The sequence below is a fragment of the Thamnophis sirtalis genome, unplaced genomic scaffold (genome assembly GCF_051295495.1).
Source record: "Thamnophis sirtalis isolate CommonGarterSnake01/CBP01778 unplaced genomic scaffold, rThaSir2_p1.2 scaffold_3, whole genome shotgun sequence".
Lineage (NCBI taxonomy): Eukaryota > Metazoa > Chordata > Lepidosauria > Squamata > Natricidae > Thamnophis > Thamnophis sirtalis.
In genome coordinates this window covers 151,773,692-151,845,780 of record NW_028261383.1, presented here as the reverse complement: position 1 = coordinate 151,845,780, position 72,089 = coordinate 151,773,692, and the positions used below count along the sequence as shown (strand labels likewise).

Below are 72,089 nucleotides of genomic sequence, written 5' to 3'. Positions count from 1 at the left end.
CATGCCTAGGAATATCTGGCATTAATTGCTACATGGAAAGTGTGTCTGAATGGTGCTTGTAAGGCTGGGTGCTCTGATTTCTAAAGCTGTCACTTTATGGACCTAATGTCCTCTAGATGGCAGCTAAAGTTAGCTACAAGATAAAAATGGAATTTGGACATGTGAAAGGTGTTTTCAGGTGTGGAGTGCTCTAAGTCATTTTTATAAAATTCTGCACTTAGTGAGTAATGGAGCTGTCAGGTAATTGACCACTAGATGACGCCAAAGAGACAGAATGTTTGCATCTCTTGACTTCTTCCAGATTTCTGAATAGTGATGCCGTGATATAAATAGTTTATATTTTAATATGCTGATATACTACTCCAGCTTTGTCTGAACAGCAGTAAGTAGTTTGCAAGCCTCAATGGCTGGATTGACCCATCATATAAGATGTCATCCACATGGCCTGCTTACCATTACCTGAAGTTGCCCCACTTACACCATTTTCGGAAGTTACGGTCTTCACAATGGAGCATCCATTTTGTAGGCAGCCCATAGCCAAGACAGGATGAAGCCAATCCAAAGCATTCAAGGTTAATGTATTTATTCACTGACTATAGCTGAAGCTCTCTATAAGGCTATTCTAATTGGCATTCCCCCTGCTGCTGGTCACCATCTTGCCATCTTTTTCTATTAATGGACTGATCATTTCCTTGACTTTCTTCTTGTTACATGTTACATGTTGAAAAACATTTTTTCTGGTATTTGTTGCAAGTCTGAGTTCATTCTTAACACTTGTTTTAAAAATAAAGGAAAGGAAAGAAAAACACGGCTGCACAAAGTGGGAGTCCCATCTCCTGAGACGAGGGGTGGGTTGCTGCCGGTCCCCGCGGGTTCTCACGAACCAGTTGGTCAGTGAACCTGGAAGTAATTAATTTCCGGGAACGCCGGCACCAGCCCTGGCGCCTGTCACTCCAAAGCACCCTTGCTGGCGCGTCGCAGCTCGCTCGCTCACTCCCCCGCCCATCCGCACTAAAGTAAGCTAGCCCAGCCTGCCGCTCACTGATTGGCTGGAGTCCAGCCAATCAGTGAGCAGGCTGGAGGCGAAGCGTTTAAAAGTGTGGCGCCAATGGCTAACATTCCTCTTTTGAAAAGAGTCTTTCTCTTCTCTTTTCAAAAGGGTCTTGTTACCTCGCTTCGTGCTTGACCTCCGTTTGAAAACTCCCTTCACTCTCCAGGAGCTTGCTGCTTCCCCCTCAGATAAGCAACTAAGCGCGAGGGGGGCGGCAGGACTCAGGAGGCTAGCTTACTTTGGGTGGGCGGCGGTGGCCCAGCTTTCGCAAGGGAAGGCCTTCAGGCCTTCCCTCGCAAAAGCCATGGGCTGGCGTATGCCACGTGGCTGAAGGCGGGGGGGGGGGGAGCTGGTAGTGGCTGCAGCGGCGGTAACGACCTAGCTTTCACGAGGGAAGTCCTTCAGGCCTTCCCTCGCAAAAGCCATGGGCTGGTGTATGCCACGCGGCCGAAGGTGAGTAAGGGGCAGCGGCAGCCTAGCTTTCGCGAGGGAAGGCCTTCAGGCCTTCCCTTGTGAAAGCTGCAGGCTGGTGGCGAAGGCGGCCTAGCTTTCGAAGGAAGCCCCCTGCCCCCCGCTCTCCGGCCTCACCTGGCTGGCTAAGCTTGCCAGGCGACCTCCTTACTGACCCTAGCCTTGTCCCTCCAGTCCAGTGTGTCTTACCTGTTCCTGCTGCCTCTCTGCCTGCCTGCTCCCTGTTGTATCCATCCATCGCATCGGAGATCCAACCATCGCATTGGACTGCTGCTGATTCTGCCTGCTGGTAAGTGACCTGGGTTTTTTTCTTTTATTTTTTAATGCATTTTAAAATAATATTTTATTTAATGCACAGAATTTTTTAAAATAACTTTACTTAAAAGTATTGAGTGTAGAATATTTTTAAATGGTTTACTTCCATTTATTGTATGTGGATTCTTTTTTAAAATTGTCTTAGACTATTTAAAAAAAGATTCTATCCAAAATAAATTAAAATAAACCATTTTTAAAAATTCTGTGCTCAATACTTTGAAATGTATTGTGCATAGAATTTTTAAAAATAGTTTTATTGTAATTTATTGTGTATGGAATATTTTTAATGGTTTCATTTTAAATTACTGTGTGTGGAATAGTTTGAAATGGTTACAGTATAAATTATTGCTTGTGGATTGTAATAACGGTTACAGTATACTATGGCTGGTACAATACCTTAAAATAGTTACAGTATAAATTATTGCTGGTGGATTGGAATAATGGTTACAGTATACTATGGCTGGTACAATACCTTAAAATAGTTACAATATAAATTATTGCTGGTGGATTGGAATAATGGTTACAGTATACTATGGCTGGTACAATACCTTACAATAAATATTGCTGGTGGAATACTTAACAATGGTTTTTAAGGATTTCTTTTATTTATAGAATATATTTTTTAAATTATTTTTTGGGGAAATTTATTTTTTAATTGTTTATAAAATATATTTACTACAAGAAATGTTATTCCTTTTTGCAAATGTTTTCTTTGTGGTGCAATATGTTGCTTTTAAGTGTTCAGACCAGATTTATGTGTCTCAAAGTGGCTGCTTTTCTATGGGCAGGTTGGTGCAAGGCAGCTTTGCCAGATTTAGTGTGTTTCACCCTCATTGTTTAGGTAATTCTGAGGTGGTTGATGGTTCTGTGAGCACCTGTCCTTTATAATTTCCCACAATGCCTTGAGGGTTTTTATTCCAGTGACTTTGTCTTTCCTGTCCTTAGGCTTAGGAAAAAAAACTGGTTTCATTTGCAGTCTTTTGTGGGGGGATTCTTATTTTTTGGTGTTTTCCTGGCACTGTCATAGTTTGTATGTGTGGGGTGTGTGTGTGTGTAATGTTCCGCAGTTATCTACACATTAATAATTATTAGTAATATTTCCTTATATGTTTTAGGGACCTTTCCTTAAATAATTGGTGTTTTCTTTCATACTTTTGGATTTCTAATTTCTGTTTCTGTTAGTTGGCAATTGCTAAAACCAATCCCATGTGAAAAAGTATTCAAAGCCTTCTTGATTTTAATTGTCAATTTATTTATTCCTGCACATTGTAATATTTATTCATTTACATACAGTATCTCTGTTTTTCCACTGTTGTGCAAACACAATTCCAGCAGTTGCTAACATGTGTAAAATTAAATATCTATTATACTAAGCCTAAAAACAGTATGGAGATATCAACAACCGGAAAAGCAATAACACAAGTAAGTACTCAAGTGTATCTCTTTCATTGTGTTATTCTTATGTAAGGTGTAAGTGCCAGCAATTAAAGTCTTGCTTTCTGTGTCTCTCCTTTGTGCAGGTTTTCTGAGCAAAGTAAAGAAAGAAGGTGGTGTGCAGAAGACTGGCAAGCCAGTGATGCTTCCTCTGTAAGTAGCTGTCTTTATTGCTGGGTGTAGTGTGGTCTGTGCTGTGTTCCTCCTTGAGATAGCGAAGTGCCAGCAATTAAAGTGTTGCTTTCTGTGTCTCTCCTTTGTGCAGGTTATTGGAGCAAGGTGGTGAGGTGGTGGTGCAGAAGATGGAAAAAAGGACAGTAATTTTCCTTTTCAATTATTTTGTGTGCTGGTTTCATCCCAATGCAGTGCATACAATTAAAGTCTTGCTTTCTGTGTCTCTTCTTTGTGCAGCCAATTCATTGGAGTCCGTGATACTGAAGACTGGCAAGAACAGTCATCTTCCATCCGTAAGTAGCTCTTTTATTGTTTTTGTACTTATTTTAATCTTATTGTAGTTCATCCATTGGGGCAAAGAATTCAGTGACATCGTCTTGGCCACTCCCACCAGGTCACATAGGTTTATAGGTTTATAGGTTTATTTCATTTATATGCCGCCCTATTCCTAGAGGGACTCAGGGCGGCTAAGAAAGACAAGGGGGTGGGGTAATACAAACAGCTAGGCAGAAACAACAAACAGGATACAGAGAAAATTTAAAAACAATCAACAGTCACAGAGTTCGAGTGGAGAAGGGAACTCATCAACCCCAGGCCTGCCGGAACAGCCAGGCTTTAACGGCTTTACGGAAAGCCTGAAGGGAGGTGAGGGTCCAGATCTCTGCGGGGAGTTCGTTCCAAAGGGCCGGAGCAGCCACAGAGAAGGTCCTCCTCCGGGTGGTCGCCAATTGACATTGGCCGGTAGATGGAATCCGGAGGAGGCCTAATCTGTGGGATCTAATGGGTCTTTGGGAGGTAATTGGCAGCAGGCGGTCTCTCAAGTACCCAGGTCCAATACCATGAAGGGCTTTATAAGTGACGACTAGCACTTTGAAGCGTATCCAGAGACCAATAGGCACCCAGTGCAGCTCGCGGAGGATAGATTTAACGTGGGTGTACCGGGGTGCACCCACAATCGCTCGCGCGGCTGCATTCTGGACAAGCTGAAGTCTCCGAAAGCTCTTCAAGGGCTGCCCCATGTAGAGCACATTGCAGTAGTCCAGTCTTGAGGTCACAAGGGCGTGAGTGACTGTTGCGAGAGCCTCCCGGTTCAGGTAGGGACGCAATTGGTGCACCAGGTGAACCTGGGCAAATGCCCCCCTGGTCACAACCAACAGATGATGTTCTAAAGTCAGCTGTGGATCCAGGAGGACTCCCAAATTGCGAACTCTGTCTGAGGGGCATAGAATTTCACCCCCCAGCCTGAGAGATGGAATACAAGGCCAATTATTGGGTGGCAGGCCATTCCCATCTGGTCACATGGGCAGCAAGCCACTCTCATCCAGTCACATGGGCAGCAAGCCACTCCCATCCAGTCACATGGGCAGCAAGCCACTCCCACAAAGGAGGCCACACCCACAGAGTAGGTTCCAACAATTTTTGAAACCCACCACTGCCTGAGACCAAGAACTAGATAAAAGGGGGCAGCCTTATAGCAGGTCATCTGGGCCACTTACAGCTAGGCGGATTGTTGCATCGTATAAGATCACCTCAAGGCTCCCCCTCCTTGCACTATGGATGGTTCCAAGGGGAATCTTTTGTTTTTCTAGGGAAAACCCACCTTGTTGAATAGAGGTTGACAGATATATTTGATACAGGTAGTCCTTGATTTACAACAGTTCATTTAGGGACCATTCAAAGTGACAACAGCATTGAAAAAAAATGACTTATGAACATTTTTCACACTTACAACCTTTGTAGCATCCCCATGATCAGGTGATCAAAATTCAGATGCTTGGCAACTGGTTTATTTTATGACTGTTGCTCTGTCCCAAAGTCATACGATCTACTTTCGTGAACTTCTGACAAGTAAAATCAATGGGGAAGCCAGATTCACTTAACAATTGTGTAATTAACTTGTCAATTGCAGCAATTCGCTTAACAACTATAGGCAAGAAAGGTTGCAAAATGAGGCAAAATTCTCTGAACAAAATGTCTCACTTAACCACAGAAATTTTGGGCTCAATTGTGGTCATATGTTGAGGACTACCTGTACTTTGATGTGAGCACTGCAAGTCGAAGTAGGTGCTGAATTCAAATAACACCAAGTCTCAAGGGAATCAGGTTCAGAAATAAGCCCTGTCAATTGAAGTCTTACTTTTATATTCTGCATGATGGTGGCTGGTTCAATATGCGCCAAGCTTCTTTTGATAGCCTAGTCCAAATATTTACTAAGGAGGCAGGGCTCTAAATGCAATTTTTTTCTCTCTGCCTGCCTCATTCTATCTCCCTTTGCCAACTTGCTTCTGCTAATGCCTGGTGGCATGCAGTTCACTATTCAAGGTAGAAGGCTCCAATCCGAGATTCAAATACAGCTCCGATGTCAATCATTTTTTACAGAAACGATAACAGGCCCTTAATGCTGAAAAAAGTCAACGACTTCAAATCCTCTCACATCCTGGACATAAATTGTTTCAACTCCTACCCTCAAAATGACACTATAGAGCACTGCACACCAAGACAACTAGACACAAGGACAGTTTTTTCCCCCAAACGCCATCACTCTGCTAAACTAATAATTCCCTCACCACTGTCAAACTATTCAATAAGGCTGCATTGCTATTACTATTAGTCTTCTCATCGTTCCTGTCATCCATCTCCTCCCACTTATGACTGCAGGATGGTAACTTTGTTGCTTGTATATTGATTGTTTCCTTTTTTCACCATTTTTTTATTTTTTGAATAAAAACAAACAAAATCATCCTCCACTACAAATTGTAGAAAGTGTGTCAATTGGTTACAAAGAGCTTTCGTGCATCCCTTCCACAGTCATCACCTCTAATTCATATCAAATTATATATTTTACATCACATATATTTATATATATTGCTATCATCGTACCTCATCCTTCATATGACTATAGTTGTTTTAACGTCCCTTTATAACAAACATTCCAAAATTTAAAACAAAACCACATAGTGGCATTCCCTTAACTGTTTTCAATATCATCCAACCATATTATACCTTTATAACACATTCAGAATAAAAATTAATTATGTTTAATAACAAAAATTTTAGACCTCTTTTCTTAATCATTGTTTACAATGTAATAAAGCACCTTTCCATCTATCTTCCCTTTCCTTGTTCCACTCTTTCCATCTCCAACCACACTCAGTTCACTGCCAATATCCATGGTTATCTTGTCTCTTTGTTCATTTTCCCCCTAGGTTTTTAGGACTCTAGTCTCCACTTTTTTCCATTTGCTGAATATCTTCTATTTGCTGAGTATCTTCCATTTTTCCATCAGGTTTTGCCACATTAAAGTTTATATTTTCAATATTTTCCAATCTCTTCTCAATTCTCTCTGTTGTTTCTAATAATTTTTGAATTCCAGACATAATCTGTTGTAATATTATGGTTTCTTTTTGTAATCGTGTCATCCTTCCAATTAATAAACACTGCCACTCTAGTTTAAAAACAAATCTTTGTTTTCACTTCTTTCCAGCTAGCAACAAGCATTCAGAGAGCACCTGTGTAAGCAATCTATGCCCTTCTTTATAAACAAGCTGAAGCCTTTGAAGTGCAAGGTCAAAATAATCAAAGGGGAAAAAAAGCAATGTTTCCAGGTCTCAACCGCCAACCTCCAAGTGGCAGTGTAACTTCTTTTCCCTCTAAGGTTACTACCCTCTTTATATACCTTTTAAATCTTTATGTTTCAGGCTTAGAAAAAATACAGTTCTTAAATGAAACCAAATAAAAAGAAAAAATCCATCCCAACCAATATTGTAGAAGTAGAGGAAAAAATTTAATCCATAGATAAAAAAAAGAAATAGAAGAAGAAAATCCAAAACTTTCACTTTAAAAAGTAAAAAATATTAACAAAACTTCCATCGGTAGAAAAAAATAAAATAAAAAAGATAACACACTGTCCAATAATGCTTAATTCCGCCGCTTGTTTCCTTTACTTTACCAATTTAATTTAACTTCAATCTTCAATCTTTTTTGATCAGCGAGATGTACTCTTCCCTGTCACCGTCTCTTCGGGATGGTTTAGGTCCAGATGGACCATCCAGCAGCAAAGTATTGACTGTGATCTCGGAGCCCTGAGAACGCATGTCGTGTCGTCGCGACGTTAGATCCTTTTCCATATATTGATTGTTTCCTGATTGCTTATTTGTACCCTATGACTATCATTGTGTTGTATCTTATGATTCTTGACGAATGTATCTTGTCTTTTTATGGACACTGAGAGCTTATGCACCAAAGACAAATTTCTTGTGCGTCCAATCACACTTGGCCAATAAAGACTTCTATTCTATTCTATTCTATTCTATTCTATTCTATTCTATTCTATTCTATTCTATTCTATCCTATCCTATCCTATCCTATCCTATCCTATCCTATCCTATCCTATCCTATCCTATCCTATCCTATCCTATCCTATCCTATCCTATTCTGTTTATAGCAGTGCCCAGCTTCAAAGTCTGCATCCCTTTCCCTGCCCTTACCTTACTGTAGAATGAGAACAGCTTGTTTCTCTATGAAGGCATCACCAGTCTGTTCTCAGACCCTTCATTCTGCATCTTGCCAGCACCTGCCCTTCCAGCTGTATTGCTAATAACAGACATAGATATCGCTAGCAATACAAGTAAACTGGCAGAATCAAATTCAGACAAGGGCAGGGGTGGGCTGCTGAGGATTCACAGGGGTTTGGGAGAACCTCTAGCTAAGATTCAGTGCAGTTTGGAGAACCCCCAAATCCCACTCCTGGCTGGCCCTGCCCCACCCTCCCCTCCCCTCCCAGGAGTCCCCACGCGGCCCATTTTGGATTCAAGTAAGTGCAGAGCACGCACAGAGGCTTGAGGAGGGTGAAAAATGGGCCTACTGGAAGTTCAGGAAGGTCAGAAATGGGCCTCTTTCCAGAGGGCCTCTGAAGCCTGGAGAAGCCATTTTCGCCTTACTGGAGGCTCAAGGAAAGCCTCCAGAGCCTGGGGAGGGTAAAAGCTCCCCCTCGTGGTACAGGTGGCTGACTAGGCCATGCCCACCATGGCCATGCCCACCCAATAATCAGGCAGAGAACCCCTTGCTTAAAATTTTGAAGCCCTCCCAGAGCCTCAATGTGGGCCCTGCAGTTACCTGGCATCCAAAACGAGCTGCGTGGAGACTCCTGGGATGGGAGGAACTGGGTGGGCAGGGCAAGCCAGTCCTTTCAACTACCGGTTTGGCAAACCAGATGTAAAATTAGCATCCAGTTCATCTGAACCGGTCTGAACCAGCTGAATCCCACCCTGGCTATGAGGCACCACAAGATGGCTTTAGCCAGCTTTGCTTCAGATTGACACTATGTTTTACTTTGGCAAGTAGCTGGTAGGAAGTAGTGGGAAGCACCACCCCACAAGCATTTGAAAAATATAGCAAGCTCTTGATCTTTAGTAATACCTCAAACTTCACTTTCTGAGGTAGTATGTGCAAATCATGTCTGTGGTGTGTGATGCCACATAGTTAAAGACTTAGTCGCCTTTCATTAGAAAGGGCAAAATCTGTCAGTTATGACAGAGAAGACAAACACAGGTTGTTGTTTATTTAAGAGTTATCTTCCCCTTCTTCAGATGTTTAAATAGTTTCTATTGTACACATGGGAAAGAAAGGGAATGGATTATGATGCTCTTTTTCATTTTTTCATGTACATTCTTTCTCTCTGCATCCCTCTAACTGAGGGATGAAGATGTCCTTTGGACCATTTTAAAGGCTCTATCTTCTCTCTTTTTTCATCTGCAATCCAGAACAAGGAATCTTAAACACATTTTTAGCTGTTACCCTTTCAAAAGAGTGTTTTGTTGCCGGCGAGATTGGCAAAATGTTCCCAAATAGACCTCCAAACTGCTAGAAATGTAACCACCAACAAATCAATGCATAATGAATATATAGATAATATAACAAAAGGAGATGGTATATATTCAGAAAGTAATAGAGATGTAAATTGTGTGTGTGTGTGTGTGTGTGTGTGTGTGTGTGTGTATGTATGTATGTATATGTATATATTTTTAAAATGAAAAACTATGAAACAAAGAGGAATATGTATATGACAATTTCCATTGTAGAATGGAAAATCCGAAATTAGAAAAAAGAAATACCAATAACGGAAAGATGTAAAAGTGCAATTGTGATTTTAATGTTTGGAAAATGTTGAATAAAAATATTAAAATTAAACACACACAAGTGTTTTGTTTCTTCTCCCAACATAATTTTTGCCATAGACATAATCTAGGACACTTCTTCAGTAAAGAAACAGGAGTGGGAGCTGCCTAGTATCAAAATGTCCCATTAAGTAGCTGTGGGCACAGCTCCCATCCTCTATTGACTGGACCTCCAGGGCCATTCTGTCTTACGCAGCAGAAGAGACTGGATATGTGGCTTCCCCAGAGCCACCATCTGCTTGATAAGGTCTGCTTGGTGCTTCAAAAAGAGCCATTATACAGCATTAGCAGTGCTTTGAAAAATCACCAGACCAGTTTTTAAAATACAGGTTTATGTTCTTTGGAAAGAATGCTAAGCTTGTCATTAGGGCCATAGTCCTAGAGTGATATAAGCCAGCTGTGTGTTCCTGGTTCGGTCTCCAATCAGTTTTCTGCTGTGCCAATTGACACACATTTTTAATGGTTGTATTATTTAGTGTTTGTGTGTATGTCTATAACAGTGTTGTTTTTTTACTCCTATTCCATTAGGTATTTCCAAGGACCTCCAACCACAGGGAGAAAAATGGCACAGCCACTCATTTGCAGACATCTACACTGAGCTTGTTGATCAGAAAGGTTGGCTGTTCGGCGGTTCGAATCCCTAGCGCCGCATAATGGAGTGAGCTCCCGTTACTTGTCACGGATTCTGCTAACCTAGCAGTTCAAAAGCACGTATGCAACTAGAAAAATAGGGGCCACCTTTGGTGGGAAGGTAACAGCGTTCCATGCGCCTTTGGCCAGCCACATGACCATGGAGACGTCTTCAGACAGCGCTGGCTCTTCAGCTTTGAAATGCAGATGAGCACCGCCCCCCTAGAGTCAGGAACAACTAGCATATATGTGTGAGTGGAACCTTTACTGTTATCTTTATACAATAAATATCGGGTATGTGCTGGATTAGTGGTTAAAGAGGCTGAGCTTCTCAGCTGGAAAGCCAACAGACCATGTTCGAGACCCCAAGCGTGCATGATGGGATGAGTTCCCATCGTTGCCCCAGCTCCTGCCCATCTAGCAGTTTAAAAGCATGCAAATGCAGGTAGATAAATAGATAAAGTTTTGATGGGAAGGTAACAGTGTTCCATGTCCCTTAGCGTATAGTCAGGCTGGCCATATGACTACGGAAGTATCTTAAGACAATGCTAGCTCCCTTGGCTAAGAAACGGAGATGAGCACCGCCCCCTGGAGTAGGACATGACTGGACAGGGGAAACCTTTACCTTTATACAATCAATTGAGATATTCAATTATACAATGATGTTTTCATCAGAGCAAATTACTATTGAATTCCGTAATAAATAATTTGACTGATAGTTCACTGACAGAGAGGAGAACCAAGCAAACCTTCTTGCAAACTTCCTCTATGCCTTTAACCTGTCACTTAGCCTATCTTGAATTTAGGTCTAGTGCTTAAAAAGATCACTCTATCATTCAGACGAATGTGGTTAAAACTTCCACCCCAAGTACCCACCTACATTCATAAGGAACATTTTCCCACCAGCAGGTGATGCTCCCTAAGAGGGGAAGTACCATAAAGCTGGGGAAATCCACCAATTGCATTTCTTAATTTGTCCCACATTAAAACTCTAAGGACAACATCATTCTCCAGCCTGGAATCTGATGCACACAAGAGTATTTGCAGAACAATTTAAGCAAGTATATTTTTCTGCCAAGACTGAAAGATGGCATTTGCACAAAGCTAAAGGAAGAGTTTAAGCGACCAGGAGACCATGTTAGAAGAATGTTTTCCCCTCCAGAATATTTCAATGCCTATTGTTGATTTATATGCATGGTTCAATTTTTTAATAATATGTTTTGAGTGCTTTCACAGGAATGACAAGTACCATTAAGATTAAAATCTATTCCATCAACATAGGGAAAGGAGTTGTTTTTTGCCTCCTAGCTATCTCATAATGGCAAGATGTTTGGTTAAAAAATAGCACCATGCAATCCTCAATTATGTTTGTAGATGTGTATGAAAGAAGTAGACCTTCTTTTGGACATCAAAGAAACATTTGCTTCTGGTTCTTCTTGTTTTAGTCCGGTTTGCTTGGTTAAATTTTGAGTTGGGTTCCCGGACATTTATACCTTGTGCTGAATATGGACAAGCCTTAGAGAAGTCCACTGGAGGCCAGTTCTTGATTCCATGAATCATTTCTCCTTGTCCTTCATGTAAAGCAGATGTGAATAATGAATTGTTGACTTTTGATTATGTACAGGTCAGTTCCAACTCTTAGTGATCTAGTGGTGGGATACGACCGGTACACCCTGGTACAGGTGTACTGGTGCCTGCTGGGAGCACCACGTACCATTCCGGTACGGTGCTCTGGAGGGCCCATCAGCCAGCCAGCCCACCCTCCTTACCTATATTTGAGCTGATCTGGACTTTCGCGCATGTGCACAGAGTGTACAGCACCTGCACGATGCTCTGCCAAGCAGCTGGAGCATCGCGAGTGGTAAGTATGCATGCATGCACTGCGAGCGTGCGGCATGCGTGCATGTGGTGGACTCCCAGCCGCGTTGCACCATACTAGTTGCATCAGGATTCAGAACCCACCACTGTAGTGATCCCATAGATAGATTTTCATCAGGGGAATCTGTTTCCAGCTGCTCCTTCAGGTCTTCCAATGATACCCTGAGTGTTGCTGTAATTGAGGCCATCACTTTGCTGCTGGTGATCCTCTTCTCTTTCCTTTCACCTTTCCCAGCATTGTAGACTTTTCCAAAGTAGGTCTCCACATAATGTGTCTGAAGAAAGGTAATTTGAGCCTAGTAATTTGCACCTTGACTAAGAATTGAAGTTTGATTTGTTCATTGATCCATTTGTTTTGCTTTCTTGTCTACCCATGGTGTAGATTTCTCCAATAGCAAATTAAAAAAAAAAATTCTATTTAGCTTCTTTAAAGTCCAAGTTTCACTTCTGTAGGGCGTCCCAGAGAAAATCATTGCCTGCACCATGAATAATAATAGCATTATTGTTTTCTGAATCTACTAGTTGTCTGTGGATTGGACCTAGGTTTCAGTATCTGAAAATATTCCTTAAAAATAAAGGTGAAGGTAAAGGTTTCCCCTCACACATATGTGCTAATTGTTCCCAGCTCTAGGGAGCGCTGCTCATCTCCATTACAAAGCCGAGGAGCCAGCATTGTCTGAAGACAATGGTCATGTGGCTGACATGAGTAAACGCCGAAGGCGCACAGAACGCTGTTACTTTCCCACCAAAGGTGGTTCTTATTTTTCTTCTTGCATATTTATGTCCTTTCGAACTGCTAGGTTGGCAGAAGGTGGGACAAGTAATGGGAGCTCACTCTGTTACGCAGCACTAGGGATTTGAACCGCTGAACTGCCGACCTTTCTGATCGACAAGCTCAGCGTCATAGCCACTGAGCCAGCGCGTCCTACAATATTCCTTAAGTGGTGTTTATCCCGTGCCAAAAATAGGAGAGATTATTTTTGCCAATTCTGCTTTCTTTCTTTCCAGAGAGAAAAGAAGGAATTGCAGGAGGAGAAATGGGCTGCAAAAAAATAATAATATCACTAACAATGAGACAGAAACAATTTTAAAAAATCCGTTTAAACCTTTTGAGAAATTAAGAGTGTCTTTGTCTGACTTGAAAATGATGCAGAACAATTGAACTAACTGGCACCAGAATATATTCTGTTCTGAAAGATTGCACTGTTTTCCCAGAATAATGTTACAGATTTCTCCAGCATCTTTATGGGAAGGAAAGAACAGAGTGTGCAATATAACAACAATAATTTGTTGTAAGAAGGGAAAGATAACTCTTAAATAAATAATGCAGATATTATATAATTATTATAATGACTAATTATAATAACATTCATGATATGTGCACAAAAAAACCTGTCTATTTTTTATTTTTTGTTTCTTCCAAAGTACAATAGTTGATTTTTTTTTAAAAAAAGAAACATGTTTTGATTAAGTGATAGAGTATTATAAAATACAAAAGTAATTAGAAGAGCAGTGAGGAGGGAGGGGAAAGAGGGAAGTGAAATGAGGAAAGATAGAGGGGGACAAAGAAGAAGCATTGATTTCCAACTTTTTCTGTTGCAGTAAAATACAGAATGAATATCAAATCACAGCTTTTTGCTTTTCCATAATAGTATGAACAAATCATTTCTATAAAGATCTATCAGTCCAATCTGTAAAACCCAAAGTCAGAGTTTCATTCTTTTCCACATCAAGCATGAAGTTCACAAACAAGTTTCTATGCAGAAACAAAAGTGCTTATGTTCTTTTGTTTAATGAAAGTAGTCAGTATTGCCATTTCAGCCAACTCCAGCTCCATCAACTTCTGCAACCATTCTTCCATGGTAGGAATTGAAGTGTCCTTCCATTTCTATCCATACAATAATCTTGCTGTTGCCAACATATAATACTACCAGATAACGCCGAATAGTTGATTTTTAAAACTGTGAGACAGAGTGGGAATAGACTCTCACAAATTGATCTTAACGCAGAGAGATTATATGGGTGTATTATTTTGTTGACCACTGTGTAGAATTGATTTGCAATTGCCTTGCTTCTTGCTTCATTATGTCATCTCATGGCAATTGGGGGCTTTATGTTTCTGAGCTAATTTTCTCTCTGTTCCTCCCCATTTTCTTTCTTGTTATCAGATTTAGATCCTTAAACCATGCAACGAGTAAAGTTGTCTAACAAAAGCAAATCCTGTCCACGTCCTATTTCCTGACACCTTTTTTTCAGGTGGCACTCTTCCCCAGTTGAAAACCTCTTCGCTCTTTCAGCAATAATTATAATCCCAAGTCTTGAGACACTGCTCTTTTCTGATGAGGGATTATCACTTTCCTGGTGACTACTTTAAACTGCATCTGTCTCTAACTAATTGTAATAATCTGTCTGTAACTAATGATAAACTAATAGCCTCTTGCTTGTGCACATCCCCTCCAGTGCCCTTAAGTCCATTGCATCATTTTAGCAATTATACTAAGAATAACTTGAAAATAAAAGTACATAGAAACCAAAAGTTCTTATTCTTCAGCAAAGTTTTATAAAAACAAGATTAGGATAAATGTATACTTGTGTCTTGGAATGCAATTGTATCTTCTTAGGTCTGGGGACTGGGATGTGTTGGTCACCAAATGGAACTTACTCATAGAGTAGATGCCCCCTTTCAGGAGAGATCTCAAAGCCCTCCTTGAAAACCCTCTCCACAATTTATGCAGGAAGACCCAGATGAGTAGAAGGAGCAGCTGAAATAAGAACTGTGGGATGAGCTGTAGTGGGTCAAGGAACTAAACTACTGGCTTGATTGCTTGATTGGGTTGGTGAAATATCATTTTGCATGCAGGCAAAAATAGAAAGAGAAAAGGATTTGAACAATGAGCAAGAGGCGGACTTAACATCAATGAAAGACGTGATCTATGTATATTTCAAAGGCACATACCTGTCCATTACACTATGATAATTATCATGAACAGTTCCAAAGGGTGTGGCCTTTGTTTATTCCAGTCTTAATCTCTTTTTTCTTTTTTCAAATAATAAAAGTGGAAAGTAGGACACCAGGTGATCCTTCCCTTTTCTTTTTTTAAAAAATTTTTTCTTTCTTTTCTTTTTTATTATTAATTTTGATTTTGTTTTCTGCTGTGCATTTTGGGGGGGAAATTTATAGGTATTCTAGATTGCTTGTATATAAAAACTTGTGCATACCACTTTTGTTCTTGGTTTGTAAATTAACTTTTATAAGCTTTACCTTTGAAGGAAGCAATTTGGTAGAGTGATCTGAGGTATCAACTATATCAGAAGAAGATACACAAGATTTAAAGAGGTGATGGTGGGTGAGAGGTCTGAACCTAGGCCTACATCAAGTCCCCTTCTCATCTTGGAATCCAGCTTTGCCATGTAGTATAAAATATTATAGTACGGAAGCTAGAAGTAAGTGCCAGTTCCATTAGTAAATGGAACTATGTGGCAATAGAAAGAGATGTGCCTTGCACCTAGTGTTTCTCCTAGAGCAGGGTTGTCAAACTCAAGGCCCAGTGGTTGGATCCAACCCACGGGGTGGGACTGCCCTGAAAATAGCAAAGGACCGACCCACGGTGCTTCTGCCAGTGAAAACGGAGCTCAGGAGCCCATTTTCTCTGGCAGAGTGCTTGGGCCACCATAGGTGCCCCCCGGCATGAATGACATAATGCTGGCCACGACTCCCCCTCCCCCAACCCTGCTCTAGGAGAAACAACCCTGATGCGGCCCTATCCTAGAGAATTATGTCTGTCTTTTAATGAAGATTTAGCATCAGCAGCTCTGGAATTAGATACCAAATTATCAGTGAGCTGAAGACCAACCCTCTCAAGGCTTCAGGCCTGAGTCAGATGGTACAGAAACTCCAGTGGAAAATTAATTAGACCAATAGACAGGTAAATACAAAGGAAACCTGTTAGCATTGCTATCTAAGTTGACTGCAGTGGGATTTGAACTAGGAATCTTTCATTATTAATGGAAAACTAGTTCGACTGTGTAAATGCTCATTGCCTTTTAGGCAGAGCTGTTATAATGTAGTAAAATCTAATTAAGTACTGTAAGAGGAGACTCCCATCCAACTATGTCTTTCTGTACAAACGATGCAGCACACTAAAAACTGGAAAAAAACACCAGCTGCAGTTGTCTGGTCTGGCATTCTATTGCTAACCTACACCTCAATGTTTATGCTGCCTGTTTCAAAAGTCAGTTCCCTTCTAGATATTGAATGGAATTTGGGGCATCAAAAGAGAATAGTAGACACCATATTTGGAAAGGTGTGCATTTGTTTATTCCACCTAAAATAAAACATAAAGTTTCCATAAGATCAAGCTTGATTCTTTTATAAAAAAGTATTTTTATTGAAAGATTTTACATACATAATATATACAAGATTTTTTTTTAAAAAAAAACTACTTGCTGCTTCCTATTCCAGGAAGCTGGAATAGGACACATGTCGCAGCTGACTCACCTCGACTAACTTGCTGTATCCAACTTGCCAAGGGACCATGGGACAACTCATCCCTGGCAATTCAACATTCAACTCCACACTCTGGCTTAACCCAACTTCGAGGCCTTCTAACTTGAGAAGGTTCAAAACTAAAACAAGACAAGGCCCACTGCTATTCACTTGTCCCTCTCTTGAGTTATTCCTCTTTGAATTGTCCCATAGCAAGTTGTTCCATAGTGAATTGGTCAGGTCAAGTCAGCCAGGGTGAGTTGGTCACTGTCAGTCAGTCTCAGTAAGTTGTCCTAGGCCCCCAGGTACTACTATAGTGGGAGGCGGTGAAGGATTCATGTTTGAGGATGTGGGGGAGATAGGAGGCAGTAAAGAATAGAAGGTATCCCATTTCTCAGTTTTTGCTTCCCTGATATCAAGTTTTAGAAATGTTGGTAGGAATATCAGTCTTAATATCATTTTATTTATTTATTCAATTTCTATAGCTACCCACCTCAACCCAATTGACTCAGTGCAGCACACAACATTACAATAAATGTTTAAAATCATAAATACCAACAAAAAGCCTCAGTTATAAATTATGCATACAGGCAACCAAAAATTATCATAAGAATTACATAAAATTAACAGTGCAACCAGGTAATGGGGCTTCAATTACTTTTCAGGACCCCTCATAGGGAATATCTTTCATGAAGTTGGTATTCTGGAAGGCATGTAGGGAGGAATCAGAGCTCCATAGGAGATGGGAGGGACCAATCCTGCAGCAGGCCAATTAGAGTCCTGCAAATCACCAGATTCCTTTAGGCTCCTCTGACAGGTGAATCAGAATGCTTGCCCAGAGGTTCTCTTGGGTTTCCCACTTTGCCCTTGCTTGAGTCTGACTCAACAGCAGGATGATAGATGGATAGAGACAGTTGTGTCCTTCACGACCAACAAGTATACCATTTTAGAGTTGGATGCCCCCTGACTTCTGATATGGATCAGTGGGGGTTGAGACCATCCTGGTTCTACAGCTCACCAGTGCAAAAGGCCTTAAATTAGCCTTCTAATCTGTCCTTCCTGGTGGCAATCACATCCCTTTGGGTGGCAAATCTCCAGCACCACCAAAGGATTAAGGAAATCGTAGTAGTGAACTCAGGAGAGGCTGTTGAGAAAACCTCTCCTCCAGCGATATATTAAATGCAAGCACCAAGGATTGAAATACGAGTGAATAAAACAGTGGGTGAGCCTTCTTTGGACTAATACCTCCTCTACACCCATTCAGTCATAACCCAAGTAAGACAAACAGTGGAATCATGAAAGGTGAGTCACAAGTAGGCACTTTCTCCTCTTCCTTTTGTTGAAGCAACTTAGATTTCCAGAATTCCTTTTTGGTAGTAACGGCAGAATAATTGGTACTGTGATTTCACTGTTTCACATTCTGGGATTTGTGTTAAATCAGGAAGGGTCAATGGGTTAAAACATCTATTTCACGGCAGCTGAACAGTCCAGTGATACTGTGCAGTTCTGAGACAGCAGTGGTTTAGGACTTCTGGGTCCAGCTCTTTAGAGAGAGAAAAGCTGAATGGCAGTAGATAAGGCTAGCTAGGAAATTTAGGCGAGATGTCTGTCGAGATTTTCAGTCATTCAGGTCCTGGTCGTTCCAAAGATGCTTTTTCAAGAGGCAACTGATGTTTCACTTCTCATCCAAGAAGAAGCAGTTGTTGTTTCTTCTTCTTCTTCTTCTTCTTCTTCTTCTTCTTCTTCTTCTTCTTCTTCTTCTTCTTCTTCTTCTTCTTCTTCTTCCTCCTCTTCTTCTTCCTCCTCCTCTTCTTCCTCTTCATCCTCCTCCTCCTCTTCTTCATCTTCCTCTTTCTCTTCCTCTTCTTCTTCCTCCTCCTCTTCCTCCTCCTCCTCCTTTTCTTCCTCCTCTTCCTCTTCCTCCTCCTCTTCTTCCTCCTCCTCCTCTTCCTCCTCCTCTTCTTCTTCCTCTTCCTCCTCCTCCTCCTCCTCCTCCTCCTCCTCCTCCTCCTCCTCCTCCTCCTCCTCCTCCTCTTCTTCTTCTTCTTCTTCTTCTTCTTCTTCTTCTTCTTCTTCTTCTTCTTCTTCTTCTTCTTCTTTCTCCCCCTCCTCCTTTGGGACAACCATGACCTGGATGACTGAGAATCTCTATAGACATTTAGCTATACAATTTGGGATGACCACCCTTTGAATGGTGATATTAACTGGAAATAGGAATGATTTCCAGAGGAAATATTGCAGACTACAGTAACCAGGAGCACTACCCAAGTGACCCTCAGGATGCAGACAGACCTGCCAAGTGCTTTAACGACCCTCTAAAAGGATGCAAATGACCAGCTGTCTGCAAGCAATATAAATCCTTCCCCACTATCCTGTGAGAGCTGAAGAAGCTTCTTGGATGAGAAGCGAAACGTCTTCAAAAGAAAAAGCAAGAAAGTCCAATTGCCTGAAAAAGAACCCAGCAACTGAGCAGAGAAACCGTTGCTTATATTTTTGAAGCCCACCCCTGGATAGCCTTATCAAGATTAAAATGTTTAACAATTCTCACCTGTCTGTAGGAATGTGCAGGGCAGGCGGACGAGAGGAGTGTCTCTAGCCATACAGCTCTGGTGATATTAATTGGATATGGCATTGGGATTACAGGTAGCCCTTGAATCACAACCATTTATTTAGCAACCATTTGAAATGACAAAGATACTGAAGACAGTGGCTTATGACCAGTCCTCGCCCTGATGACAACTGAATCCCCTCAGTCTTGTGATCAAAATTCAAACACTTGGCAACCAGCATGTATTTATGATATTTGCAGAATCCCGGGAGGTGTGTGTGTCACATGATCACCATTTGTGACTTTCCCAACCGGTTTCCGACAAGGAAAGTCAATGGGGGAAGCTAGATAACAGGAGTCATCTACAACATACAGTGTAAGAGCTGTAACAACCACTATGTGGGACAAACAGGCAGAAGACAGGCAGAACGCATCCACAAACACCAACTGGCAGTCAGACGATATGATGAAAATTCTTTCATTTCACAACCTAGTTTCAATTGGGAAAAATGTGCATATCTTAGAGCAGGCCAAGTCCAAAAATGCCAGGGAATTTCTAGAAGCCGGCATTCTGACAAATCAGTCATCAATAGACACATAGACGTTAATGACATCTACAGACTATGCAAAAGAGACAATCAACCAGCCCAAAAGAGAACAAAAAGACTCCCAGCACCTCTCCACCAGTAATCAGCATCAAGAATAGCATACATTAACTCCAAAGTTAACTTCAAACCAAGAGTCAAGTAAGCTAAATACCCCAGTCAAGAATCTGCCAAAGAGCCATCAGTAAACAGTCCAACCAAAGAATCTCTGAGACCGGCCACACCCACAGAGACAGGCAAGACACCAGAATGTAAACTGACAGCAAACAGCACTCCTTACTAGCACTGATGATGTTACCTAGTTAGGGTCATGAAATGTCTGCAAGAAAACAAGCAAACTCGGGTAGCACCAAGGACCCCCCCATTTCAACTCTGAGCTACAAATATTTTCCTTTAGTGAAACTAGATTTATATCAACAGCCACACGATTCACTTAACAACTGCAGTGGTTTGTTTAACAATTGGAGCAGAAATGTAATAAAATTAGGTGCACCTCATTAGGTGCCCTGGTTAGCAACAGAAATTTCAATGCCAATTGTGATCATAAGTTGACTACCTGGACAATATATATATTTCTGTTGGGCTGCTCCCAGTTTATTTTTGGCACCATTTGACATACCCCTTTGTGCTGTATTGCAGTATGTATGGCGCCTATGTGTTCCGTGTTCTCTTGAAAACTGATCGAAACATGGATGTGAGTCTTAAGTACAGAAAACATAGAAACAGGAACCTACAAAATAAACTCACATGAATGTAAAAGAGACTCCACCACAAAGGCATTACTTGGTGGTAAACTCTATTAGTAGTCTGGCTCCAACAGTCCGTAATATTGAAAATGAGTATGTGCTTAATTTGAATGCTAGGAGTGCTTAGTTTGGGAGGATGCTCCTATTTTAACTACTGCCTATGTAGGAAGAATAAGACGAATGAGGTTTTTCTTCAACTCTAAAATCCCATCATCAAAGAATAATTTGTGACAGTGTCCTGAATAAACTACATGTGTCCTAAATATGGTGATAATACGTGTTTATAGAAGTTCAGTATTAAAAGAAAGGCTGCATTTTCCCCTTTTCCACCTCTGCTCCCAGTTTTAATCCAGCTCCACAGTCTTATAGATAAACTAAGGATAAATATGTTTATATTTAAATTTCCCTTTTGGTCAGGTTTATCATAACTTATATGTCAGAGTCAGTGGTGGGATTCATTTTTTTTTACTACCGGTTCTATGGGTGTGGCTTAGTGGGTGTGGGTTGGCCATTCCCACTCCACTCCAGGGGATGGATACTGTAAAATCTCCATTCCTACCCCACTCCAGGGGAAGGATACTGTAAAATCTCCATTCCTACCCCACTCCAGGGGAAGGATACTGTAAAATCTCCATTCCCTCCCCACTCCAGGGGAAGGATACGGTGAAATCCCCATTCCCTCCCCACTCCAGGGGAAGGATACTGTAAAATCTCCATTCCCAACCCACTCCAGGGGAAGGATACTGTAAAATCTCCGTTCCCTCCCCACTCCAGGGGAAGGATACTGTAAAATCCTTATTCCCTCCCCATCAGCTGGAACTCTGGAAGCAGCAAATAGGTGGGGGTGTGGCCAGTCAGAGGTGGTATTTACTGGTTCTCCAAACTACTCAAAATGTCCACTACCTGTTCTCCAGAACTGGTCAGAACCTGCTGAATACCACCTCTGGTCAGAGTGAATGGAATGGAAGGTGATACAATAAAGGAAATTGAATGGCATGTTAAATGTGTTTGGCAGGCTTTTGGCAAGGTAGGCATAATTTTCAAGAACAACCCTCTCCTTTGCCTGAAAGTGTGTGCTCCCTGCTCTTACATATGCTACTGCAACAGGGACACTAAACTCACAATCGAAACAAAAGCTAAGAGTGGCGCAAAGAGCTATGGAAAGATACATGCTTTGCTTTACAAGACAAGATAGAAAGACTTGCACATGGATTAGAGAACAAAGCAAAGTATACAGTATCAGCAAGCGAGTAAAAGAATTGAAATGGAAATGGGCAGGTCACATAGCAATTGATGGGCCAAGGTGGTCATAGAATGGATCCCACTTGATAAAAAGCATCCAGGAAAGAGACCTAAAACAAGATGGATCGATGACATCAGCAAGTATTGCAGGCCCAATTAGCAAAAGAAAGCTCAGGTCCATATTGGTTGGGAACATGCGGAAGAGGCCTTCATCCTACAGTGGATAAACAATGGGCTAAAATGATGAGGATGAGGATAGATCAGAGTAGGGTTTGCTGAAAACACAGAGCACTATTTTGCGAAGTGGGTTTCATAAAATTATTGTTTATGGGAATTTTGTGTGTGTGTTTGCTTGTGTTTGTAGGTCTTGGGAAAAAGAACCTTAACTTCTGTGTTAGCTAAGAAGTATAAGAATAGGATTCTTGGGATATAGGACAACAAATGTGTTAGATTGGGTGAATGGATGAGGCAGACTCAGGATTCAGCAACAACAGCTCTGTATTAAGTAGCAACTATGTACAATCCAGCAAAGCCTCTGTCTGGCAGCAGCCCTTTTATAGGGAGCTGTCAGACCCTTCAACCAATCAGATTTGAATACTTAGAGGACCTTGGTGGAAACTCCTATACTGATTTTCAGTATGTAACAAAATGCTTCTTTTAATATTGTTCTGCTTTGTGAATTTATTTTGCCCTAAAAACAACATTTAAAAAATTATAAATAGGATGCCTACTAATTTTCTCCTTTGTGGCATGACTACGTATATGTACTGATTCCATCAAGGTTTTTCTTTTCTTTTTTTGCGTGTGTTTAGTGATACTACCATAAATTATTTGATACTAGTAAAATAGGAGCTTAACAAGAGGGAGCTGAGCAGCAGGGTTGCAGAACAGGCATAGTCTTGGTTTACCAATTGTGGTCAGTAAAGGAAGAGAAAACTTCCTTCACTTTCTTTGTAGCCTGTAATAATGTGAGGGAAACAATTTTCAGACGTCATGTGTTCCGAACAAAGCTTGCAAACAAAGCAATTCCTATCTGCACTTTGAAAAGCACTTCTGTCCCTGAGGCAAGCCAAACCCGAGAAAGTTCCTAAATTAAAATGCTAAACCAATCAAGGACACCTCCACAAGTGTATATAAGCATTCGCTTTGAGGTCGTGTGCTAGAGGGCTGCACTCTCTGCTTTACTTCTGTTGCACCTGTTCCCTTGGATCAACCATCCCGTCGTGTCCCAATGACTCACCAGGTGTCCGCAACCAGGAATACCTTCCTAAGGGGAAGGGGGTTCAGCTCTGCTTCTGCTCTCGGTGGACTTAGTGGACAAAGGACCTATGTTTCCTCCATGCACCATCCCATGGGCAGCGGAGGTAGGGTCCACGGTTTCAGCAGTCAAAGCCTTTCCAACTTGGGTGGAAGAGGAAGAATTGCGCATGGCGGTTACGAACATGGATATTATGGTGGCCACAACTATGGTTGTGCAAGTTATGGTAGCCCTGCCTTTGTTGGCCCAGTGGGTCATTATGGCCCAGTTGGAAGCTTTGGGATGTTTGGTGGATACTCAAATGGTAGGGGGGATGGCATCCATGGCGTTAGAATCAACGAGAAGCTTCTGAAGCCATTGCACGTGGGAGTTGACCCTCAAGAACATATTCTACGAGATCATGAAAGGGAAGAGATGAAGTGCCTCAACAACGAGTTTGCCTCCTTCATTGACAAGGTGAGGAAATCGCTTTCTCTTTGACTTGAAGGTTTTTTTAAAAAAATAAAAGGTATAAAGTCCCATGAGATACATTAACTGTTTCACTAGGTATCATTTGAGTTTTTGAGCGAACTGGTAGTGGAAATTGTGACAGGGTCGTTGAACCAGTAGGGATGGCACACCTGAACCGGTTCCCCGGTCACCACAGCATAGGTTTTTTGTCATTTTTCATGTTCTGCGCATTTGCAGACCTATTTACATGCAACTGCGCATGCATGTACACCAAACCATCAGTAATGCCGGCAGAAACGCACCCCTGATTATCTTACCTCTTAATATACTATTCTTTTAAAAAAAAGTCTGAACATCCACACTTTCTCTAATGCCCATTTTCACTAAATTGTTTAGCTATCGAATTAAAAGCAATAAACCGTAAATAACTCAGAATTTAATATGTTGATCACTCAGTTACTTAAATCAGAGAGCAGTTCTAAAGTGGAGAGATCCATAGCAGAGCTTTTGCTGCTTCCTAAGCAATCTTGGTCTGTGTTAGCCAGAGTGCAGAGTATGGTACGAGGAGATCTTCTTTCTCCTTTCATATTGGTTTACTTCAGGGGTGAAATCAACTGACCTTCGCTACCGGTTTGCAAATGTGAGCGTGCGCATGCGCAGAGTGTCAAAAATGGAACATGATGACATCCGGGCGGGTGGGCAGAGCCTCCCTCCGACAGCGCTACCAGTTCACTCGAACCAGATAGAACCGGCTGAATTTCACCACTGGTTTGCTTAAGAAGCCATTCAATATGCTACCTATAACACTGGAAGAATTTCTTGCTCTGTTGGAGGAAGTATCAGGAAGTGAGGGTGTAGACTCCTGGTGAGCTTGATCATCTATGAAAACACCCAAACCAAGCTAACTGTGCCCTTTTTGATTTACACCATTGCAAACTTTTGGCAGCTACTGATGGGGAAAATTCCCACTGTTACTCAAAGATGTCCTCTTTGGGCTTCTATTTTTACTCCAAGGGGAGATTGCAACATAGAACGAAAGTCTAAGGCTTTATTTTTCAAAGTTGGCAACTAATAATATTGATTCTGAATTATTCAATAAAGTTCGGTTGAAAGGATGCTTTTTTGAAATGTGAATCTGCTGCATAAACCATAATCTGGTGTCCACTCATTATCAATCCCTCATGTATTGAATCATTAGTCAGTCATTCCAAATTCTTCATCATCCCATCATTTAATTTGTTTTTTAAAAAATTACCCTTCAAATCACCCTTCAAATATCCATTTATTTTGTGCCCAAATTTCCCTACCGTGCAATTTTGTATGCAACTTCCCTATATATGCATATCTATCTATCTATCATCTATCTATCTATCTATCTATCTATCTATCTATCTATCTATCTATCTATCTATCTATCTATCTATCTATCATCATACACACAACGTTTCTTTAAATATAACATGTATTGTTGAGCCAGAAATCTGTCAGATACTATCAGACTCTTGACTTATATTTCTACTTGTGTAACAAAGAATTCTATTTATGTTGCCAAATTAGAGAAAACGAAATGGTTACTTTCTTTGCCATCACTATTTTCATCTGATCCTTTAGACTTTTGATTTAGCTCTGTATTCTTTCTTTTTCTACTTGGAATTTTAATTTACTTTCTGAGATGAGTGCACTGAAAGGACGTGCCTTTTGGAAAGGATTCATAGTTTACAAATGAAATTAGTTTCAGTGTTCTGCACAGCGGTTGACTGGAAAAGCAAATCAAGAATGCAGAATATGTGCTCTTTTAACATGCTTTGGATTATTATATTTTGTAATTTACACAATGCACTCTTACCTAGTATGATATATGCCAGATGAGTTGAATTTTGGCTCTCAGCCCAGCATACTTGCTATGAACCATGAGATATGTGTTCCAATAATTAATATTTATTTATATTTTATTTATATCTACTTCTACAAATGCCCATCTCAGCAGTTCAGCTCTGGGAAGCTAACAGGAATTAAAATACAATATAAACTCTATCTATCTATCTATCTATCTATCTAGCTATCTATCTATCTATCTATCTATCTATCTAGCTATCTAGCTATCTAGCTATCTAGCTATCTAGCTATCTAGCTATCTAGCTATCTAGCTATCTAGCTATCTAGCTATCTAGCTATCTAGCTATCTAGCTATCTAGCTATCTAGCTATCTAGCTATCTAGCTATCTAGCTATCTAGCTATCTAGCTATCTAGCTATCTAGCTATCTAACTATCTAACTATCTAACTATCTAGCTATCTGTCATCTATAGTATTTCCAAGCAATTAATACAAAGTGGCTCCTGAAAACATGCTTGGGAAAATTAACATGGAAAATTTCAATAATGAGAAACAACAGCGATTTTGACTTATCTACAAACCTTTGTTAAACATTTTACAGGCAGATGATAGATACTCAGGTTTTCTGGAGCTGTTCATATGTGATTTACTTTGCTAGCAAAATATGTTTATAATGTGCATTGTTATTTGTGCTTAATATGCATTTTGTGTAAATGTTCACATGACTTATAATATCATTGGACTATACAATTCAATACTAATAAAGTTTGTAACTCAGCTTACTCAAAAAGAAAAGGATTCCAGCAACAACCAAGCAAACCACTGCAATGCCAAACTGATGGTGCGTGAGTGATGATTAGGTCATTCAGGTGCCACCATTATGTCTTTGTAGTCCAAAATCTTTTTGGAATCACAGTATGTGATGGTGACATTGACCCCATGTGTATTTGGGTCCACCTTTCCTTCTCTGCAGATACCGATATGCCTCATTGTTTGTCTTGGAAGTGCCTATCCTGAAGCTCCAGAACTTCAGAAGATTTGACTCTGTCCCAGAGCTCTCTAGAGGTTAAGAAATTGCAATGTGTACTATAATAGAAGTAAGAAATTAATAAGCACATGATGAAAGAGGAAACATATGCATAATTAACCATATTTAATTTTAATGAAATTTATATAGAATGAAAGCAGATCAGAGTAAATTTCATTTCAGAAATAAAGTTAAGTCGTGAATCGTTATCTAATTTATGATATTGTTGGATTCTGGTTTATGAAATAGGTCCGAAACCTAGAGCTACAGAACAAAGTCCTTGAGACCAAATGGAACCTTTTGCAAGAACAGGTCATTCCAGCCAAGAAAAGCCTTGAACCGTGTTACGAAAACTTCATCAGCAACATGAGAAAGCAACTGGAGTGTGTATTGAATACGCAAGAGCATCTAAGAAATGAAAATGCTGCCATTGACCAGCTGGTGGACGACATCAAGTGCAAGTAATGTGTGGGTGATCAGGAGGAGGAGAAGGAGGAAGAGAAGGAAAATGGGGTGGGGGTAGATATACTCACAGTCTCAGATGCTTTATTGAAGAGCCAAGGTGGCGCAGTGGTTAAATGCAGCACTGCAGGCTACTGCTAGATCAGCAGGTCAGCGGTTCAAATCTCACCGGCTCAGGGTTGACTCAGCCTTCCATCCTTCCGAGGTGGGTAAAATGAGGACCCAGATTGTTGGGGGCAATATGCTGACTCTCTTTAAACCGCTTAGAGAGGCCTGAAAGGCCTATGAAGCGGTATATAAGTCTACTGCTATTGCTATTGCTATTGTTCTCAGGTGGGGTACCCATTGGCACTAACATGGTATTAGATAGCTTGTTTTATTCAATACTTTTGAAGCACATAGCAATTGTCTCAATTAAAAAGAGGAGACCAGCTATGCAAATTGAAATAAGGTTTATTTCAACTTTTGCTTTCTTTTCTTCTGAACTGGAAATATTTAAAAGACTTAAAAAGAGAGTTAAAGCAAGGTGGGATTAAAGCAATATAATCCACAGGTGGTAATGTCCTATAATGGATTCATAAAAATCTTTAAAATTCTGAATAAGCTCAAAATTATGTTTTCCATAGTCCTCAGTTCTCAAGTCTCATCATCTGCAATACTTCCGTATTGGTTGATTATAAGAACGTTTAAATATGCTTCTTAGATTTATTTTTGTGCTCGGATGCAAACGGAATTGTCTTTTTAAAACTTTCCAGCATAATTTAGACACTGAGTAAAATATCTGAAAATAGCTGTGGAATTATGATCAGTATTTAGAAGTTTCATAAGTCCTTTCCAATTCTATTACAGTACAAAAAAACCTGCCCTGAAAAGTGTTTATTAGATCAATAAATATTTGATGCTCTTTCTGGTAAAGAATGCCTAATTGCACTTAAGTATTAAATATTTTGTCCATATCTCTCAACAATGTGTAAAAAAAAATTTTTTTGAAGCATGGAAGCCAATCAAATAACCACAAGGAGGGATACATTAACTGGCTAGTGAGCAATATTTCATTGGATGGAATAAAATACTTTGGATTCTTTTACTCAAAGTAATAGAATAACAATCTCTTTAAAATTTATAACCTGACCTGCCATCATTATTTCTATAAATAATTCAAGGTGGTAAACATATCTAATACTACTCCTCTCTCCTATTTTCCCTACAACCACAATCCTGTGAGGTAGATATGTTTGAGAGAAACTGACTGGCCTAAAGTCACCCAACCAACTTTCATGCCTAAGGTGTTGTGGACTCATTGTCTCCTGGTTTTTAGACTTAAGGTACCTTAACCACTGGCTTAAACTGGCTCTATATTAAGTATAGCATATGTCTATGCTATTAACATTATATAATATATATCTCATGGGTTTCACTCATTACATAAAAAAGAAAATGATAACTAATGGACAAGAAAATGAATGGGCAAGGGCATTCAAAATATGTAAATAGCCTAAGCAATTTACTCTATATCATTTTATGGGAAAGGTAGTCTTTATCCTTTTTTGGCTTGCGGTGATTCTCAGAGAGTCGTGCTTTGAATGATACACAGCTCTTATTCCACGTTTCCACAGATACGAACAGGAATTCAAAAGACGCACAGATGCAGAAAATGAATTTGTGCTGCTCAAGAAGGTAAGATTTGTGGATTAGTGCCTTAAACTGCAAAAGAAGGCCTTCCTTCCTTCCTTCCTTCCTTCCTTCCTTCCTTCCTTCCTTCCTTCCTTCCTTCCTTCCTTCCTTCCTTCCTTCCCAGGGACCACACCATACCCATTCTCTATTGCTGTAAGAGATCACTTGCCATATTCCCCAATGATTGATTCTCAAGATGCCATTTTACCTACAATATACTTGCACACCAGATAAAACTACAAAGGTCTTCCTGGACAGGGTTGCCAGTCCAAGAAGATGGCAATAGCAGTAGCACAGACTTATATACTGCTTTACAGTGCTTTACAGCCTTCTCTAAGCAGTTTACAGAGTCAGCCTATAGCCCCAAACAATCTGGGTCCTCATTTTACCCACCTTGGAAGGACAAAAGGCTGAGTCAACCTTGAGCCTGGTCAGATTTGAACTGCCAAATTACAGGCAGGCAGCAGGCAGCAGTACTGTACTCTAACCACTGTGCCACCACGGCTCGTCCCCCAAATTGTGTGCCATCCTTGAAAGGGGAAGGTAGTGTGGAATATCTGTCTTACTTTCCTTTTCTATTTCATCAGACTTCCTTTCTGCCTGTTTTCATAATTTCTGCTCTATTTTGAGCAATCCAAGAATTCACCAGCTTTAAAACTGGTTTACCTTTTACTCTTGAGTCAGCAGCCTCTCCAGCATTGTAAATTGAGGGCATTCAGTTAAGTCAAGACAGGTTGAATCCTTTGGGATATGCAGCTGCATCTTTAAGTGGATGTGCCAGGCTCTACTTTTCTCCTTACACCCCAAGGATCTATCATCCTGCTCTGCCTAATGATAGGGCTGCCTGGACATAGGCAATAATTCCAAATTGAAAAAATGTTTAATTAACTGTTCTATCATCTTCAGGATGTAGACTCCATTTCTTTGAGCAAGTCAGAACTGGAGGGGAAAGTACATTTGCTCAGCGGAGAATTGGAATTTCGCAGTGGTATCTACGCAGAGGTAAGAACAACCCTGGGATTATTTTAGATAGAATTGACTCACAAGGGGAAAGAATATGAACACGTATTCCAGTCCAAACAAGCTTTCTTGCTAATTGGGATTTCCTATGCCACCAGCCACACAAAAACCAGGAGGAACAGGATTCCTTCTTATGGTGTTCTGTAATTTTCTAAAGAAAAACAGCTGGGTGAAAATTAGATTCATAGGCATTTGTTTCATGTTCTATCTAGACTTCTAGTACCGTGTTTCCCCAAAATTACAACATGTCCTGATAATAAGACTATGCCATATTTTTCCTGTGGGCAAAACTATGCGCCCTCCCCCAATAATAAGCCCCCTGTACACCCCCCCAGCCAGGCAGAGCGCCACTCACCAACCTAGTGATATCCCGAAGGCGCAAAGCCGCAGGAGCTGAGGGGAGGGGGCCAAAGGTGCTCACATTGCTTGACGCCTTTGGGATACTGCTAGGTTGGTGAGTGGCACTGTGCCCGGCTAGAGCGGGGGGTTGTTTGTTTGTTTGTTTGTTTGTTTTGTTTGTTGACTCAGGGCGGCTTACAGTTTGTGGGGAGGGGAATACAAGACAAGACATGAGACAATACATAAGTAAAAATAGAACACAACATTCATTCATCATTCGGGTGGGGACGGATTAGAATCTTTATCCCCAGGCCTGAAGGGATAGCCAGGTCTTGAGGGCTGTGCGGAAGGTCTGGACGGTGGTGAGGGTGCGAATCTCCACGGGGAGGTCGTTCCAAAGGGTCGGAGCTACTACTGAAAAGGCTCTCCTCCGCGTAGTTGCCAGTCGACACTGACTGGCGGATGGAACTCGGAGGAGGCCTAATCTGTGTGATCTAATAGGTCGTAGGGAGGTAATTGGCAGGAGGTGGTCTCTCAAGTACTCAGATCCACTACCATGGAGGGCTTTATGGGTGGTAAGTAGCACCTTGAAGCGCACCCGGAGATCAACAGGTAGCCAGCGCAGCTCGCGGAGGATAGGTGTTATGTGGGCGAACCGCGGTGCGCCCACAATCACTCGCGCGGCCGCATTCTGGACTAGCTGAAGTCGCCGGATGCTCTTCAAGGGCAGCCCCATGTAGAGCACGTTGCAGTATTCCAGCCTAGAGGTCACAAGGGCCCGAGTGACCGTTGTGAGAGCCTCCCGGTTCAGGTAGGGTCGCAACTGGTGCACCAGGCGAACCTGGGCAAATGCCCCCCTGGTCACAGCCGACAGGTGGTGGTCAAAGGTCAGCTGTGGGTCCAGGAGGACTCCCAAGTTGTGAACCCTGTCTGAGGGGTATAAAGTTTGGCCCCCCAGCCTGAGTGATGGAACACTAGCCAAATTATTGGGAGGGAAACACAACAGCCACTCGGTCTTGTCCGGGTTGAGTACCAGTTTGTTAGCTCTCATCCAGTCCCTAACAGCTTCGAGACCCCGGCTCATCACGTCCACCGCTTCATTGAGTTGGCACGGGGCGGACGGATACAGCTGAGTATCGTCCGCGTATTGGTGGTATCTTATCCCGTGCCTCCGAATGATCTCGCCCAGCGGTTTCATGGGCAGCTGCCCAGCAATGCCCCTTTCCAGCCGGGCAGAGCACCATTCACCGACCCAGTAATATCCCAAAGGTGCTAAGCCGCTTGGTGCTCTGCCCGGCTGGAAAGAGAGGTTGCGCAAGCACTTGTTCTGCCTCCAGCTCGCGTGCCTCCCTGCCTCACCATGTCCAACTCTCCCTGCAGGGGTGGGCCAGGCCGCCGCCGCTGCCGCCATGCTCCAAGCATAAGCAGCTTCCAAACTCCGGAGATCCGCTGCTGAGTCTTCCGGCAGCGGCTACTCTGGGACTACGCTCTATGGTTGTGGGCTGCCTGCAGCCAGCCCACAACCATAGAGCGTAGTCCTAGAGTTGCTGCTGCCGGAAGACTCGGCAGCAGATCTCCGGAGTTTGGAAACCAGTTATCCTCAGAGCAGGGCAGCGGCGGCAACAGAGCGGCAGCAGCCGGGTGGCGGCATCCTGGCCCAGCCCTGCAGGGAGAGTTGGACATGGTGAGGCAGGGCCATTTGACCCTGAGGCTGTGCCCAGCTCCTCAGGCGCCCGCTTGCAAGAGAGCAGCCACCTGGCAACCTCAAACCAATAAGCCCTCCTCCTGATAATAAGGCCCAAGCAAAATTTGGGGGCTCAAAAGAAAATAAGACCCAGTCTTATTTTAAGGGAAACACGGTATTCATTAAAAAGCAATGCCCTACAATGCACAGAAAATGGCAAGATCCAAAGAAAGGAAAAATGAAATCTCTTAGAAGTAGCTCTATTTCTCTCAAAATAATTTGTGAAGGGCCCCGTTACTTGGGTTTACTATTAGCTGATTTATCATCATGGCCACAGTTTATACTTACCTATTTTTCAGAGTATAAGATGCACTGGAGTATAAGACACACTTTCATTTTTGGGGAGGAAAATAGGGGGGGGGGATTCTGCCTACCAGGTATTCGTCTAGCTAATGTCCTTAGTCTGATCGGCTTCAGCACATAGGTTTGCTGGTTTTGAGTGCACACACCAGTGGTGAGTTGCTCCCGGTTCGGCTAAACCAGTAGTAGCGGTGGCAGGAGGCTCCCCCCACCTGCCTGGACACTTCTACACATGTGCAGAAGTGTTGCGAGTGTACGAGTGTGGGAGCGCACCTGAACCAATAGTGAAAAAATTGGCAACCCACCACTGGCACACACACATTTTTTATCCCCTGGTTGGGATAAAAAAACAGCTTCTAAAGCACTTTTGGAAGGAGCAGCAATGAGAAAAGCAGGCAAAGCATGGAAGATGGTTTCACTCATTAATTCATTAGAGTTGAAAAAAGCTTTGAAAAAGCTACATTCGGAGTATAAGATGCACCCAAATTTTCAGCCTCTTTTAGGGAGGGGTGCTTCTTATACTCCGAAAAATACAGTATTTATCATGTTTTCCTTGCTTTTAATGTCTTTTCAATTGTCTTGATTGTTTTAGAATTGTAAGCCACCCAGAATCACTTAGCTTTAGAAATTAGATAAATAAATTAGTTTTCCTATGGGAGCAACCAATCAATGCTCCTAGAGTTGGATTGAAGTATCTTAGAATATACTGTATTTCCCTCAAACAGTCAGTTTCTATAGGAGCAAATGTCTCTCTCAGTATTCTTATTTTTTTCTGGATACAATGGTAGCCACCACTTTCATTTCCATCAGCCTCAAAACAACCCTAGCCCTGAGCAATATGGGAAGACAAAATAGTCACCAGGGTAACACAAAATTGTCACTCCAAGATGCAAGCCAACCTTTTTACTATTAAGTAAAACAATAATGTGCTTTGGCCACCAAGGGAAGAGTGACACAACAGAGATTTTTCCCATATCTATTATTTTCCTTTCAACAATGTTATTAAAACATACAGTAAAAGTGTTGAAAATCTACATTTTTTTCTATTGCCCTAGTCATAACTAAGTAATTTGTTTATATGACAAATTGTTGCTATTTTGGGTTAAAATATTTTTAAATATAAAAAATCAACAAGGTTTATCTTTAATATAGTTGTGAGGTTCAACTTGAGGGATGGCATGAAAGAACATTATTTTCTTATTTCACCTTCAGGGCTTTTTGAGACGTAATAGCAATAGCAGTTTATATACCACTTCACAATGCTTTACAGCCTTCTCTGAGTCATTTACAAATATCAACATATTGCCCCCAACAATCTGGGTCCTCATTTAACCAAGCTTGGAAGGATAGAAAGCTGTCAACTTTGAGCTGGTCAGGATCAAACTCCTGATTGTGGGCAGAGTCAGGAGTGCAATACTGCATTCTAATCAGTCTGCCACCACAATTCTTTTAATGCTTTGACAGTAAAGCAATGGAAAGGCCAAGGGGCACCATCATTGGGCACTGCTTAGGGCACCAGTTGGTCTTAATCTGGCTTAGTACAAGCCCAGTGGGAAGGATTTTAAAAGACAGGAGGAATATGCAGTATATAGAGCAGCAGAGGTTTCATCAGGAAAATAATCAGTTGTAGTTGCAACGTTCTTATTAAAAGATGAAGAATATACTTCACTAAATCAGCAAACAGGATACTTCCACCTATTTCATTTAAAATAGTAGCTTTGAGGAAGCCCCTATTGCAGTCAAGTCATATCTCATGGTTTGCTTTTATGTTAATGTAACCCTAGAGGTGCGAGAGCTACAGATTTTCTATGATTTTTCAGGAATTAGCACAGCTCAGTAACAATGTTTATGACACCAACATCCTCTTGCAAATGGACAACAGCCGAGACTTGGACATTGACTGCATCATCAAAAACGTGGAAGCATGGTATCAAAATGTTGCCCATGGGAGCAAAGAAGAAGTTAATGCTTTTTATGAAAACCGAGTAAGTTATGGGGCCATGGGCATCTGTTTGGAAAACTATATGGGTCTTATGGAATTCATTCCATTTTTCACGTACTTTTCCTGTCGTTCTCCAAAATATCTTGGCATGTTCCAGAGGAGCAATACTTAATTCATGAACTATTAATGCATGTTCCTTTTTCTCTGTCCCACCACTTTTGTCCACCTAAATTTTCTCTTGCCCCTGTTCTCTTTAGCATGTCCCTTAGGTCAAAACAGGCTGAAATTGGGATTGCCTAAAACCACCACTGAGAATTTTTGCTTATTATGGCTTTGTCCTCACGATCCAATAGGAATTTATTGAGACGTAAATGACAAATTCCATGTAGTAGCAATATTATTAACATGTTTGGTTTTTTAAAAAATATTGTCTTGGATATCAGTTCCAGGAGCTTCAGCAACAAAGAGGCAAATATTCTCAAACTCTGAAGATCAACCAGCAAGAGATTGCAGATCTGACTCGTCTGGTTCATAAATTGCAGTCTGAACATGATATTATTAAAAAACAGGTAGGGGCAACCCTGATGTGTTATTCCTCATCTGTTTGTTTCAATATACCTATTGAAGTCATTTCTGGAAACCTCATTATGGAGTCCAAACTTGTCAATACTTTTTGTGAACACTTCGACCAGGGTCGAATATGCTGTTTATGTTCAGCACTTAGAAAAACATTGGCAATTTGTGGAAATTTTATTTTATTTAGTTTTCAAACATGTAAAAGCTAACGGGTATAAGTATAAACAAAAATATGAACACAGTAAATGGGTACAAATAAATGGAGACAGTAGGACAAGGATGATAGGCACGCTGGTGCGCTTATGCATGCCCCCTTTTTTAATCTCAACTGCCTTCAATAATATCATTATCACATCTGGTGGTTTATCACATCTGCTGGTTTGTGTACTGACCCTATATCTTCATACATGACAGGGATATTTATATCATCTATGTCAGAAAACAGGCCTACTTTGAGTAAAATAGTTGAAACAAGGATAAAAGCAAGCTTGGGCATCTATGGGAAGATGAATGATATCACCCATACATTTGCACCATAATATCACAGACTGACCTGAATTATGTAATTTGCATTGTTTGTGTGTGATGGCATTGTGATGTGTGGTATAATCATGGTCTCCATCAAAATCCTATAAATATAAAATTCCTTCTCCTCCCCACCCCACCCAAGATGTAAAATAATGGTAATTTTAACAGATTCTCTTTTCTGCAATTGTTCTTGATTAGTTCCATTATGAGACTATAATCCTCCTGTATTTGAATTGGTGGTTTACTGCCCCTTCTATTTGAGGAATCTTCAACCAAGGTCAAATTTAAAGATAAGGCGCCAGAAAATGGCAAGACAGGGGTCTTGAAGTTGTCCATCAATGGTCAATACATGAGCAACAGCCTTAGCAGGCATGGAGGTTGCCTAGTTAGCTTTCTTCTCCAAATTGAGTGGTGATCTATTTTTATTCACAGGGAAGCTATTACACACAAGTACGTCTTTTAGGCAAATCTATGTTATTTTTTGTTTACTTTATTTGGGATTCGTTTCTCATTTTCTTGGCAATGGGTGATTTGCCCATCTATTCCCTTGATCCAAACTTGTGAGTCAAGAAAATTGAAAGTCAAGAAACAGACCTGAAAATGAACACACACAAAAATGAAAGGAAGCACTGACTTTTGTATGGCCCTAGCTTCAGCTGAGTTTCCATATTTTTAATATTTACTCTGTCCATACTGTTGGATACTAAATTCCTCTTGCTTTTTGAATGATTTCGATTTTGTGGCCAGGTTCTTTGTGTGTTTTTCATTTTTTACATCCTATTCCAACTTTGATATCTTTATTAGTCGCTTCATTTCTCTCTCTCTCTCTTCCTATCAGGTCCTCCTGGACAGTATTTCTCCTTCTTCTCTTTCTTCTCTCTCTTGTTGCAATTATGGTGATTTGCATTTCTTTTTTTAACATTGATATTGCTTTCATTTCCCCCTTCAGACATTTTCAAGCTAATGTTAATTTCTGCTTAGCTCAACTGTTGTTTCATTTTGATTGGATGCCTTCTCTCAATTCTAAATTAAAAACACCGAAAACTCAAAATGCTTCTCAGTTCTTGACTTTTTTTTTTTTGATATTGGCTTTCCCTTCGTCCACAATCTGACATGTTAAAAGGCATTTCTTTTTCCTTATTTGCATTATTACAAATTGGCATGCACCCCAGTGCCATTTTCCCATTCGTTGATTCAGTATGGACTTTGCTTGTCTGTTCTGAATAGGTTAATGCTTTCCAAACGTCCATTTGTGAGGTTGAGCAGCATGGAGACTGTACTCTGAAAGATGCCCGGGACAAACACATCGATCTGCAAACTGCTGTACAGAAGGCCAAGGATGACTTAGCGAGGCTGCTAAGAGATTACCAAGAGCTTCTGAACACCAAGCTCGCTCTTGACATTGAAATTGCTACCTATAAGACATTGCTGGAGGGAGAGGAGACCAGGTGACTATGAATGACGTTCAATATATCCCAAATAGAATATGAAACTCCTTTGGATTCTTTTCTCTCCCTTTTCACTCATGCGACTTTGTCAGTTGAGAAGGAACCTAGTATTTCCTTGGCTATAGAGCCGAGATGGCGCAGTGGTTAGAGTGCAGTACTACAGGCTCCTTCAGCTGACTCCTAATTACAGTTCAGCAGTTCAAATCTCACCATCTCAAGATTGACTCAGTCTTCCATCCTTCAGAGCAATGGTGGGTTACGGCCGAAACACCCTGGTACGGACGTACTGGTGCCTGCTGGGAGCACAAGTACCATTCCAGTATGGTGCTTCAGAGGGCCCACCCACCCGCCCGCCCTCCTTACCTGTATTTGACCCAACTGGGCCATTTGCGCACATGCACGGAGTGTATGGCACCTGTGCAGCGCTCTGCCGAGCAGCTAGAGCATCACGGGTAGTGAGTGTGCATGTGCGTCCAGCCCCATCGCAGCGTACCGGTTGCGATGGGATCTGGAACCCACCACTGCCTCTGAGGTGGGTAAAATGAGGACCCAGATTGTTGGGGTCAATAGGCTGGCTCTATAAACTGCTTAGAGAAGGCCGTAAAAGCACTGTGAAGTGGTATACAAATCTAAGTGATATTGCTATTTCACTGAGGCAGAAATTTGTTTCTTAAATAAACCTTAGCCACAGAGCAAAATCTGTCTGGAAGTGTGTCTGAGATATTTTTCTTAGGGTAGTACTCTGGAGATTTTCTTCATGGTCTCTAGCTTTTCCGAGGTGGAAATCTTTAAGTTAAAGTTAGATTTGGTTTTTAGATCAGATTTTCGGCATGTCTATAATTAGGCATGAAAATACCTTTGTTTTGTTCTTCCTACTGCCAGAAAAAAACACCTGTGGTTTAAGATGGTTTTCCTTCCTCTGTCATTGATGGACATAAACCAATAGGTGGATGTGTCAGGGTTTAATAATGTATACAGCTAATTCTCAATTTATGGCCGCAATTGAGCCCAAAATTCCTGCTGCTAAGTGAGATAGTTGTTAAGCAAATTTTGTCCCATGGTATGACCTTTCTTGCCACAGTTGTTAAGTGAATCACTCTGTTAAACTACTAGCAGAGTTGTCAAGTTAACCTCACTTCCCCATTGATTTTGCTTGTCAGGAAGTCACAAAGAAAGTAATATACTCTGGGACACTGCAAACGTCATAAATATGAACCAGTTGCCAAGTATCCACATTTTGATCACATAACCCTGGGGATGTTGCAATGGCTGTAAGTGTGAAAAACCTGTCATTTTTTTCAGTGCCATTGTAACTTCAAATAGTCACTAAACAAGTGGTTATAAGTTGAGGACTATCTGTATTTATGATTTCCAGAATAAGTGCATTCCAATAGCTTTATAAGCCAAACCCACCTCAAATAAAGCAAAGAAAAATTAGCCAACTGCCTATTAATTACAATTACAAAATTGCAATTACAAAAGGCCATGGGCAGGACAAGGATTTGAGTTGTCTGTCTGGAATAGGTCATAAGGCTATCTGATTGCAATAGAATCTTCTTTTTCTCCTTATAGGATACATTTAGGAAATCCTGTCTGTATAGGTAAGTAAAAAGCATGAAAATATGGTGGGTTATGTCATCAATTATATGTTTGGTCTTCCTTTTTAAGGACTGCAGGTATGCTGTAGTGCCAGTTTGAGCCAGCTGGTGTTAAGGCACCAGACTAGAAATCAGGAGAGCATGAGTTCTAGTACTAACTTAGGTATAAAGCCAGCAGGGAGACCTTAGGATTGTCTGCTCTATGTCAGCCCTAGGAAGGGGACAATGGCAACACACTTCTGAAATCTTGCCAAGAAAACTGCAGGGACCTGTCTAGGCATCTGCCATGAGTTAAAACCTGACTCAAAAGTACAAAACAACAACACTTATGTTGGGAAAATCACGATTAGGGTCTGAACTAGTCCATGTTCATCAGTTGATGTGTGTACAATTTTCCTCCAGGCTGCAATTATTATTTACATGTTATTATCTAAATCTTCCATCTTCTTTGCATCTTTTTAGTTATTTATTATTACTTTCCTATCCAGCTAAGGTGGCTCACAACAATAAAAATAGAAAGGTTAAGTCCAAATAGCCTTTGCACAATGGCAATCCTGTTTGTTTTTTTAAAGAAAAAGTTAAACTCAACAGTTAAAGACCTACCAAGAGAGCTGCATTGGTTTTCTAGCTAGCATGACCAAATGGTTGTCTTCTTATTTCTTATAGTGTTCTTATTTCTTATAGTGTTCTTATTTCTTATAATCAGCTTACTCCCATTTTTGTGAGGATTTTCTTGAGTGGGTGAACATTTTCTACAGCAAAGCTGTATTTTTTTAGGTTACTTTGGAAGAAGAGTTAGAAGGGATTCATTTATCACTTTCATTACACGCTCTTGAAAGTATTAAAGCAATGGTATTGCAATGATAAGGTGAGAAATAGCTTTCCATAGGTCTCTGGATTTATCCTCCGGATCACACAAGTTGACTTCTCTACTTTTTCTTGCAGATGTGATCAAACCTGGAACAGAGAATGCAGCTGGATACCCATTTTCAAGTGGATATGGTTCTCTGGGTGGAGGATATGATATGGGATTTGGTAAAGGGTATGGAATGGGAAATCAGGGGAGAAGCAATAGGAACTACAGCTCCAGAAGTACTGGATTTGATCATACTGGAAGGAGCAATATAGCTACAGGGAATGTGTCAGCAGATGCAGAGTTCCACCAAGGAAGAGGGCATAGCTATAGGAATGAGTCCTGCTCTGGTAATCCCTCTGCAGGCATGCGCCGAGCCTCAACAGAAGAGGCTGGCAGAGGTGCTGGCTATGGCCCAGGTGCAGGATTCAGCACACGAACTGCCTATGGATCAGTCTGCGGTGGAGGGAGGGGATATGGGTCTACAACGGTGGCAGGGAATTGCCCAGATGGAAACTACCCCCACAGAGGTTACGAATACTCAGGGAATGCTCCATTTGGGGATGCAAGGTGGTGCTCTAGGGCAGGAGTGCCGATGAGGGGTGCAGCTGAAGGGAACCGAGCCTCTGTAGGAGTAGGGGCGGCAAGTGGAGTGTGTTACTCTGGATCACTAGGAACCCCTGCTGGGGTGTGTTATGCAGGACCAGCAGGAACATCTGGAGGGGTGTGTTATGCAGGACCAGCAGGAACATCTGGAGGGGTGCACTATGCTGGGCCAGTGGGAAGTTCTGGAGGACTGTGCTACCCTACAGCTGTAAGACTTTTTTAAAGAGATTGGGACAGTCTTATTTTTAACATTCAGTAATCAAGCTACTATAAAGTTGGTCATAGACCCTGACAGCACAATAGAAATTCAGAAAAACTTCTCCTAAATCCTTTGGAACAATGTCCATGACTAGTAACCCATTCTGTATTTGTATTTTGATCAATCTATTACTTTAAGCAAGATATTTGCCCCAGAATCATATACTTTGATTCGATCGTCAACCATTTTTCCATGTATTTTCCACACTGGCTTTTTTCTTAAACATACTCTTACTAACATTTTATACTAATGTTTTATTCACAAATTTGTATTAACTGGAAAACAAATGCATTATTTTAGGAGAGGGGTGGCACTATTTTTTAAAAACAGCTCTTTAAACTAATTGACTTTTCACCCAAATTTTATTTTATGGTTATTGCTATAGTTAATGCAAGCATACATTTGACATTCCAAAGTATTTATTCCCTTCTGATGCTTAGATTACATTTCTTTCCCTCTTGGACTTCTTGTGATGATTGTGTGTGTCTGTTTAATAAGTGGAGTGTGCTAGCATAAGTAGAAAGCAAAATGCTACAAGGAGAACTTAATTCCAGAAATCAGGATTAACCCTACTTCTGACAGATTCGTATAACAAAATAGTGCAATGTGCATGCTACATAATTATTGTCAAAGAAGCTCCGCCAAGGTGAAAAACAGCAACAGAGATGTTAGAGATCAGTAGATATAATGGTGAGGGACAGAACGAAAAGTACTAAAACTAAGAAGAAAATTTCACTGTTATGACTTTCAAAGATACAATACTAATATTCTTCTTCCTTAAAGACTTACACATGCCTGGTCATGTAGAATAAAGTCTTCTACATGTCTGACCATAAAGAGAATGTTACTCCTTGCCACCTTCATGGATATTCTTTAAAAATATTTGAAAATCATAACTAGTGATTTTCCTAAGTACATCCTATCTTCTGGGGCAGAATAACAACTACATAGCTGTCGAGGTTCCCTAGCATTCCATACAAAGGGTAATTTTTGTGTCAGAAATCTGATCCAGGTGGATAAAGTCTAATGAGTACAGCTATTTCGAAAGAACAAAAATCCATTCCAATGTTTTTTAAACCACTGTTTAGAATTCATTAAATTGTAGAAGTTCTTTTTCATGAAGTTGGATTCTCAAATATTCTGCTTTCTACAATTGAAGTCATTGGGGATGTTGGCCATCTTGCCATGATGCATAATCTTTTGATAGTATTGCATTAGGGACTGCATGTTGTCAAAAAATTTGTGTTATTCTCTCCAGCCAATGAATAAAGAATTAAAACTCTTTCCAGTTACTTTTACCTGTGATTGATTGATTGATTGATTATTTTTCCTGCTGAGACTCATGGCAATTTATAATTTAGCCCATAAGCAAGCATCCATAAGCGGTTAAGATGTCATAGAATAATTCTATCCTATCACGTGTCATTGAAGAATATTCTATTCTTTGTGTTTCTGTTTCTAATACCGTGTTTCTCCGAAAATAAGACAGGGTCTTATTTTATTTTGACACCCCCCCCAAATAAGCACTTGGCCTTATTTTTGGGGAGGCTTTATTATTTTTGAGGTGCAGAAGGCGGTGAGCATAGTTACCTCATGGGTGCTGTTGTGTTGCAATATTTTCAGGGAGGGTTTATTTTTTGGGGAAGGCTTATTTAAGCACATGCACTCAAAAGCCCAATTGGGCTTATTATCCAGAGAGGTCTTATTTTCAGGGAAACAGGGTAGAAATAAAAATAAACAAGTACGAATCCAATACCAAAAATACAAAACAATTGTGATAATGGTAATAAGAACAGAGAAAAATGAACTTGTAACGAAAGCAGATACAAAAAAAAGTTAACTAAAGTTAAAGGAAATTTAAATAGTGATGGCAAGAACGAACTGTTTAATGAAAGGATATGTGGAAGTAGTAGAGCAGTGTTTCTCAACCTTGGGCGACTTTAAGTCCTGTGGAATTCAACTCCCAGAATCCCCCAGCCAGCTGGCTGGGGGATTCTGGGAGTTGAAGTCCACAGGACTTAAAGTCGCCCAAAGTTGAGAAACACTGTAGTAGAGCATTCTAACTTTAACAGCTTCCAGAACACTAGAAGGCATGAAGCAAGTTCAAATTCTAAGGGGAAGGGATAACATAAGATTGGGGCATTTTCTTGTTCCTTCTCATTTATGCTATTATAATGAATGATGTTTAGGATAATCAGTTTTCTTTTTTAAAGGACGTTAGAAGAAAACACAGTATACGTAGCTTGGGTTCTTGACTTCTTCTTAAGCATTTACTTATTAATGTAAAGTTGAATGGACTTACTTAACAATGAGCTCCATAACATGATGAGCCATGATTATTGTTTTGGCTGTGAGAGACAGTATTATCAAAAGTTCCTTCTCAAAAGAAAATTGTAGCCATCAGCACGAGAAACTAAAAAGGACTAAAGACTAATTTATATATACTTCAATTCATAAAATGAGAAATTCCAAACATCTTCTAACCTATCTATCTTCCATAAAGGAAAAAAAAATAGGTTTATGATGATGTCAGAATGATGCATCATGACATCACTGTGAAAATAACACTTATGATTCAAGTGTGTAATTCTCATCATTTGGAGAGATTTTATGTTATGACATCACTCACTTCCCATTCCTTGCAGAAAGGTTAATGAAGCAGACTTCACCTAGATGCTGGGTGACACATGCATTTTCTTCTCTTTTGAGAATGGAATGGAATAGAATAGAATAGAATAATAACTTTATTGTCACTTTAAATATACACTAATCAGCATACATTAAAATGAGATTTTGTTGCATACAGCTCTCAAAGGGTAATCACCTCCAATGTATACTACATGAACATGACAAAAACTATACATTTACCCACATACACACACATATATGACCCAAAGAAACAACACAGTCTAGTTCTGCATTTTCTGATAGAAGTGGAGGGCTTTGTGGCTGATTTTTGAAAGGATAAGCTTGCTGTAGCATCATTTTCTACTGTAAGCCTACAACAGTTAAGAACCTATTGTGATTTCTCAATGGAAACAGACATACTCTAAAGGCATAGCCATTTTTGGTATATTATCTATTATTCCAAAGTAATAACTGGAGTTATATATTAATAATAATTAAAATATTATTTCTGAAGCTGGCTAACTGTTACTATAACAGAAGGTGGTGTTCAGTTCCGAATGACATTCAAATTTCAGAACCTTTCTCTGTACGGTGAGTTTGTACCTCAGGATCTGGCTAGAGAAGATGAAGCAGAAACACTTACCTGTGGCATACACCTATTTATTAATATGTCTCCTCAGTGATAAAGTTAATGATTTATTCTATGTGCTAGTGGAACTCAAGTCTTTCTGTATTTGGCATTGCTTCTGGGCATTCTTTCATTCTTCAGGACTGGGGTAGGGAAACATTTTTCAGGAATGCCACATAAGAGTCGTCATGCAGTGAGAAGGGCAGCAAACAAAATTAATCACTAAATAAATACATAAAGAAAAAGACGACTCTGAATTCCAAAGGGGCTTTTCCAAAAAGGCAACTGGGACTTCTTAGTTTTTTGTCCCTTGAAAATGTTTTGCTTCTCATCCAATATGCTTCTTCAGTCCTGAAGAAGCTTCTTGGATGAGAAGCAAAACATTTTCAATGAAAAGTCCAAGAAAGTCCAGTTGCCTCTTGGAAAAGCACCTTTGACCTGGATAAAGGAGAATCTCCATAAACATGACTCTGAATTGAATGTGATCCCCCCGCCCAAAAAAAAAGGACTCAGGCAGACAGACAGCTTTATAAACCTGATTAAAAATCCTGTGCAATGTCATACCTGTCAATCTATAGTACCCAATTTTTGAATTGGCTACTGAAAGAATTCCTAGAAATTGCCCACTTAACAATTGTAGACATGCGATACATGTGCCTATATGTGTGCATTAATTGACCCTCCTCCCCTTATGCCAAACATTTCCTTTTATGCTTTGAAAGCTTTACTCCTCTCTCTCTCTCTCTCTCTCTCTCTCTCTCTCTCTCTCTCTCTCTCCCTCCCTCCCTCCCTCCCTCCTTCCCTCCTTCCCTCCCTCTCTCTCTCTCATCCATCAAGCTGACTTAAGCCTCTCCAATATGGCGGCCCTAATCATCTAATAAATTTTTTTATGACTGTAAAATTCTATGCTAGAGGTAGGCAATAGTATTTCAATTATAGAAATGGATTACCTTTTCAGACCCAAGGTCATCAGCAAAACCAGAATTGTACACACACACCACATAGCATCAGCCCTTCATGGTAGACAAGACTAGGAAACCAATGTCAACAAGATCAGGGCTCCTTTTTTAAAATAAAGCTATAATAATTGAATCTTGCAAGTCTGAGGATGCTTTGTCCTCTCTCCCCTTTACCGTTGTGGGAACTAGGAAAGGGCTTATTGAGACATTTATTCATATTACTTTCCTAGCATAGGCACAAGTCCCTTTTATCTGGCCATTATCTTGAGAGCAGCTCTTCCTCTGTCCTTCAAGGCTATTCCCTCTCCCCTCAACATATTCCTGTCTGCACATAAACACATACCTGTAGGGATTAGGAACAATGGGCCTTTTATGACTTGTGGACTTCAAATCCCAGAATTCATGAGCCAGCCATGCTGGTTCAGGAATTCTGGAAGTTGAAGTCCACAATTATAAAGGGGCATTGTTCCCCACCTCTGCTATAGAGATACATACTTACATTCAGACCTCTAGGCAAGTTTTTATTCTCTATTATCCTATGCATAGGGTTCAGAATATTGACTGGATGTGGAAAATTGTTGTGAAACTCTCATTTGTGAGAAGTGTTTTAGGTTACAATATAAATATTGGCTGAATTATGAGCTACCCTTTAGAACAGGGGGGAAGTAACATTTTTCAATGAAGCTATATTTTTTCCTTTTTAAACACCCCCCCCCCCTTGCTTCACAGAACAATTTGACATCAAAAAGTGGAGCTGAATATTCACTTCTTAACCTTTACATTTTGGTAGGCGGGACACCTGCAAGGCAAGTTAAAAATACTCAAAATATGACACACATTAAACAAAAAAGGAAGGGCTCTGATTGTTACCTTGATATTTTTTTTCTCTCCCTCCCCAACTCTCCTTCATGAAAGAGTTGTGCAAACACATCAAATATTTGAGATAACTCAACAGTTTGTTATGGCAAGGTGGTTATTTGCTTTATTCGGCATGATTTTTAATTTAAACACATCAGATCAAAATGCTGTGGTTTTCCCTTGAGTATTTCTTTCTCGCTCAGTTTTCACAAAGCCATGATAAGAACCTGGAAATATTGGTTGATGTGGCAAGCAGGACTGAAAATGCTGAGCCAGTCACTAGGAAATGCAAAATTAGGAACAGATGAAAGGAAGAAAACGAGAACGGTACTTTGGCTAAAAGCCTAGCTGACTAGGATCTTGGCAGCTAAGTCTAAACTATGATGAAGACAGCTAGAAACTACAACCAGCACCTTTTCTACCAAATAAAGATGATCCTAAAATTTATGAATTGTACATAATACCCTTAACCTAATTTTGATTAGCACAAATGCCTGTGCTCAATTTGATCACAAGTCGAGGACTATCCGTAGTCCTAAATAGTGCCAGGGTCAAGGTCAAGGCAAAGGTTCCCTTCTTACATATGTGCTAATCGTTCCCAACTCTAGGGGGTGGTGCTCATCTCCATTTCAAAGCTGAAGAACCAGAGCTGTCCGAAGACGTCTCCGTGGTCATGTGGCCGGCATGACTAAACGCCAAAGATGCACGGAATGCTGTTACCTTCCCACCAAAGGTGGTCCCTATTTTTCTACTTGCATGTTTATGTGCTTTCGAACTGCTAGGTTGGCAGAAATTGGGACAAATAACGGGAGCTCACTCCGTTGCATGGCGCTAGGGATTTGAACCACCAAACTGCTGACCTTTCTGATAGACAAGCTCAGCATCTTAGCCACTGAGCCACCACGTCTCTAAAACAGTCTGGGCTATAGCATGCAAGGCTAAAGAAATGAAAGCAAATATATTATTTGAGTAGAATTTAAGGTGACTAAGAGAATGCCTGAGTGATTTCCTTTCCCTCTCAGACCAAAGCTTTTTCCAGCCAGGGGATTAGAGGCTGCTCTTTCTTTCTTTTTTTAATTACAATTTGTTAGGAAGGTATATCTGTCAAAAGAGTGAAGACACAGAGGACTGAAGGTTATATGAGCCCTTCCCTTGGGGGGTGGGGGGTTGAATCAATCAAAATCCTATACATAGCCTAACCCAGTGTTTCTCAACCTTGGCCCACCTGAAGATGCGTGGACTTCAACTCCCAGAATTCCGCAGCCAGCAAATGCTGGCTGGGGGATTCTGGGAGTTGAAGTCCACGCATCTTCAGGTGGGCCAAGGTTGAGAAACACTGGCCTAACCCTTGCAGAGGCTCAACATTCCTCTTATGCATCTTTTCAATCACCAATTCCCTTTCTCTCTCATGCAATTGTGGAAGCTGGAGGATACCTGTCAGCCTCAGGTTATCCACTATGGTCTTATGTTCCACACAGGTCAGGACATTTCATTTGAATTGGGGTAAAAAAATCTTGAGGGAATTGAGAGGTTTCGGTGAAGGAGTGGCGGCAAAGTGGTTTCTTCCTGTCCAGTACTTTTTCTGTATGATCCAAGCTAAAATGTGAAGAGGTTAAATTAAAGTTTGGAACATGTCAAAACATTATTTTTTTTTAAATGCTAGAACATAGACTGTTGCTTTCCCACAGCTGTCATTGGTTGGCGGCCAGTGCATGACAGGTAGACTGAAGAAATGAAGTCAGAGCCAAACATGATTGGAGATCCTGTATTCTCTGTGGCATTCCCTTCCTTCTCCTTGCTTCCTAAGCAACAATTTCAACAGGCCCGAAAGATCCATTGCTTGGAGATTTGGAACTCATATCACTTGCGACCGGTTCCACCACAAATGCGCGAATGACAAAACCGCGCCTCACTAAACCGCGGTGACAAAACCGCGCCAACAAAACCGCGCGACGAAGGACAACAGCACGCCGACAGAAGCGCGCTGTAACCTAACCCAAAACCTAACCCTAACCCTAACTCTAACCCTAACCCTAAACCTTACCTTAACTTAAATCGCGCTTCTGTCGGCGCGCTGTTGTCGGCGCGCTTTTGACATCGCGGTTTTAGCACCGCGGTTTTGTCGGCGCGCTTATGACGTTCGCGCTTTTGTCGGGTCACGCTTGCGACCTGTGGGCAAAAGGCCCATTCACTTTAATCTTATGATTTCCACCCAACTCTCTTTAAGGATGTCAAGTTTTTGCTGTCTTCTCCTCTGTAGGAATACAGGTAATCCTCAACTTAGCCCAACGTTTCTGTTGCTAAGCGGATCGGTCGCTAGTGAGTTTTGCCCCATTTTATGACCTTTCTTGCCACATTTGTTAAGTGAATCACTGCAGTTCTTAAGTTAGCAACATGGTTCTTAAGTAAATTTGGCTTCCCCCATTGACTTTGCTTGTCAGGAGTTTGCAAAAGGTGACCACATGATCCCGGGACACTGAAACTGACATAAATGTGAGCCAGTCGCCAAGCATCTGAATATTGATCAAGTGGCCATGGGGATGCTGCAACGGTTGTAAATGTGAAAAAGGGTCATGGGTCACTTTTTTCAGTGCCGTTGTAACGGTCACTAAACAAACTGTTGTAAATCGAGGACTACCTGTATTCTGAGAATATACATAACTATGTTTCATTTCAGATAAAGCTTAATTCCGTTGGACTGTCTATCAATTAAGCACAGGAAGGATGAGCTGTTTGGAATGTGTTTCCCCCACATTCATCCCATAAGAATGGTATTTTACAAATACAAATACAATAGCAGAGTTGGAAGGGACCTTGGAGGTCTTCTAATCCACCCCCCTTACTAGGCAGGAAACCTTAAACTATTTCAGACAAATGGCTATCCAACATCTTTTTAAAGACCTGGAACATTCACAACTTTTGGAGGCAAGCTATTCCACTGATGAATTGTTCTAACTGTCAGGAAATTTCTCCTCAGTTCTAAGTTGCTTCTCTCCTTGTTAGTTTCCACCCATTGCTTCTTGTCCTACCCTCAGGTGCCTTGGGGAATAGTATGACTCCCTCTTCTTTGTGGCAACCCCTGAGATATTGGAACACTGCTATCATGTCTTCCTAGTCCTTCTTTTTATTAAACTAGACATACCCAGTTCCTGCAACCGTTCTTCATATGTTTTAGTCTCCAGTCCCCTAATCATCTTTGTTGCTCTTCTTTCCACTCTTTCTAGAGTCTCCTCATCTTTTCTACATCGTGGTGACCAAAACTGAATGCAGTATTCCAAGTGTGGCCTTACCAAGGCATTATAAAGTGGTATTAACTCTTCACGTGATCTTGATTCTGTCCCTGTTTATGCAGCCTAGAACAGTATTGGCTTTTTTGGCAGCTTCTGCACACTGCTGGCTCATATTTAAATGATTGTCCACTAGATACCTCTCACAATTACTACTATTGAGCAAGGTACCATCTATACTGTACCTGCGCATTTCGTTTTTCTTGCCGAAATGTAGAGCCTAAATGTCCTCTGTCTTTTAAACCCCCACTTTGAAAACAGCCTCATGTTAATTAAATGTTTTTCTAAACCTAACTCCTTGCAATTTATCGGGAATAGCTTTGTTTGTTAACAGTCGGATGATAGTCCAGATCAGTGATGGCTAACCTTTTTGTCCTTGCGTGCCGAAATCGTACCCCCCCATGCCCAATTTTGGGCTTAGCAGGCCTCCCTGAAACCTCCTGGGACCAAAAATGGGCCATGGATTGGCACCACACACCTCCAATGGTTCCCCCTGCTCCCCCACATGTGCTTGCAACCCTCCTACCCCCCCTGCATGCACAGCAGAGACCCAAAAATCAGCTGGCTGGTGGGAGGCGCGCATGCACATGCGCATTGGAGCTGAGCTGGGCGATGGCTTGCGTGCCAACAGAGAGGGCTCCGCATGCCACAGGTGGCACATGTGCCATAGGTTCGCCCTCATGGGTCTAGATTTTTAAGTCTATCCTTCCAGGGGATTGATCATATTATCTTCTATCACAAAAAGGTTGCTTCGTGAAGAGCGAGATTGGTACTTTTGCCATCATGTGAGTATCTGAAGGTGCTTCCCCTATTATTTTCTGTTTTCTTCTGCAAACTACACACTTGCGCATATCTCTGGGCAGAAATAGCGCTGACATTTGACAGGGATTTCAATGTAAGATGGGGAGGGGAAACCCCAATCAACCAGAAGTAAATTAAAAAGAGCTGTGGGACTTCCCAAGTATAATCTGGAAATGTTAAATTTTTGCACAGCATGGCCTTAGATAAGACGCCACCTGCTTTTAGATAAGTTTTACTTCATTTACTTGAAATGAAATCGTCTAGGTTCTCCTGCTTGAGCAGGGGGCTGGACTAGAAGACCTCCAAGATCCCTTCCAGCTCTTTCTATTCTACTCTATTCTACTTCAGAATGCCATAAGCCAAGCAGACATGCTGCACTTGGGAGTCCTTGTACTCCTTCACGCTGTTAGGAAGAACCATGGATTTCTGCACCAAAATCCAACTTGGAGCCTAAGGAATTCCCTATTCCCAAAATGTGCCCTCCAGAATGAGCCATATTAATAAAGTGCTGGGATAAGCTCCCTGCGACTTTTTCTTGCATTCCCCAAGAAAAAGAGGTGCTTTTTCCCCAAGAAAAAGCACTTTAAAGAACACACAGCTCAGAGAAAGCCTGAATTCCTGCCCATATCAAAAACTCGCCTAGAAAGCAGAATTAAGAAGTTTGCATACTTTCCCTATGCTGTGATCTTTTCTTACACGCAAGAAGATTTTTAGTTGCATTCGCGTATGAGATCTTCTTCTCCACAGCATCTAAACATCTAGATTCCCCTGGTTGGAAATGGCACACGTTGTCTGAGATTTTATATATGCTCCATGACTATGTGGGTGTTTCCCCACCTCCATGGGGCAAAGCTTTAAGCGTGAATACATTCATAGCAGGCAGAAGCCTCCAACTTGCTTTGTCTAGAGAACTGGATTGTGGAAACAGCTCTAGGTTAATTGGTTTCCAAACGGATGAGCTTAGTTGTGGTCCAACATAACATTTGCAGATCAAAGGAAGAACAAATAAGTTTCATAGATGGATGTGTCATCTCTGAGCAATTAGATTGTAAGAAAAGAACAGGTTTTTAGCTCAGATCAAAAGTGGCCATTTATCCAAGTGCAGGGCGTGTGAACTAGTTTTATTTGATTTGAGGCTTACCCTTCCCACAGAAACAATTCTTTGGGGAGTATTGCATTATTCTTGCTAGCAATTTCCCAGAAAACCAAAATGTAGATTTTTTTATATTAAAAAAAAACAATTTAAATACTGGAAATGATACATATATGACCATAGAATATTGGGGATTTTTTTCCCCACAAACTATTATTGATTTATTTACTTACTCATATTTTTCGGACTATAAGACACACCGGAATATAAGATGCACCAAGATTTCAAAGAGGTAAGCAAGAAAAAGAAAGTCCCCCCCCCCTCCGAGCACTCTACAGGGGTACACAAAGGGTTTGGGAGGTCTTCAGAGTGCTCCTGAGGGCTGGGGAGGGCAAAAATGCCCCTGTTTTTGAGGAAAATGGGCCTGTTTTTTGCCTGCCAAACCTTCCACGCATTGTTTTTTTGCCCTCCCCAACCCCCAGGAACACTCTGCGGGTCTCCCAAACCCTCTGCGCACCCCATTTTTGTGAAAAATAAGCCTGTTTTTGGCAAAAACAGGACATTTGGGACGGGGTTTCTGGAAGCCAAAAATGGTTGTATTCAGTGTATAAGATGCACTAACATTTCCACCCTCTTTTTTGGGTGTGTGTGTGCATCTTATATTCCAAAAAGTACGTTTTTTACAAAATCTAGAGACCACCCATCACACTCACAGAGCAACTGTGTGATTTAGTGGATGCTTCCAGAAGTGGTGTTCATTATTCAGCTTTCCTCCTTTGTTCAGGGTTTTTTGTTCATTGGCAAGATCGGGAAGTGAATTCAGATGATATTGTTTCCTGTGTGATTATCTTCCTTTCGTTTCCTTTGGCTTTTTCCATCTTATTTTTCCCTTCCTTAAAAAGTGCTACCTTCACAATTCCTTTGCCAGCTTAACATTAAAATGCAGCTGTCTCAGTGGCTTGAATTATTTCATTTAGTACTGTACCAAACTTTAACCCCGCAGGTTTAACCCCACAACTTTAACATTAGACTGTCTACTGCAGTAATGACTTCCTCTTATCTTCACTACCAGTCTGGAACCCGGAGCGTGCACATGTGCACTCTTGCTTCCCTTGCATGCGGTGATTCTGCACATGTGCAGAACCTTTTGCCCATGCGAAGAGCATCTGTGTTGACATCTGGGCAGGTGGGCAAAGCCTCCCACTGCCACCACTACTGGTTTGCCCGAACCACGGCAAACTGGCAGAATGCCACCTCTGGTCTACTGTTGACCTCACCCCATTCCTAAGAGGTCTGTAAGGGGCGTGCATAACCGTCCTGTCCTAACATCCCCATTTATTTGTATCCATTTCATATATTCATAATCTTGTATGTATTTATATCTATTATCTTATACAAGATTGACAAAACAAACAAACAAATAAATAAAAATAAATAAATAAAATAGGATCCAATGCCATTGTCAGCGTTCCAAATATCCAAAATTAAATCAGAGTTCAAGGCAAATCTTTCCTCAAAATTCCAATTTATTAATAGAGACATGTTGGTACATCTGTGGGAAACCTGAATCTGAAAGCTTCCTGGGGTTCCCACCCAGTTGAAAGTTCATGATCTTGTCCCCACACCCACAAGTCCATCCCATGGTCCAATCTTCCTCTGCCACACTGGCATTTCCACCCATCTGGTTCCGCTCAGGTGCAGAGGTGCAAAGACAAAGAATGACCTTGGGCTTCTAGAAAGGAATGTTTTATTTTGACAACAACACATTCTACAGTTCTACTCCTTACTATTCCCTCTCCCAATTTCCCCCTAATGAAACAGCATAGTAAAGACAGAGAGAGTGTGTGTGGGGCAAGCCAAAGATCCTAAAAGGAACCGCTGCAGGCCTGTCAGCCATTTAATGTCAGACATTTCACATGAACGTCGAAACTAGAATGAAAAAAACAACCCGGTGCCCACTAGATGTTTTGTCTGGCAACTCCCATCAACTCTTCCTTTGGTATGTTGACTTGAAGGAGAAATCTAAATGATAAACAACCAAAGGGCTCCAGGTTCTTCGTCCTAGTTATTTAATGTGATTAAAAAATAAAGGCTTTTCACCTGTAAATAGGTAAAAGGTGTTGATTTCATTTGCAATGGATTATCCATCTTATTAACCAGAGGCCCTGTTCAGTTCTGCAGCTTTTGGGTTTAGCAAGGTGGTTCCATATGAAATTCAATCTACGCATCTTTGCCGCATTTCCCTTTTGGTGTTTTTGTATGCATTTCCATTTCTTCCATGCTTAAATATATTCTTGCACACATTTTCCCTTCCAGCAGGTGTTCTGACATTCTGAAAAATATATATTTCAACAAGCAACGAGTATTTTGGCTCTTTGTATCTATTTAAAAAGTAAAGTTTTCTTGGAGTTGAGCAAGGCTCCTAGTAACTTCACGGATACATACTGTACAGGTAGGCTTTCATGGTCATAGGACAGAAGGGGATTTTCATTGTCTTCAAGCAAGAGTTTTCCCTGACTTTTCTAACCTATTCCATGGGGAATTTCATGGTAGACTATCATCCACGGAAGTGGTGAAATGTAAAACTTTTTCCTACCAGTTCTGTGGGCGTGGCTTGGTGGGGGTCATGTGACTGGGTGGGCATGGCTATGTAGTCATATGACTGGGGGTCAAAAGACAGAAACTCACTTTAAGAATGTGCTGCTGGAGCAGGGGGTTGGACTAGATGGCCTTCAGGTCCCTTCCAGCCCTGGATTGCTGTGCTCTTTCAAGGTATCCTCTGGAGCTGCATCTAGTGCCAAGTTTGTGGTCCTTCCTCCTTCTCTTCCCTCCCTCTTTCTTTCTTTCTTTCTTTCTTTCTTTCTTTCTTTTTTTCTTTCTTTCTTTCGCAACACCCCTCGACCCCATTTTTGACCTAGCAGGCCTCAGGGAAGCCTTCTGGGAGCAAAACCAGACCCCAAATGCTTAAAAAAGGTTTTAAAAAAGTTCCTAACATTGTGCAGCACAGCTGATCATCACAACTTTTTTTTACTTTGTTAAGCATTTTTTACTACTGGTTCAGGCAAACCGGCCTGAACTGGTACCATTTCACCCCTGATCCATGGACTAGTCAGAATTGGCTTGGTTTTTCAAGCTCAGCCAGAACTTGGTTATCACAATTCTACCACCTATTTGAGATGCATATTCTGAGGGTGTCTCAAACTAATATATCAATATACTACTAAAACTCATTTCCATAATCTTTAACTGGGGGAAATGGTGCATTATATTTTGAACCAAGATGCCTCAAATAGGCTAGAATGTATCAAAAATCCAGAACCCATATAAGATTTGGCAAATTTTATAAAAATCTTTTATGACATAAACATTGTCATAAAACAGTTTATGGCATAATACACAATATCACAAAACATTCCCTTTGTTGATGTTTGACTGTACTATACAGTTCAACACAGGCTATTTTCAAGGCAGATAAAATTCTGAATGCATTCCAAGCTTTCCATCACGTTAGACGTTTGTCATTGTTGAAGGCATTGAGGAATCTGGTAAAGCAGGAGTGTGAAACTCGATTTCATTGAGGACCACATCAGGACTATGTTTGACCTCAGGGGGCTGGGTAGGCATGCCCAGCTCAATATCACTCATGTCAGGGGCACCTGTGGTGGCCCGAGAGCTCTGCCAGCAAAAACGGGCTCCCGAGCTCCGTTTTTGGCTGTGGCAGCCTCCTGCAACCCTCTGCCAGCAAAAATGGAGCCCCGGAGGGCCACCTGCAGCCCTTGCAAGCTCCATTTTTAGCTGCGACGGCCTCCTTCAGCCCTATCCTAGAAAAATCAAAGCTCTGTTTTTGCTAGCAGGCACTGTGGGCTGGTACTTCGCTGTTTCCAGGGAAGCCCCACCGGCCAGATCTAACCATCCCGCAAGTTTGATCCATCCCCGGTTCTTGCGTTTGACACCCCTGAGATAAAGTAACTATCTCTGAATGGATGACCCAATGGGTCACAGTTATCTAGCTTGTTTTAAAATTCTGACAAGATAAATTTCTTATCCAACCTGTAATGAAATTCTGGAAAGAAAAGAGGTGTTTTCAAAACATCGAGAACAAAGAGAAGATGAAAATTTTTGTGGTATCAAATAACTATTGGAAACCTCCCCATTAAACCAAGACTTGCTTAGAAAGATGAAAGGGGGAAGAGAGGCCCCACCCCAGGGGTGGGTTTCAACCAGTCCGCGACGGTCTGCGCGGAGCGGTTGGTTGGTGAACCCAGAAGTAAGTAACTTCCGGGAACGCCGAAGGGCCCACCCACCCACCCTCGCTCCTTACCAGTCTTTAAAGGCTTCTGCGCTTCCACGCAGGCACATGGCATATACAGCGCCTGCGTGATTCTCTGCGAGCAGCTGGAGCATCGCGCAGGCGCTAGGACACATGCGTGAACTGTGCACGTGCACGAGGACACCGCCGGCTCCATTCCAACTGTACTGGTTGGAACGGGATTAGCAACCCACCACTGCCCCACCCTAAGGACTCCCTAATAAGATATGCAAGATACGCATAACCAATTTCTAACATTCTGTAACCTAGCCCCTCCTTTACTGAGATACATCTACCTTCTCTGAATCTGTGGGTATCGTGCATTCTAGTCTGTAAAGGGCTTTACACAGATTCCAGCAGCACAATTCTGTTAAGACAGAATGAGCACCAGAGGTGGTATTCAGCAAGTTCTGACCAGTTCTGGAGAACCAGTAGCAGGAATTTTGAGTAGTTTGGAGAACCGGTAAATACCACCTGTGACTGGCCCCACCCTCATCTATTCTCTGCCTCCCGAGTCCCAGCTGATTGGGAGAGAATGGGGATTTTGCAGTAACCTTCCCCTGGAGTGGGGAAGGAATGGAGATTTTACAGTATCCTTCCCCTGCCACGCCCACCAAGGAACACCACACCCACCAAGGCACGCCCACAGAACCAGTAGTAAAAAAATTTGAATCCCACCACTGATGAGCACCCATTGGTTTTCCTGTCCAGTGTTGTTACTCTGAAACACTCTCTTCCGGATAAGTTTCCAGAATTGCATTTACACTCCAAGTGCGGAAGGCTACTGTATGTAGGCTGGAGAACATAGTAAATGAGGAAGACTATGCATTCGCACTCCTTCTCAATTTTATTTCTTTGTGCCTTCTTTCTGCTACTGCTTCAAGGACAACAATCTCAGCATACATAATAACAACACTAGGTAATACGTAGTTTTACTATAAACTGTTTTGAGATAAAACAAGACATTTCTGTTAGGTAATTACCCAGAATCCTAAAGTGCTATCATATGTAGAAATACAGGGCAACAACTTAAAATAATGACATCAATGTTGACACCTCAGTTTTGAGAGGTGAATATACCCTTGAGATAAGACATTTCCCCTACAACTGAATGCAAATTACAGTCACAGACAGGAGACTGTTATTTTGAGAACTCATGTACCTAAATAGCTACGGCTGCTTGGCCTGGTTCATTAAGAATGAGTGAAGGAGATGTGTAGCATCTCTTTCTTTAATTCCCAACTTTCTGTAAAAGAAAAGAAAAGGAAAAGGAAAAGAAAAGAAAAAGGAAAAGAAAAGAAAAGAAAAAAGTGGGATCCCTTTTTAATTATATAATTTTGTATGCAGCTTTTCCCATTCTAGAACAGACAACAATAATGTGTGAGCTTGGGACATTTACTAGAGGTGTGAGTAGGAAGATACCTGGTTGCAGCAGACCCTTCATTTGATATAATTCCTCTTGGTCTTTTCTAATATTTGATGTTAGGAAGAATAGGCTTTGGAAAATAGGGGGAACAAGAATCTTCTGTTATTGCCTTTACTATAGAGCAGTATTGGCAAACCTTTTTGGCACTGAGTGCTGAAAAGGGAGCGCATGTGGGGGTGGGCACCGGAAATCAGAAGAGTACGTGGGAGTGCCGGAATCCAAAAGAGCAATGGGTGACAGCTGGCATGTCTGGAGAGATGGCTCTATGTGCCACTTCAGGCACATGTGCCATAGGTTCTCCATCACGGCTATAGAGGGAACAGCGAAGAGCCTTGAGGGACAGAAGGAAAAGCTGCTCCCAAATGGCCAGATGAGCAGGGCTTGAATCTCAGCCAAGACAATAATTGGAAAAAAAATGACCCTCCCTAGTTTATATGAAGATAAAATGGCAGTGGAAGGAGCACTTTCAGACTTGCAAGATTCTGATATTATAGCTATTATAATAAAAGCGATCCTGACCAATATGGAATTCGTTCTTTGATTTGGTCTTTCTTGAACAGCTGACATTTGCTTCTCCAAGTTTGCTGGGGGGAGGGGTGAATTCTGAAAAGAGTATGATTTAGGGGATGTCCATTCAAAGTCTCCATGATTGCAATGCTAGTTACTTTTCTCTAATGCCTCACTAACATCGATCAATTAAGCAAATGGTTTTATGGACATAAAAAAATTCTGATGATTCATCAGCTAGATACTTCCTCAGGAAACTGCCTATAAGTCCAATTATTCCACTGCATCACCACTGTAACCGTAACTCTGAGGTACAGAGTCGACTGGCATGTGTGATCCAATTTGTTACAAAAGACTTTTGCGGCTCACAGCACACTTCATTAGAGGCATGAATTGTCAACCCAGTTTAATAGATCTGCTATCCACAAATGTATATAAGATGAAATCTTAGATGAAATGTAAGCTTGTGGCCATAACCACATTCAGGGCAATGAGTTCCATAAACTAACTGTAAATTGTTACGAAGTGCCAAAGAAGGCAATGGATTTGCCAGCAATTGGTATTAATAGATACACTTTTTTTTTAATAAAGTTTTTAAATTTTCTCTTCCCCCCCCTCCTTTCTTCTCTCTTCTCCTTCTTCTTACTCCCTCTCCTACTCTAAATTCCCCTCCCTTACTCCCTCTGCTTTACCCTTTCTTCCTTTCCCTCCTCATCCTTCCTCCTTTCCATTGTTGCCCTTGCTTATTTCCTTTCTCTGATGGGTTCTCGGGGTGGCATTTCAGCAATCCCAACTTTATATTTTCATACAAATAATTTTCTCTATTATATTTTGTTTCTAATAATAATTCCACTTGTAGAAATACAATTTTATTATGGGAAAGAAATAATTGCTGAATATAATTGGCCGACATGAGAGAGATATGTTCATAGATATCACCCACTGCAAAACAGTGATGGGCATGGTAGCGTGAGATGTATCTGGCCCATGGGCCATTAGTTTGACACCCCTGTTCTACTATATAAAAGGATATCCAGAATGTAAGTGGTCTCTTCAGACAAGTAATTCCCCTCTTTCAAAATGAAACTGCTGGGGGGAGGAGCCAATGTCGCTACAAGATGGTTGTGTGGTCTCAATGCTCTGAGACCACAGCCAATACTTTTGCCACTGGGTGGTCCAAACGGACCTAAACCGTCCCAAAGAGACAGTGAACAGGAAGAATATGTCTTGCTGATCTCGGGGATATCGCAAAATCCTTGAAAGAAGCAAGAGAAGTTCTTCAAGCCGGTGACAAAAAATCCAGCCAAAGGCTGACAAAGTCGGGACAGCCCAAAATGGAAGGATACGGAAAGAGAAAGTGTTTCCAGCTGGTGAGGATTTTTTATTGTTTTAAAAAAGAGACTGCCTATAAAAACTCAAAAACCAATTTAAATTACAGAATAGAAGAATCAAGCAGTGGAATTGAATTTGGAATGGTTTTGGACAGTGGTTATCTTACTTTTAAAATGTTATTTACATGGATCGAATCTATGCAAGCCTTTTGAAATGAATGGATTAAGTTTTATTCTTCTACCTTCTCTTTGTGACTCTCTGTAATTTACAGACTAAAGCTTTCCTCTTTTATTGCGGAGGTATTGTTGATCAGAGTTTTGAGTATTCAAAATGGAACTTTTTTTTCTTTTCTTTCACGGATTGCTTTGACTTGGCGCCTCAAGGATTTATTGTCTTGGCTACACACTAATAAGAACACACAGATGTCCCTTTGATGTTCAACCAGAGAGGAGAGCAGCGTTCTTTGTGAATCTATGCTTTAATTTTGTTTAGCTTTTAAGCTAGAGTAGCAGTGTTTGTCAGAATGACACAATCCCAAGGAAAAATAGAGGTCTTGACTTTGCAAGATATACTTTCAGAACTACAGAAATTATTAAACAGAGAAGAGAAACAACTGGAATACCTAGAGCACATAACAAGAAAATATGATGAAAAAATTGAAAATGTTCATCAAATACAAAATGGGGTGATTGAAACTCAAAACACCGAAGTGGAAAATGAATATAAAGAGACTAAACCTGCTGATATCTATGGTAATTGGTTTGTTCCTGAAAATGGAAAGAATGTAATACAGAAAGAGGAATTAAATGGAGAGGAAATCTACTTTAAGGGTCAAGATATATATGAAGATAAAATTAAAGAACCTATGGACTTAAAGAAAGAAATTCCACTAACAAAAGTTTTGATAACACTGCTGACAATCAAAGACAAACTGAATAAGGAAACAGAAAGAGGGCATCAAGATTATATGAGAGATCTTATAAGCTAGAAGATGACTAAAGGATTGGTACCACAAATGGCAGAAGATATGAGATTGTTTTGTTATTGGAAAGATACAGGTTGATAGATGGAAGAATATAACTTTAAACTAGTTAAACTTAGTGAAATTTAGTAATAATAGATATAATTAAATAAACAATTGATAATGATAATAATGTATACAATGTGTAGTGTTATGATAAGTAATAATTGATATGAATATTGAATGGTACCCATGAAAGGAAGATTTGAAATCCTTTTGGTTTATATACAAATGTTAATAAAAAGAATTAAGTTAAATACAGTTAAGTTTTGATTATTAGGGGTAAAATGTTATGATACATGATACAGTCAAATAAAGGAGGGATAACGATGACAACCTATATACATATATATGAGTATAATATAAGGAAACTAGATGAAAATTGCCAACAGCGATTTGGAAAGGAGGATTAGAAAAGTCTGTTATTAAATATTATGGATGTTTAGCTAGAATAGGACATAAGGATTCAGTGTTATTGGAGGATTTTAGAAATATTAAATGAAATGCCAGTATGTGGTTATGTATTAAATTTATGATGAAGGATGTCTAAATAATTATAGTCAAATATAAATGGAGAGATAAGGGTAACATGTATAAATATTTGAGTTAAAATACTTGAATTAATATGAATTATGCTTGATGACTGTGGCATGAAAACCTTTTGTAACCGACTGATACACTTTCCACAGTATATAAAGAAGGAAGATTTTATGTGTTGTGTTTGTTTTGAAAAAAAATAAATTCAAAATGAAACTGCTGTCTTTTTTATTTAAATTTTGTTCAATTGTCTACTTCCTTCACGAGGCTTCATGGAAACCCTACTTTGCACTTCTGACACTGGAAACTTCAGCTCTGGTCATCAGCAGAGTTGGGATTCCTGCCTTGGGCAATATCTTAATATCTGTGGGTACCAATTTGGGGATCTAGGCTTGATCAACTCTCCCCTCAAGACGTTTGACTAATATTATTCTAAGAGGGGAGAGGATTGCTTTAAAGTTTTTAGTTAGGTGAGTAACTCTAAGTTTGCTTTGAATTTTTGCTTTGAGTCAGATTTTTGTCTCCTAATGCATTCCACCTCTTCTTGCTCCTTGTTTCCATTCAGGAGAGCAAATAAACAAACAAATCCAAACCATTGCTCCTTATCAAGAATGGTGCATTCCATCCAGATAATTAAACATAAAAGGAGATGAAGCTGCAAGTGAAACTGCCCTGTAAATAAGCCACTTGAAGTATTTTGGTGCATGATAATTATACATTGAGGAAGCAGATTAATTAAAGCCAGACATAAGAGACGGAGAGAGAAGCTTGCAAGCCTAGCATTTTTTTTAATTTCACGCTATTTCCCATATGACAAAGATTTTTGCTCTGGAGCATAGATTCTAGCTGCTAGGCAAACCAAACCCAGGTTGTTTCGTGTAATTTTATTTTGCATCCCATGCACCTCTTGAGCCATATAAAAGAGAGAAGCCCTGATTGCAAATCAAAGGGATTCTCTTGCCTTCACTCTGCTGCTTTTCCCTCATTCCACTGCTTCACTAATAGTTTGCTCAACTCTTTTCAAAAACCCAGAAACACCAGTCCTAACCATGAACATACCTGGGTCTCGATGCGTAGGTGGATCAAGGCGATTTTCTTCTGCTTCTATGGTGGGTGGCCGAAGCTCTGCTCCTCCATGCCAGCCGTATGGAAGATCATGTGGGACTGGTGGCTACTCCAGCATGAGCCTGAATAATTTTGCTGGGGGAAGCCAAAGAATCTCTTACAGCCAAGGCTATGGAGGACAAATCTATGGGGCAGTTGGTGGACAGCGCATGGGAATGAGCGGGCAAGCGATGGGAATGGGGGGTCTTGGTTATGGTGGAGGGTTTGGTGGAGGCTATGGGGGCGCTGAATGCCAGAGTGGATATGGAGGATATGGTAGAATGGGCAGCATGACTAGCAGCAGAAGCGAAGGGATCCGGGGGGTCTCTATTGACGAGCGCCTCTTGAAGCCACTTTGTCTTGGAGTTGATCCCGAGGAGCATAAAGCACGGACGCATGAGAAAGAAGAGATGAAAACCTTGAACAACCAGTTTGCTTGCTTCATTGATAAGGTAGGAATTTGTCCATCCTTCTCTCCCCCCCTCTCTCTCTTCAACTTCCAATTTTAAATGTTTAAGAATAATTTGGGATAATCCACCTATTCCCCCTTTCTTCATCTCTTGCTACACTCCTTCCTCATTCTGGAACAAGAATCCAACTATCCCCTGTTGCATTCTTCTTGCCATGCTAGGAACTAATTATAAGAAATCTTTCCTGAATTATGACATTTCGTGAAAAGGGATTTGCTTGCTTGTTTATGTGCATCAAGAGAGATCGGGAATATAGTTAGGATTCAGATTGCCAGCTCTGTTATCTAAATAAATATGGCAAAAACCCTAAGACAGAGATTAGCATTATACCTTCACCAAACAGGAGGGTGGGGAGAAGTTTTTTTTTTTTCCTAAGGGAGAACATTTGAACCAAGAATTTTGTAGTGTGAGATTTCCTTCATTAAATGGCAATAGCTTTGGTTCCTTCCATATCTATCTTTCTGCTTTGCTCTTCAGACCTACTGGAAATGTACTATACTATTCTACTCTTCCCATTTTATGGCCCATCATATGTCAGTCAAAACTACCTGGTTTTTCTAACCCTAATCTTGTTCCAGCTTCAATTAACATTAGGATTAAGATTCATTTTTTAATAAGTGATAGTATTATCTAACTTTATATTTGCTGAATAGAAAATCCTATTTTTTAAAAAATTGAGATGAAATTATAAAAGGGAGGGATGCAATTGATTTGGTCAGGCAGACAGGTGGAGAAGGCATTCATAAATGTAATTGTTTCAAGAAGTTGTTACCTGGATCTGTATAGATCCATTTCATGAGAATAAGAGATCTGAATAGGAAACGGGGATTGAAATCCTGATTTACTGCAAACTGAACTGAAAATTGAAGGAAGCAATAAAAATTAGAAGCCGTTTCCTCTCTTTCCATTTTATTTTCTTCAAAAACATTTAAATTTCATGCCCTCTAATCTAATGATAAATCAGAGCCACAAAATCATTTGATGATCAGTCACTGATTCAATTCAAATGAGGATCTGTCAGCAATTGTGGGGCCATCTGAGTACATGGATCATTTTGCCATTGCAAAAATTCACTCGCCAAAAGGAGTTAGAATACCTGGAGTATGAGAGTCAATTTGGTGCAGTGGTTAAGACATCAAGTTAAAAATTGGGAGACTGTGAGTTCTAGTCTTACTTTGTACATGAAGCCAGCTGAGAAGCCTTGGGCTAATCATGTTCTATCAACCCTAGAAAGGAGGCAAAGGCAAATCACTTGTGAAAAATCTTGCCGAGAAAACTACAGGGACTTGTTGGACACAAGTGAATGGAAGAAAAAAAAATCTGGAGTTCAATATTTTGGGCATTTGTTTTATAAAATGTAGCCTCCTTTAAGTTGAGCTCAGCTGCTGAAGATTTACAGAGCTATATTCTTTACCTTGTTATCTATTACATGGATATTATTTGTAACAGTAAGATTGCCATACTCTTCTTCTGGAATGTTTTTTTCAGGTTTCAAGTCTAGCTGATAACCTTGACATTCTCTAGATGTCATCCTTCTAAATACTAACCAATTCTGACCCTGCTTAGCTTCCAGCCTAAATAGGAATCATCCCACTTCCCTCACACCTCATGCTCTAAACAAAAAAAAAAAAACAGAAATTGCTTTTTTAAAAATTCTCACCAAGTCAACAATTCAGTACTGAAATTCCTTTTAGTTTTCCTTTTTGGCTCTGTGCTCTGCTTTGTAGATTTATGCTTTGTGGTCTATGTGTGGTTAATTCATCATTAGTGGGGCTATAATTTCATATTGCTCATTCTGCCCATCAATTAAATGACTAGGAAAAAATTATTTGTAAATCATTTCAGCTTGGTCTCAACCATTTTAGATCTATATCTAAACTGCATGAAGCCGTTGCTATAACAGACAAGTTTGTCTATCATAGGTAGCCTGAATGGCAAAAATGTGAACTATACCATTTTAATTCCCAATGGTAGAGAAAAATAAAATATTTATTAAAAACTACTTCACATATAACGCTCCTAAAGTGTCAGCACTGAATTATCAATCAATTACCAGTATTTGACAAAGCAGTAGGCAAGAAAAAGAATACTTAAAATAGATAATTCAGGAATGCAAAAGCTATGATGCCAAACGTAATGGCAATAAAATATTTAAATGTTTTGTCAAACACTCAAGAGAAAGAGAAAAATAATTTAAAGTTACTCCATAACAAATCAAATTAACTGATTGATTAATTAATTCAAATCAACTAAACGCTCACAAAAGGAAGGCCTGGGCAATGATTTGCCTCAAACACATCATAGTTGGGGCTTCCTGCACAAACGATCAACCACAGAAAAAGTCCACTTTATGGCAATCAATAGCAAGGCCTTTTTTGGGAACTATTATGTTTGCCCAAACAAGAAAAAAAGTTTATTATAATCCTTACACATCGGAGAGATAGGGCTGCATAGAACATGAAGGGGTTTTTGTTTTTTGAGAATTTTTGAGGTATTGGCCTGTGCCTCCTCTAGTTTTGGAAGGAGAAGAGCTCACAGTGCTACATCTTAACTCCATCAGATTATTTGGGTATAGTTCAGCATTCTCCATTTGGTTCCCTCCATATGTCTTGGGTCTAGAGTTCTTAGACTTCCCAAGAAAATGGGCCAATGGCCCTGAGGCTGGAAAGTCTGAGGAATTGCAATCCCAGCATATCTCCAAGTGAGAAACTTGGATCAGTATAGACTGTTTCAGAATGGAGCCCAGATGCTCAACTGATTGAAGCAGATCATAGATATTGCAGACTGATAGACTGATAGGGGAGTTTTGAGTAATGTTCAATTCCCTCCACCCACTGCATTTTTCCCCCAAGCCGAGCCAAGGACTAATTAGCTCCCTTCCCAAATTCTCCCCACTGGTCCCATCTCCCTTTCCATCTGCTCACCTGTCATGCAATAACAGCATCGGCAGGTTGAATGAGCAGGTGAAAAGAATTGTTCCTTGTTTGACAGACAGCTGGTACTCCAGGGCACAGAGCCTCGGGAACTGTGAGAAAAAAATAGTTTGCCAAGCATAGTTATAATTGCAGAGAGCAATAAGTAGGTGCGGTTCTTTCCTGAACACACTATAGCAAACACGGGCTATCGTTGCATCTATGAAATGGCCTTCAGCTTAAAATAAACACACAAAAGACTAAAATTGTGTTTGATTCATACCAATTTCAAGTGTTTTCTCAGGGAGGATGCACAATCTAGGTCACACATAATTTGTGCTTTTTCATTAAATTATCAGATACCAAGGAAGGTGGAACTACTATAGCTTTAATAATAATCTAGAAGCAAGTGAGACATCCCAAAGCCCCCTGAAGCTATCTCACTATTAAAGATGCAGGACTCCCTAGATTATTTGGTATAAGGCCACCCTCAGCTAATCCACTGCGAGAAACTGGTTTAGTTGGAAGATTGACTGGAGAGGTTGTTTCTTTCAGGTTCGATCCCTGGAGCAGCAAAACAAAGTTCTTGCTACTAAGTGGGAACTCCTGAATCAGTATGTTCAGCCTACCCGGAAGAACCTCGAAGGCTACTATGATAATTTCATTGTGTCACTTAAGAAACAACTGGAATGTGTCCTAAGCGAAAGAGAAAAACTGGAACACGAACAGAAGAACATGCAGGAACTAGTTGAGGAATATAGGTCTAGGTGAGTAAACCTATTGGGACGATTGAAGCTTGGCAATATACTGAAATCCCCTCCCCAGATAAGATTCTGATCAGCTGCATTTCAAGATAAGGTCTATCAGGATCTAAGCAGGATCTAAATACAGATAGTCCTTGATTTACATCCACAATTGAGCCAAAAATTTATGTTGCTAAGGGAAACATTTGTTAAGTGAGTTTTGCCCTATTTTTATGGTCTTTCTTGCCACAATTGAATCACTGCAGTTGTTAAGTGAGTTAAAAGGGTTGTTAAGTGAATCTGGATTCCCCATTGACTTTGCTTGTCAGAAAGTCACAAAAGAAGACCCCATGACCCTGGGACCCTGCAACCGTCATAAATATGAGTCAATTGACAAGTATCTGAATGTTGATCATATGACCACCAGTATGCTGCAATAGTCATAAGTGTGAAAATGGTCATAAGTCACTTTTTTCAGTGCCATTACACCTTCAAGCGGTCACTAAGTAATAGTCAAGGACTATCTGTATTTATCCCATACGCCACTCTCCAGATGTGCAGTTCCAGCCAGTAGGGCTGAGAATTTTGTGAGCTACAATCCCAGTGAAACAGATTGAAAAAGGCTGATCTAAATTGAATTGACATTACTACTGAGTTCATGATAGCTTCTTCTTTTTATCTTCCTAGCATTTTCCCCACAAAGTGCAGGATCATCTTTTGTCAGATCAGCCAAATGTTAATCCATGACAGGAATCAGCCAACTGGCTTGTCACCAGATTCTGACATTCTGGGCAGAGACACAGTGACCGGCTCAAAATCACCCAGAGGCTTTCATGACTTAGGCAGGATTGAGAACTCAGCTTCCTGGTTTCCAGCCTGGTGCTTTAACTACTAGACCTGTAATGGTGAACCTATGGCACACATGCCAGAAGTGGCACACAGAGCCATTGCCCACTGCTCTTCCGGATTCCAGCGTGCCAGCCAGCTGGTCTTCACATATGTGGGAGCCCCCGGAAACTGGAAGAGCAGCCGCCCATCTGGTCTTCCAGTTTCTTGCCTGCATACATGTATGAAAACCAGTTCGTCAGTACACATGCACACACCAGAAACCGGAAGAGTAGCCACCCAACCGGTACGACCATGTGCACTGGGAGGCTGCCGTTTCAGCACTCAGTGTAAGGTTCTACATTTAGGCAAGAAAAACAAAATGCACAGGTACAGTATAGGTGGTACCTTGCTCAATAGTAGTAACTGTGAGAGGGATCTGGGAGTCCTAGTGGACAACCATTTAAATATGAGCCAGCAGTGTGCAGCAGCTGCCAAAAAAGCCAACAGAGTTCTAGGTTACATAAACAGGGATAGAATCAAGATCATGTGAAGTGTTAATACCACTTTATAATGCCTGAGTAAGGCCACACTTGGAATACTGCATTCAGTTTTGGTCGTCGCAATGTAGAAAAGATGTGGAGACTCTAGAAAGAGTGCAGAGAAGAGCAACAAAGATGATTAGGGGACTGGAGACTAAAACATATGAAGAACGGTTGCAGGAACTGGGTATGTCTAGTTTAATGAAAAGAAGGACTAGGGGAGACATGATCACAGTGTTCCAATATCTCAGGGGTTGCCACAAAGAAGAGGAAGTCAAGCTATTCTCCAAAGCACCTGAGGGAAGAACAAGAAGCAATGGGTGGAAACTAATCAAGGAGAGAAGCACCTTAGAACTGAGGATAAATTTCCTGACAGTTAGAACAATTAATCAGTGGAACAGCTTGCCTCCAGAAGTTATGAATGCCCCAACACTGGAAGTCTTTAAGAAGAGGTTGGATAGCCATTTGTCTGAAACAGTATAGGGTTTTCTGCCTAGGCTGGAGGTTGGACTAGAAGACCTCCAAGGTCCCTTCCAACTCTGCTATTGTATTGTAAGGTTCACCAACACTGCACTAGACCAAACCAGCTCTCTACATGATATGATAGCTCCAGGGTAGTAATTACAGTGTAAGAACAAGGGATGTTCCTTTTTCTTTTTTTGATTGTTCCAATTTATGGAACACCTTGCTTATCTGAGTATCAACACCCTGCTTTTTTTAAAAAAAGGTTTAAAAATCACTTTTCCAACAAAAAAGTATCTAGGACTTTACCTGAGTTTCATACTGTTGCTTAGGTAGTTCACTATTTGGAAGGATACATTAACTGTTGTGGCATTTTGCTTACGTCTGTTATATGTAAGCCACCTGGGGTGAGTCTATTGACCTTGAAGAGAACCTAGAGGTCTTTTAACTAAATGAATGAAAAGGTGGCAAAATTACCTCATGAAAACACACCAGTGAGACCTGCTTTTGATTTAAATGTTTCTGACATTAAGAACCAGCCTTCCTTTCTCTCTAATGCAGGTATGAAGACGAGGTTAATAGGCGTACAACAGCAGAGAATGACTTTGTGGTGCTGAAAAAGGTAATTTTTAAACATAACACAAAATATATGAAACTTTGCACTCGGAGGTTCTTTAATCTAGCTAAACCTCCGTAGATACCTTAAATGATGGCAATAGATCCATGCACACAGAGGACATACTTTTTTAAAAAAAGATTTCTGGGATGAAAAGATTTTAATATCTATTCCTGTTCCAAGTTTGTATTCTTTGCCTATCAGTATTCTTGGATGGATTTATAAGATGTTACAGTAAATGCTGCAACTTAGGAACATCTGCTTAACAATCAGCTGCCTGGCATGTCACGGCAGTCACTTTCAAATATGATTTAAAAATTGTATATGATCTCTCTTTAACTCATTTTGAGATAATATTCAAAAATGTTTTCTTTATTACAACACCTTAATGAATATATGAACTCCCCCTGCTCCATAAAAAGACTTTTTAAAATTCATTTTTAAAAAAATACAATTTCTTATGCGGTTTTCTTCTCTACTTAGGATGTTGATTGTGTCTTCCTCACTAAAGAAGAGCTGGAATCTAAAGTTGATGTTTTAGCACAAGAATTGGAGACTCTGAGGTGTATCTTTGCAGAGGTGGGTATCTAGATCTTATGAAACCTGTTACTAACATATCCGCAGAGAGAAAACAGCAACAACTCCCTTTAAGGAACATCATACAATTGTGGGTGTGCTGTCCTAACCTACCACTGCTCTAGCAGCTTTGTTCAAAATGCACTCTTTTGTTGGCATTCTCTTGTAGGGCCCTAAAACAGAACCGACATGCATTAATTGCTAAGCAGTAGAAGGTAATAATTTAGGGGTTACAAGAAACAGGGGAAATATTTCATTTGAAACTTGGAACAAACTATCAGGTTCTGGAACAATTTTGAATCAGAACTGGAACCCAAAATGCATTGGCTGCTCCGGGTTTCAGGTGAAATATAATCCAGATAGGCCTATGGGGCAAGATAACGTATATTATTCCCTCTGATAGCTCTTCTTGTCAGTTGTTTCCATCATGGTATATTCCACCATTCTACCCATTCATCCCGTATTCCCAATACCTTCCCATCCCTCTCCTCCTTCAGCTGCAATTACTGCTCTCTCCAATTCCTAGCATGGCACATCCCAGAGTCCTGTTCACCCACTCATCTTTTCAGTCTCTTCCCTCCATCCCTTCAACAACCAATGTATTTGGCTTATATCCCATTTCTCCCACCTTCACCTTAAGCGATTTCTGCCAAGACCAAAACAATCATTCTGTGCCCAGAACAAAACAGTCCCTTATTTGTTCTATGCCTGGACCCAGGCAGCAGAAACCTGCATGTGTTGCATCAGGAATGGCGCCCTTGAAAGTAACTGGGTTTGTTTTTTTTGCATGCCATAGTCTGTGCATATAATGTTTCATATATCCCTACAAGGATGTGGGAACTTATTTTGGAATCATATGCTCCACAGGAATTAACTCAGTGCAACAACCAAATCTGTGACACTTCTGTGATTCTGAAAATGGACAATACACGTGACCTGGATATGGACCTCATCCTTAAGAACGTAGAAGCCTGGTATCAGAATATTGCTCACACCAGCAAGCAAGAAGCTGAAGCTTTTTACCACAGCAAGGTGAGTATTAGTTTGAGAGTCACAGGGACCTTGCTTGGAAAATCAAGCAGATGAAGATGCAACAACTGAGCCCTTTGTTTGAGTAAACTCATTCATGAGTTGGGAATTGGGAAGCAAACCTTGGCATGGACTGTCAGGTGAGAGGCTTTGACCACTAGGAAAAGCTCTTGACCACTAGAAAAAGTTACAATGTCCTCCTCCCCCAAGCCTTATTGCCTTCTTCAGATCTTATAAGAGCTGTCGTGGCGCAGTGGTTAGAATGCAGTATTGCAGGCTAACTCTGCTCACATTGCCAGTAGTTCGATTCCCTCAATAATGACCAGCTCAAGGTTGACTCAGACTTCCATCCTTACAAGGCCAGTAAAATGAGGACCCAGATTGTTGGGGGCAATATGTTGATTCTGTAAACCATTTAGAGGGGGCTGTAAAGCACTTTGAAGCAGTACTTAAGTCTAAGTGCTCTTGCTATTGCAATCTTCCTGTCCAGCTTAGTCCTACAAATCACAGCTATTCTAATAGACAGTTATATCCCATGCCTGGTGTGGCCTATACCACAAAACACAGCAAATGATGAAGGGTTTTTTTTCCTTCTAATGTTGATATGCCCTCAACTGCTCAAATGACAGTAAGAGTGATGTTGATTTTCATTTATTAGATTGTAGAAATTCAGAACAATAAAGGCAAATTCAACGAAGAACTGAAAAACAACCAGCACGAAATTGCGGAGCTCAGCAGGATGGTCCAGAGGCTGCAAATGGACAGTGATAATGCAAAGAAGCAGGTAGGGGAGTCGATCTTATTTTGTTGCTTCACTTTGAATGAGCTTGTTTTCCTACAATAGAAGGTAAACAGATTCTCTGGAATCTTAAGATCTTATTGATCCTTTCAAAGAGGCTCATTATAAAGAAAAAGAAAACTACTGTGGTAGTTTTGGACCTGGAGTGGACACTCTTCTGGAGTGTGCACTAAATTGCAAAGTGTTCTTTCACCCTCATTTTGAAAATACTACAGTGGAAAACTATAAGGGAACCTCTGTGCTATCAAGGTCTTGTTCTCTCTCCCCCACCAAAAAAGCAAATAGAATAATCCCCTTCTCTCCCCAAATGTACATTTGTTTTCTGAGGAGAATATTTGAAGGATAGAGTTCGCTTACCATAAAAACAAATAAGGAAATCTCTCTTGAGTTGTGTTTGGTTTCTGGGACTACTTGCTCCCAGTTTCTTCTGGGATATTTTTTTTCCCAGTTTTCTGATCTAACCCTGGGATTTCCTGATAATCTTCCTAATCCTAACCATGTTTGAATTGGATTTGTTTTTTTCACACTTGCCAAAGACAATGGGATGCTGCCACCTGCTGTGGCTAGAACCAAATAGAAGCTGCCAAAAGCTGGAATATATTATACAATACATGGCAATGTTAAAATATGTAACATCTCCATCATGACTGCAAAGAAGCTGTTCAATACTTAATTGCCACCACATATTAGTGATTTATATTTTATAAGAAATATAAAATTAAGAAATCAAATGCTTTTTATTATATTTATTATTATTTTAAATATACATCTGTGTTGTGTGTGGACCAAGTTGATTCTGGGTATCATTCATATTAATCCAATTCGGAGTAACAATTAGTAATCTCTATCACATTTATCAAATTTAAGTAATCTTCATTATATTGTTTAAACATACATTAAAAAAAAGTCTAACTCCTCAAATGCTAATAGCAGATAATTTCAGATTATCAAATTCTCATAATATAAACAACCAGATAATATATAAAGATTTGGGAATATTAGATACAGAATAGAAATAAATTGAGAAAAGTTTCTAGAAAACAACACCCAGACTAGGAAATAAAATTGGCAGTTTAGGCATAAATATTGCAATTACTTCTGCTCAAGAAAGCATGATCAGCCTTCACTTCTTCACAGCAAAATGAAAATATATTCGAATTAGATTGGTTTACATAGATAAAACCTAGCGCCCTGGAACAGCAAAAATTGAAATGAAATAAAGTGAAGTTTGCTAACGCGATCTGGAAGTGGGGAAGAAATCTAAAGAGCAAGTTAAAGCAAGGCCTGGATTAAAAATAGCACAATTACTCTGCCACCTGGTTGGCAGGAATATTATGTCATAACATGCTTATCAAATCTATCTGAGTGAAATATTCAATCAGGAATGATACCTTCCGGTATATTCCTTTTCTTGGAAATATGATTAGCTCTCAATGACTGAATATGTATGCTACCACTATTTATTATGGCAGTAAAATTTATAGCAAGAGAACAAGGAGGCTGATACTGCTGATGCAATCTACATCTTAGTTTCTTCCTTCTTTGGTATCACTTGCCTTAACTGCTAAGTCCCCATCCCATCACTTCTCCGTGCCAAGCTGCCTGTTCATTGCATAAGTGACTGCTGGGCATGTCTATGGAGATTCTCAGATATCTAGGTTGTCCCAACTTCTTGGATGAGAAGTGAAATGTCTTCAAGGGGAAAAAAAGTCTTGTTGCCTTTTGAAAAAGTACCTTTGGGATGAGCTGCTGGACAACAGATTGAATGGTGATAGTGATGGAAGCAGGGTGGGTGGAGAGAATGTACAGTGTTTCAACATTGGAGCATAGGCATTAAACAATAAGTATCATGGTGGATTTTCACATGCTTAATATGTAGTTTCCCCTATTTCTCAGACTCCAAGTAACTTCCCTGTTTGTTCCATGTGTCTTCTCTATCTGTTTTCTACCAATGTACTGACCAATTTAATTAGCTGAGAGGAAAGACAGTGATTATCTTTAAATAGTTTCTTCAAAACTCATGAATCAGATTCAACATATCTCTGTTTCACGCTCTGTCTTAATCAGTTGATACTGTGTTTCCTTAAGCTTTTCTTCTCCTGATCCTAGGTTGCCAGTCTTCAGTCAGCCATTTGTGACTCTGAGCAACGTGGTGACATTGCCCTAAAAGATGCTCGTAGTAAGCACGTTGACCTGCAGACAGCCTACCAGCAGTCTAAAGATAAACTGACATGCCTGCTCCGTGATTACCAGGAGCTGCTAAACACCAAGCTGGCTCTAGATATTGAAATCGCTACCTACAAGGCACTGCTGGAAGGAGAGGAGAGCAGGTGAGGTGCACTTCTAAATATACTTAGGAAAAAATAAAAACACATATTTGTAATGCCCAGCTATCATCAGGCGTAGCAATCTGTGGTTTAATCTGTCTAGATTTTGTTGGGTTTCTATTCATCCTGTTCAATATGGTCAGTAGTCAAGAATAATGGGAAGTTGAACACCCAAACACCTAGATTGCTATGTTATACATGTTGGTTATAAAAGATGTTAAAATGAGAAATCGGCATTTAGAATGCTAGACTAAAAAGGAAGGCATCAAATTGGTGATATGCTATATTTATGGAAGGAAAGATACTCAATAAATCACCAATGTTATTAGATGGTTTGATTGGGTGAGGCTAGGAATAATGTACTATACAATTCTAAAAATAAAATAAAGAATTGAATACTGGATAAGAAATGTCCTTATATACCAGTGAGAGCTAACCTTTTCGGCATCAAGTGCTGAAACTAGAATGTGCGTGTGCTCCGGAACCGAGCAGCTGGCCGGTGCATATGCTCGTGGCAACCAGCTTTTCCAGGTTACAGCACGTGCATGCGTGCCGGACAGCAGGTCTTTGTGTGAAGACCAGCTGTCCGGTGGGCATGTATGTGCTGTAACCCAGAAGAGCAG

The 72,089-nt window shown here is 40.7% G+C and overlaps 2 protein-coding genes across 2 annotated transcripts in view; both read left to right on the top strand.

The window, feature by feature from the left end:
* The first annotated feature begins 22,987 nt into the window (after nucleotides 1-22,987).
* Nucleotides 22,988-39,628, top strand: LOC106543372 (keratin, type II cytoskeletal 4-like). Its single transcript, XM_087708265.1, has 10 exons — nucleotides 22,988-23,470; nucleotides 26,576-26,787; nucleotides 28,405-28,465; nucleotides 29,369-29,464; nucleotides 33,686-33,850; nucleotides 34,251-34,376; nucleotides 36,139-36,359; nucleotides 37,932-37,960; nucleotides 38,903-39,375; nucleotides 39,512-39,628. Exons 1-10 carry the CDS (start codon nucleotides 22,988-22,990, stop codon nucleotides 39,626-39,628), a joined length of 1,983 nt encoding a protein of 660 aa, XP_087564391.1.
* A 20,427-nt stretch (nucleotides 39,629-60,055) lies between these two features.
* The window catches only part of LOC106543369 (keratin, type II cytoskeletal 7-like), a 15,919-nt gene continuing 3,885 nt past the window's right edge, over nucleotides 60,056-72,089 (top strand). Inside the window, exons 1-7 of the mRNA XM_087710441.1 lie at nucleotides 60,056-60,617; nucleotides 64,103-64,314; nucleotides 66,681-66,741; nucleotides 67,219-67,314; nucleotides 68,179-68,343; nucleotides 68,999-69,124; nucleotides 71,249-71,469. Of these exons, the coding sequence (XP_087566567.1) occupies nucleotides 60,111-60,617; nucleotides 64,103-64,314; nucleotides 66,681-66,741; nucleotides 67,219-67,314; nucleotides 68,179-68,343; nucleotides 68,999-69,124; nucleotides 71,249-71,469 (1,388 nt within the window). The 5' untranslated portion in view covers nucleotides 60,056-60,110. The remainder of the gene's footprint in view (nucleotides 60,618-64,102; nucleotides 64,315-66,680; nucleotides 66,742-67,218; nucleotides 67,315-68,178; nucleotides 68,344-68,998; nucleotides 69,125-71,248; nucleotides 71,470-72,089) is intronic.

Excerpts from the sequence above, each read along its gene's own strand:
- LOC106543372 (XM_087708265.1), top strand. The coding sequence starts at position 22,988 with ATGACTCACCAGGTGTCCGCAACCAGGAATACCTTCCTAAGGGGAAGG. Across the intron at positions 26,788-28,404 it reads GTGGACGACATCAAGTGCAA|ATACGAACAGGAATTCAAAA; the intron begins GTAATGTGTGGG and ends ACGTTTCCACAG. Across the intron at positions 39,376-39,511 it reads GGAATGCTCCATTTGGGGAT|GACCAGCAGGAACATCTGGA; the intron begins GCAAGGTGGTGC and ends TGTGTTATGCAG.